Source organism: Stegodyphus dumicola, chromosome 1 (assembly GCF_044657685.1).
Source record: "Stegodyphus dumicola isolate Sdum_Otavi_A_Nest chromosome 1, ASM4465768v1".
NCBI classification, from domain to species: Eukaryota; Metazoa; Arthropoda; class Arachnida; order Araneae; family Eresidae; genus Stegodyphus; species Stegodyphus dumicola.
In genome coordinates this window covers 224,001,887-224,073,975 of record NC_140768.1, presented here as the reverse complement: position 1 = coordinate 224,073,975, position 72,089 = coordinate 224,001,887, and the positions used below count along the sequence as shown (strand labels likewise).

General features: G+C 32.5%; 1 long non-coding RNA gene across 1 annotated transcript; it reads right to left on the bottom strand.

Annotated features, from left to right (window-relative positions):
• Window positions 1–21,130: 21,130 nt before the first annotated feature.
• Window positions 21,131–67,747, bottom strand: LOC146999482 (uncharacterized). The gene is made up of 3 exons (XR_015039733.1): window positions 67,625–67,747; window positions 22,814–22,882; window positions 21,131–21,384 (listed from the first exon to the last, which is right to left on the bottom strand). It is a non-coding gene; the product is annotated as an uncharacterized LOC146999482 (long non-coding RNA).
• Between the last annotated feature and the right edge of the window lie 4,342 nt (window positions 67,748–72,089).

The following is a 72,089-nucleotide window of genomic DNA, read 5'->3' as shown; positions in this document are numbered from 1 at the left end:
ACTTATTCTTACGTTCTCACCTCAGGTAGTCGGTGTTATTGTAAGCACGAAGTACGTGCATTTGTGTTAAGAGTTTGACGAATAATAAAGGGTTTATTTTACTTTTCTTCTGTGCTGGTATTTTTCACGCCTGTGCGAGAAGTAGCCAAGTTTCCTAGTAAGATCACTCTAACTGTATGATAACAAAGAATATTAGATCTAACAATAGCTCTAATAGTTAAATGAAAGGATTTGATGTTTACTTTAGTGATGCATTATTTTTTAGCGTTAAACCGCTACAGTAAAATGAGATAATGTTCTTGTGATGTTGTAAAAGTAGGTATGACTGGCTAAGACTATGGAAGAAATGAATTCTAGCTTACAGCTGACTATTAAAGGTATGAAGTTAAAAAATGTCGAATTCCGGATTTTCATACGAAGACAAAAAAACTGAGTTTAATTCTGCTTTCGTTATTAATAATTTTATTTTCAGACTCGAAAAATTGAAGAATAATAAATTTATTTTTAGACTCAAGAAAGTAAAGAACTCTAAACTATTAATTTACTTGCTAAAAAATAAGATTTTTTTTAAAACAAACTTATATTTTTGCCTTCAGTTAATTCAAAAGTTTATAGCAAACAATAAATAAATTTGTTACTTTTATAGAACTTTTCTTCAAGAAGTAAAGCTACGATAAGGACGTCTGGGTTTTCATATCTTTTTCATGATAAGTTACTGCCTCGGCTATTTCTTTGTACAAAGAAGCGTACGTCCCGGATCCATAAAATGACATAAAACTTTTATTTTACAAGCTAAAAATTTTCCTTTCTCCTACTCGGGAACATTTTGAGGAACGTCTAGTTTAATTCCGTGTACAAAATGTTCGCTCATGTATAGCAGGGTTCTCCATCTTCCATGCACGTGCACGTTGGGACAGTTATCTTCCAGTACAGGGTAGTCTTACTCGTTGCTTTTTGCACGTAAAAGTTACAGCGGCGGTCGGTTCTCTTTATTGGGGACTATTAAACATATTTCGGCTGCAAACTGGGAGTGATTACCCATCGGAAAGGAAGACCCCCCCCTAAGCAGGCACCGGGGAGGGCAGAATCATCTTTCGAAGTTGACTCTGCAAATTTTATGAACTCGCTGGTGGTATTCCTCCACGGCGAACGTGACGGCAGCGAATTTGACGCAATTATCGCGGTACCCTTCAAATAACACGTACTACATACAACGGCAGGACGACCGGTTAAACTCGCAAATGAGTTTTAAACGTAAAGAAATGTGCTTACTGCTTTCTCTCTAGAAAAGTCTCCCGCCGAATTAAAACGAAGGTATTGCCCATCCCTCCCACAACCCTCGTGGAACGAAATTAAAGCTAATACTAATATAAAGATTCCGGAGCGTGTTTCTCTTCGATTAACCCGGGTTTTCGCTTTTCCTTTTTGGGTAGAGTGGGCTGCTTTTAGTAATTGAATCAAATCTTGGGTTTTGATGATGGCGTGGACTCAAGTTTCTATCCATCTTTCTGGCGTCACTGGAGACGCGGAAGGAAAATTCTTCAAAAATTTTCCCTCACGTTCTGTGTCTTTTCCCTCTAATAATAAGGTTGTTTCGGCAAAGAGGGAAAATGACAGGTGGGTTGAAATTTCATTTTTGTGACATACTCGAGTTCCCTTCTTTGTTAATGCTAGTCTGGAGCTGGGGTAATTGCGTTCTGTATCCGCGGATAACTCAGTTTAGATTTTGGGTTACAGTGGGATGAGCGTTTCCTTATATTGCCTTCCTGTTTTTAATCACATTTAAAGGGCCGTTGTGAGTGCGATGCAGTTTGCAGACTTTTCTCTCATCAGATCTATTTTAATTTAAATTTGAAGAAACACTGATGATACGCTATTAAAATTACAGTAATTTTAATGATTCAGCACGAACATTTCAAATTTAGCCTTTATTTTCCACCTTAAGAAATATAAATCTTCACTAGTTCATTAGTAAAGGGTAGTCTTAGAAGATAGCCGTCAAACTGGGATTAATGACTGTTAAATATATCCATGTTATATATAATGTTAATGACTCTGAAAAGAATACGAAAGGCTCCTGCTTCCAAAATAGTTTAATGACTCCACAAACTCAGAAAACAAATGTTATAAAAAATGTTCTTCTGTTTGATACGTCTTTAGCATGGCACGATGAGATACATTCCACAAAAGAAGAAGAAGAATGACGTTTTTTTACATTGGCTATACATAAGTGAAGTGATTTATCTGACGTCATCGGAATATATCTCATATACAAGCAGCCATTAACTGCTTCCTACCAAGTTATTTCATTGGTTATTTTTCCCTCGTCTTTATTTTCTTTTTAAGTAACAGAAAAAATATAATGTTAACATTTTTTTGTACGAAAAGGATATATTTAAATCGTTATGTAATTTTGGGGAATCTGGTTCATTTAGGAAATGAAACATTTCTTAAAAGTGATATTTAAAATGAAAAGGATTTTTTTAAGTAATATCATTTGGAAATATTCTTAGAAAATTAATTTAATGCTTCTGAGAACACAAATACAACCTAGACAAAAATACTTTTTAAAAAATTATGGCAGAAACTATCTCATATTTTGAATACTTGGTATTTCAGATATTTGCTAACATTTGTACTTTCATTTATTTTAACATTTACTACTCAGATATCATATTTAAAGAGCATGTCACCCACGAGCGACTGAGAGGACATGATCGCTGAATTTTGTTTGTCCCGCCTAGTTCGAATTCGGTGATTGGATTCACTTCGTAGATATTTTCACAGATCCTTTTTTATATGTAACCGAAATACGAGATATTTTTCCGTAGAAAGTGCTGTGTGAAAGCTTCTTGCCTTTAAAGAAATAATTTGTAGTTTTCAGTTAAATAAACAACTAATCAAGATCATAACTTACCACCTGCTTCTGCTTCTGAGTAAACGTGAAGAGTAAATTAAGTTCTATTTATAGTTGGAAGCATGAAAAATGTGATGTTTTCGGGATTCCAACTCCGAACCTTCCGATTGCTAGACGCATGCGCTTTCAGTTGCACCGCAAAGGTGAAGAAAAAATTCCTTATCTTCTCCCCCTCGCTTAAAGCCCAATTGAGGAGAAAGGCTTCCAGTCGTCAGATCCTGGTGGTGAAGAATTATGCTTCACCACACTTTAATTGGCAGCGTCTTGAAGAGCTGCTAGGTATTTACAAGAGCAGAAAAAATCAGTGATGTCTTGCCGAAATTCGAATTCCTGACCTTCTGATCGCTAGCTAGATATGCTTCCAGTTACATGCGAAGGTACGCACTAAGCAAGCAGAAAGTTCCTTATAAACTAGATTTAACCCATACTCAGAAAAGGCAATACCTATTACAATCAAAACAAAAGGAACTAATGCAATTTAAATTTCTTTCAGAAACCAAATGTAAATTCTTATGCAGATATATCATCATAAGAAACTGTCCCTAGAGTAGCAGATGGCATTATTTTTAAAATATTGAGTGGCAAACTAATTCAGCGGAAAAAACTGATGTTAAAAGCTTTATTTTAAATCATAATCGTATTATTACGAATGTTATGAATTTTTGTAATGCAATATAAAACGACTGTTTAAGGCGAATGAGCCATTTTATCCAAAAATGGTATATGTCCATTTTATATTATATGGAGATATTTAAGGGTTTGTATTTGAATGGCTTGAAAAATATTGATATAAACTTATACGCTCATTTTAAATTTTTTAAATATCAAATTGATTTAAATTTAAAGTGCATAAGCTATTTCTCCCGCCTTCTTGGCATGCCTCCGAGGTGCGGTGGTCTGCACGCTGGGTACGTATTCCAGAGGTCCGTGGTTCGATTCACGGCGAAGGCGGTTGCTCATTTTTCATCTTTCTTACTTCCAAATTACCTAATGTCTCTATTATGTTATCTACAAATTTAATAGTTTTTAAAGTATCAATTAAAAGAAATTTATACTTTTGATGATAATACTTATACCAGTTTTAAAGTAAATAAAATGTGAAAATCATACACTTAAGAAATAATAAATACGGGACTGCAATTGAATCAAACCAATATTTTTATAAAATTTTTATTAAATATGTAATGTTTTCATCAGAATCTAATTCCAAGATTCCTCTTTTGTGTCCATTCAGATGATTTCTATAAAATAGTAATAATAAAATATTAAAATTAATTCAAATGTAGAAGAAAATGTATCAAAATAAGAGTTTATTACTTGAATCACTGTCCGATTCTAAAGTGTCATTATCCATTTCTAGTATTATATAATATAAAATGCATACACAATATAAAACAACTAATACATAAAAAAAGTTAATTCCTACTTAGGTCAACAAAGAAAATTTTTATTTTAGTTGCTTTTTATTGACATAATTAACATTTTTTTGTTTCATAAAGCTGATGGTGGTCTATAATTTCTTATTCTATGCATCTCTTGTAATGCTTCATTATTGCAAGGAACTTTCCAGTGAGTTTCGAGTAGTCCAGTTCTTCAATTAATATGCCATCTAATGATTTCACACGACTCAAGGCGACATATGCCTGACCCAGGGATAAATAGTCCTTCTAAGTCCTGTCTGTGCCTGACCTGCTGCGAAGAAATTATTAATCGTCGCTCGCTTGCGTTGTGTATCACAGTCCACAGTCATGTACTAGTATTATTTATACGTTGTTATAAAATTAATTTTTATAGCACGAGAGAATTCCTAATAAATGGTCATTATTTGTAAGTCTTATAATATATTTAATAAAAACAGCCTATTCTTTAGTTCCGATAAACAGGAATCAATAAATAGGAATTGACTTTAATATGTGAAAAAATTATATTAACATCCAGTGTCATACACTACAGGTTTAAAAAAGTGTATTGGAACTTCAATGTATGAGTAAAAAGTATTTTATTAACGATTGAAAATTTAAACAAGATATAGGGAGAATGTGAGCTAATAATAGGAATTTTATAAGTAAGAATTAGTAATTTTAGAAGTAACACTACTTATTTACTTCAAGTAAAGCGAACAAACAGAACACATTACTAATTATTACAGTGTATGAAGTATCAAAATTCCAGTGTATGAACGAAAGCTTTTATGTCATTAAATAGTGTTGCCACACATATAAAAACAAAGTAGAGAAATTATGTAGCATGAATTTTGAACTAAATATTATGTCTTTGCGGAAAGAGACTTACACCACTCAAAGTAGACTTAAATAACTTTCAAAGTAACGATATTTGTAGTTTCAATAACTAATTTATATTGACAAAATGATGAAAATTTTGAAAGATTTTTCGGGGGAACTTTATATAGATAAAACGTTCATAACATATTGCATTCATTGTTATCATTAACTAACATTTTGTTAAAAATGGACTTACACCACTTTCAAAGAAACGGCTCATGTAGAAAATATTCTTCAGGTACTTCAAATAATTGGCCAGTTGAAGAAATCAAGTGCAATGCCAAAATTTCCTACTCACTTAAAAAAAGTAACTAGATTAAATGGTCAAATATCTGAATAAAAGACCAAAATTTATGTTTCGTTCAGTGACGCCAGTATTGTAATAAGCTTCAAACTCAAAATTCAGAACAGAAATCATCGTGTACATCTATGGAGGCATCACATTACGAGGCTAAGAACTCGACATCATAAGGGATTTAAAATCCGCCCATACGGGACAAGAATGTATTCTAACTACATAAACTGTTCTGGTGCTAAATATATTCAATAATGAATTTACTGCTGCCTCGCAGTGCCGCATCTGAGGACAATACTAAGCACTCAAAAGAAGGAATTTAATCTTTGAAAATTTTCCGAATTGCTTAAGGTAATACGGATGTTATTTTAGCTCATGGATTAATTTGACAGTTCTGTGGAATCCGCAAAATATATCTGAAGCTTGCCAATCAAATTATTTCAAGAGAATCCTAATTTCATAAAATTTAAAAACTTTAAATAGAGAATTTTTAAAGGTTCTTCTATGTTTCTAATTAAGAAGTTATGGAAACGCCATGGACGATCTAAAGTTGTTGGGGGGGAAGTCATTATTTAGAAGCTATTATGAGTTTTAGTTAACGTATTTACAGGTACATTAAGCTTTAAAATTTTGAAATAGGTCTGCCAAATGTGAGAATAAATTATTTCTAGCTGACCAATGATATTTACGAGTTTTTCACAACTTTAATAGTTGAATTTTTCAAAGTACATAATTGTCATTTTCCTTTTATAGTTATCCGAGCATATTACTTCTCAGCATCATTGTTTTATACGGTGCTCTGTGTTTCATAATTAACTTGTCTTAAATAAGATGATGCGACATACTAACTTCAGTGTACGGCAATTATACCCGTCTTTTATTGATCTAAATTTATTTTAGGATCAGATTTTCGGTAACTTAATATTATTCGATATTACAGATCATATGACTGTCATTCAGTTCATTTATATTGGATAATAATGATTTTAACTTCGCATGCAAATTTTTAGCCGTTTGGTCTCGAAACGGGATTTTTGCGTCGTTCACTATAAAAGGCGAATCACTTTTTAAATTGCTGCCACCAAATATCATCGCCCTATATTATTTTTAAAGAAGTTAAATAATGAAGAATCTGTATGAATGTATGCAAGTTCCTCGCACTGTGAAAAAACTATGGTACCTAGAGTCATCTAATTTCGAATAACGCAGTCCTCCCCTCGAACATGCTAATCTGGAAGCCCGAATTTTAAATTTCGAATTTCACATTTCATACTTTGTAAAACTTTAATGAATTTTTGATTAAAAAGCTCAACATTTTGAAAGCGACTGGTGCCGACACTGCACAAAATAAAGTATTTTTATATCCAGGCCGAGAGATTATGTACCTAAAATTATAAAGATATGCTGTTTTTAACTATTTTGCGATTTTGCCGTTCAGTGGAACTGTATGTGGGGTAATTGCGAAGAATATGATATTTAATTAAAGCCATCTTACTAAGAAAACTGAATACTCTATGATGAAGAGAAAAGACTGAAAAACGTATAAAAATGTTATACCAACTCTTAACACTGCATCGGGAATTCCAAACATATGCTGTTATGCAGCTTATTTTAAAAGTTTCGCAATTTTTGGTTAAACTTTATATGGCGTAAGTCCGAAGAAAATGATGATGCTTAATAATAAAGCTTAGAAGACAGAAAGGAATGCGTTAGCAGGAGTAAGTGCAATAGCAGACTGGTAGACCTAAATCCTTTCAGATTTTGCTTTTATATTTTTAAGTTGTAATCCTGTGTTTAATATGAGTTTTCAACTACCTTTTATAATATTAATCCACACTACTTTATATATTCGAGATCTTACTGTATATGTATGTATATTAGGAAGAATTTATCGCTGAATAATATTTAAGTATAATATTCAACGCATGCATGCATAGGCTGAAATTATGAATTTAATATTTACATCTAAGATAAGCTCTTCTTCGTAATTTAACCATGAATATATTTTAATAGAACAATGTTTAAATTTACCATTGAAGAACTGCAATGCAAACTCGATACTTAAATTAGTAGCATGAGTGGATTAAGAAGCGTTGTGAATGCTATCGCATGCGCTGCCATCTTTCAAGACTTTAATAAATCCTAGAACAAGGTATTATTTTGCATTTTTAAGCAAATTAGATCCTCGACGCCGCTGCGACTCACAATATGGCAACAAACCCCTACAGACAATACTTCCATGTTTCTCGGATAAGTACGCAACAGATGTCGGAAAGATGATTAATTAGTCTACGCAAAGGAAAATTTGTAAAAATTCACCGACTCAGTTATTAATCGATTTATAATTCGGTTCCCAAATTAATCTTGTCCCAATGATATATGGGCCAACCCGTAATCCTTGCAACGCGAGTCAACTTTTATTTTTGGATGCCGGGGGGAGGTGGAGTGTTATCTGGCAGGGCCTATCGAACGGTTAAAGTGAAATTAAGCGTGGGGATGGGAAATATGTTTGAGAATAGGCCGTGCGGAAAACTGACAATGGGTTAATGAATGAGCTTGGTCGCCATGGAGGTTGGAGAGAAAAATTACTTAGGATGCTCCCTTCCTTCCTCGGATCGGTGGTTGCACTTCATTCGGAGAAGCCGTTTTTCCCCTGGATCCTCAAACGGAAACGGAAGAATTTCGCACAGCAGCCATCAGGAATGCACAGTTCATCCAGTTGTTCAAGATGCAAAATCCATTCATTCACCTACAGACAGTTTAGTTTTGCTTACTTGTCCAAGATCGTGAATACCTGCTTATTCGTATAACTTTCTGTCAATGATGTCTGTCAGTATTCGAAACGATCATCCTAGCATGTTATATTTTCTGCAGTTGAAATTTAAGTTGCAGTTGAAATTTTATTTCAAGGTGGCCTCCCACCTAACGGACTTTCCATAACTTATCTCTGCATTCCTGTATTACCATATTTGCTAGATGATTTACCACCCGTAGTTTATGGGAAAATCATGCATTTGTACCTGACATTCTATACATTTTTCTATTATTATGTTTCTGTAGCATTTCTACTGTTATTTCCTTGGTCTATCAGGTACCTTGAACGTACCACGTGACTAGATGTCACGCTTTTCTTCACTGTTCATCCTGTCTCCGAGACTTATCACGACATTCCTCTCTCGTTCGCTCTTTGCAGCATTAACTGATGACAGCCGGCAAAAAATCTACAATATGCAGGTTAAGTGAAGCCTGGAATCTGAGAACTTTGTGTGATATTTAATAAATCTTTTTTTATGATTTATATTCACAGCAACCACAATAACTCCAAAAATTCCTTATAGAATCACTTGCAATTTTGCGGACAGAGTTTGTATATTATTATGCATGATGTAGACTAAGAGTTAAATTTTAGCCTCACAGTATTTAAATTATGTAATTTTTTCTTTAATATTGTATGTATTTAAACATGTATTTTTGTGTGTTGACTAAGTTAGCCACACATTATTAGTGAATCAATATTCTCCAGTTATTCTTCTTCACTCCATGCTCATTGTTAATATACATAAAATAAAGTCAAAAATATGTTTTTATTATCATTATTTTCTTGTCAGTGATGGTTGACGTTTTTGTTAAGTTCGATGTAATTTCGCAAAGTAATGATTTTTTATCACTTTTCCAGTGATTATATTTAAGTGTGAGTGCAATCCAATAAAAATCTCACAAATTACGAAATATAACAAACATTTTGAAAAAAAAAGACCCTTCGAACGAGGTAATTTACTTTATGTCTGAATCATTTTTCAAACTGTTGCCACCAAATATTATCGTCCTGCATTACTTTTAAGGAAATTAAATAACGAAGCATCACTGTGAAAAACTATGGTACCTAGCATCATCAAATTTTGAATAACGCAGTTCTCCACCCGAACATGGGCATAGAAAAGGCTGAATTTTTAATTTCTTTTATTATTATGCATTGCATATTTTGTAAAACTTTAAGGAATTATTGATTAACAAACTCAACGATTTTAAAGCGAGCAGTTGCAACACTGTACACCACATACACACACAAAAATCTCTAGCGCGTGTAAACTTTACTTTTCGTTGGCATTTCTTCGAAAATTTTTGTGAACTTATAAAATTCTGAAATAAAATTAAATAAGTCTATGAGATTATGAGTATTTTATATTTTTCGGGTACTTATTTTCTCTTCAGTGTATTTTAAACTGTATATCCTTTCATTTTTCTCCTTTGGTCGTGATTAATCAGGATTAAAAGAAACATTTTGGGGTACACAGAAAAAAAGAAAAAAAAAAAAAAAGAAAACACATAGGACAGAATCTATTCATTTTTCTGCCGACAGATACTCTACTCGACTTAACTGTGCAACCCAAATCAAACAATGACTAAAAACAAACCGTTGAAAAAAATGAAGTTGCAAAAACAAAAGCTTTCCCAACCCCTGTTCATGGGGATGTTTAAACCGGGTCATTGCGACGTAGGAATAAAATAGCCTCCACCTCCCCCTTCCGTTTTGCTCCCATCAGACTCTTATCTCGCGTTCTGCAGGCAACTCTCCATCCTGGTGTAATTCTCCACGTTATGTGTCCACCATTTAAGAAGCATCGGTACATCATTGCAACTTGAGCCATAACCATTGTCACTGTGTTTTGTCCTTATCGGACTTTGAGCATTCCTTCCTGAAATGGGCTTCTTGTTTATTTGGCGTTTCTAGTGAATGTCTTAAACACCGACTCTTTTCTTTCCTCTCTCGTCCTTCTGTCTTCAACAGCGCGTAAGGCTATGGAATTAGAAAGGCAAATCTTTTTTTACTACTTTAGGAAATAACAAAGGATAAATTTTTCAAATAGATCGTTCTTTAACTTTTTCAAGTATTCTTGGAAACAAAAATTCCATGTTTATTATTTTAGAGATTTAATTCTTCATTTCAAATGAAAATACTTATGTAGTCCACATGAAAGTACAATTGTGCCATTTTTGACGTTAGATCTACACTCTACCCAACAACAACAACAACAACAACAACAACAAAAGTGACAGTTTTATATTTCTTGTGTTTCTGGGCCGTATGTAAAATGGAAAATACAGAACTGTCCCAGATGTTTTTTTTTTTCTGTGCAGTGCGTACATGTACTAGTACTGATCTGGTAGAGCTATTTAAAACACAGTTGTTGTATTGTTAAGTTTTATGTTTATTAACGTATTATCTTATTATTTTTATCTTTACTACTGTCATTCTACTTCGTCTTCCAGCTGAATGCAGGTTAGTTAGCGTGAGTATAAGAACACTGTTCTTGAAGTTAAGGCATGAGCGTGTGACAGCGACGCTATCTTCGTTCTGTTTCTCGTCCAGCTCTTAGAATAACCTAAATCGACTTTATCCCTTTGCTAACTGTGTTTGCTTGCATGCTTAGAAGCCTGAGCCAAAGCTTAAAGTAAGAAATTATCTTATGAATTTAGAATGTTACTTATTTTAAATTTTACTTTAATATTTTAAGCTAGTCTAAAGACCACAAACAGGATCTCTTGATTTCGTAAGGCACGAGTTGTGCCTTTGTTAAATTGAATACAAAGGTTTATTTTAAATCTTCATCAGAGTTAAAGTCACTTAACTTCTGAAGACTTGGCACATCTGCCCTAAGCACATCTCTCACAGTGTTAGCGATCGCATGCTTTGCGAGTTAGGCCAATCCAACCCGCATGAAACATTGTGTGTGCTATTGTTAAGATAACTCTGAAGAAAAGGTTTGGTTATTTGAATACTGTAAAGCACATGAAGTGGAGAGAAGTCTTCGTGAGGGACTTTCTGAGAGAAAATAGCTCGTATGAATATTACGCAAGCCATCTATTCACTTGGGTACTGTTGAGCTACCAGTATTCACTGAAGAAAAGAATCTGAAGATTAGAGTTAATTCTAAAAACACATTGCGTATTTTGAAATTAAATAGTGAGTTGCATAATTATTTTTAATGATGCTGTTAAAAATGGTTATAAAATAATCTTTGTAGCCCAACGCTCCAGTAACATATGTATTTATAGCATATATATGACATAAGCCCATTTTATGTGTACCTTATACAGCACACACAAAATGTGTTTCTGTAGCATAATTACTGTATTTGGTCACACAGAAATATTTTCACAGCATACGTTATTCATCTAGGGTATATGAAATAAATGTTATTTATTTATTTATTCATTTTTGACTGCACGTTTTAAATTTTTGGAATTTTGCAGAAATTTATTTCTCGACATAATTTTCTTTATAAAATGCAGAATTAAAAATCAACCATTACTAAAAAATTAAATTTTGTATTTAAAAAAATAAAGTGAATATTGAGAAAAAGACTTCCTGAAAGAAGGCAGTTCGATTTTTGTATTCTTTAAAATTGATTTACATAAGACCTTAAATACAATAAATTAAATTTCAATTTTAACAACTAGATCAGGTGAAGTGTTTAAGTTACCTGCACTGGCACATTTTAATTTAAAATTTTTCATCTGGGATTTAAATTTTAACAGCTTTCTAGGAAAGAAATTAATCATTTTCAGTTAAGATCATCGGAATTAAAGTTTCAAAAATATTAATGCATGTAAATATTTTAAAAAAACTATTAATATTATTTTGCTTCTCAATAATACTATGTAAGAAATTTTATGTGAAAATATAGTTTAATCGCCAATGAGGGCGTAAATCTTTCATGATGTATATATACTTCTTGTTCTTGGATCTGGCATCCGCCAGTTGAATGTGTGTTAGACTTGAATAAACTTGGCTGTTTAGAAACCTGATTTGTTGTGTTCATGTATCCTTATGTTATGTGTGATTCGAATTAGTGTTTTTTGAACTAAGATATCTTGCAATTCTTGACAGTTAATATTATATTTTATACTTTTGGCGCCCAACAGTGCGCACGAACAATTTTTTTTATTTAGAATGTGGTGTTTTCGTGTTACTGAAAAATTATTCCTTTGCACTGAACGTGGCTGGATTAACGTTCGGAATACGTGTGAATGTGTTTCACCAGGAAAGTGAGTTACCAAATTGGGGATTATACCATTTGAAACCTGCACCAGGTAAATTACTTTTGTTGTTATTATGGCAGACGATATTATTAAATTGAAAGCTACTAGAAAAGTCATGAGACAAGCTATTTTTAAAATAATAAATGTTGTAGAACCTGAAATTAAAAAAGACATTTTGGATAAGAATATGGTAGAAGAAAATGTGTTTTTACTTACTTCTAAACAGTCTGCGTTAAAAGAAATTAATGAAAAAATATTGGATTGTTTTAAAGGGGATGAGTCTGAAATTGAGAAAGAATGTAATACTGTGTTAGAGTATGATGAAAAAATAAGTTTATGTATTTTTAGGGCTAAAAAAAACTTAATTTAAATTCTCAGATAGTGAGCATTGAAAGTGAATCGCCTGGTAACCATACTGCTGCCGTAAAGGTCGAAAACAAAACTAACATTCGGTTACCTAAAATTTCAATTCCTAAACATTATGGTGATCCTAGTTTATTTTTTGGAATTTTATAATTCCTTTGAAAATGCTATTGGTAATAATAATGAGTTAACAAAGGTCGAGAAGTTTACCTACTTAAATCCTTACTCTCAGGACCTGCTTTAAGTGCAGTATCCGGGTTTGCACTATCTAATGAAAATTATGACGCTTCTATAAGTTTAATTAAAGAAAGATTTGGACGAACAGATTTTGTAATATCTTCGCACATGAATAAACTCTTGAATCTTGAACCGGTTAGAAGTTCGTCCAATGTGAAAGCACTAAGAACACTATACGATTCCTGTGAAATCAATATAAGAAGCTCTTAAATTCATTGGGTATTGTGTCGGAAGCTTACGGAACCCTTTTAGGATCTGTTATTTTAAAACTTTTACCAGACGATATGAATCTGAAGTTTAATAGAAAAAGAAACTCTAAACAGCAATATAGCCTAACAGAACTTCTCGAATTCATTAGATTGGAAGTTGAGAGTCGGGAAGCTTCTAATTTAAAACTCAAAGAGAAGGGACACAAATTACGGTGTTAAACAGAATAAAAATAATTACTTAAAAAGGGCAAGTGTTCCTACTGCTTCGGCGTTAGCCACAGTGACTAAGCCGTATTGTTTCTATTGTAATCAAAATACACATGATGTAGGAAAATGTGAGAAAACAAATGAGCAAAAAAGAGCGATATTAAAATACCATAGACGTTGTTACAGATGTTTTAAGAGAGGCCATGTAGCTTCCAGATGTAAAATGAAACTTCAACCTTGTGAGCTGTGTAATGGTTTAAATCATAATAAGCTATTTTGTAGGAAAATTGTTCCTGAAGTGGAAGTAGTTTCAGATGTTAAACAGAAAGTAGTTACAGTATCAGATTCTAAGTAGAATGTAGTTGCATCCCTGTCGTTTAAATCTGAGACTGTTTCTGAAACTGCTGATAAAGGTGTATATTTACAAACTTGCACTGTTAACGCTTCAGATACAGATAATACTAGAAGCCAAATAGTAAAAATCTTAATTGATGGTGGATCACAGAGGTCATTTATTAGATCTGAAGAACTAAAATTAAGGACTTTAAGGAAAGAAAGGTTATATATTTATTCATTTGGGTATAGCCAAGGTAAACTAATAGAATATAATGTTGTTCAAATTACCCTGAAAAGTATGCATTTCCCTAATGACTCAATCACTATTGAAGCTCTTGTTACAGATACAATTTCTGAAGCGATCATAAAAATTCCCTCCAAAAACATTTTAGAAATATTAAAATCAGAAAATCTAAAATTAGCCGATAGTGGTGAAGCAACTGAAATAAAAATATTGTTAGGATCTGATTCATGTTGGGAAGTGCAAACAGGCGAAAAGAAAAGAGTAACTAATAAATTATTTGCGGTGTCTTCTATATTTGGTTGGTCCTTAGTTGGATCTTTAGAAGGTGATCAGTCTAGTGCCTGTATTTTTACAACTGGTGCTTCTCATTGCTTGAAGGAAGATAATAATTCAGTTAATGACTGTTTGCGAAGGTTTTGGAGTCTAGACCATTTGGGTTAGAGGAGAACGAGAATCCTGACGATAAATCAGTCATTGAGAAATTTGAAAAAGAATTGCATTTTACTAATGGTAGATACGTAGCTCGTTTGTTATGGAAATTACATCATGCAAACTTGGGTAATAATTTAGAAAATTCAAAGCGACGTCTAGTATCTTTGGTTAATAAACTAAAAAGTGATGAATGGCTTAGGGCGAATTATGATAGCATAATAACCAAACAGTTAAAAAATGAAATAATTGAAGAGTGCGAAATTGAAAGTTGTGATAGTAGTAAAATGTATTACATGCCACATTCTCCAGTTGTAAGAAAAAATGTATCAAAAACTAAAGTCCGTATCGTGTTTGACGCATCTTCGAACTGTAATGGGGTACCTCTGAACAATTGTTTGATGCCTGGCCCAAATTTGAATCCTTCTGTTTTGGACTTGATATTGCGGTTCAGACAATACAAACATGCGTTCTCAGCAGACATTGAAAAGGCCTTTCTCCAGATTGGAATCTCTGAAATTGATAGAGATGTATTACGGTTTTTATACTTTGATAACAATTACAATTTGAAACATTATAGAATGACTCGCGTTCCTTTCGGTGTATCATGTAGCCCTTTCATTCTGGCGTGCACTATAAAAAAGCATATAAAAAATATAGTTAGAAAATCCAGATATTTTTGAGATGTTGAACTGTTCGATGTTGAACTGTTTGAAACTAAAGAAACTTTGGGATGATTGTGGAATAATTAAATCAGGAAATGAATTAAATAGTTCTTTAAAAGTATTAGGGCTTAACTGGTGTACAAGTAAAGATGTAATTTCCTTGAACATAGACAACTTGTGCGAAACATTAAATAGTTGTAGAAAAACCACAAAAAGAAATATATTAAAGGTGACTGCTACTATTTTCGATCCAGTAGGCTTCTTGGCGCCATTTGTATTACGTGCAAAATTGATAATGCAAAACCTTTGGCAGTAGGGTTTAGAATTTGACGATGAAGTTCCAACTGAATGTAAGCAGTTGTGGTCCGAGTGGAGCGGTGAAATTGAAAAGTTAAAGAAATTTGAAATTTCTGGAGAATATTTCCCCGGCAAATTGAATCAAAATAAGGATATAGAACTTCATTTATTTTGTGATGCATCTATTAAAGCGTATGGTTCAGTTGCATATTTTAGGTCAGTTGAAGAAGGACAGGTAGCATTCATTATGGCAAAATCTAGAATTGCACCAATAAAACAAAAATTCAAACTTCCAAGGTTAGAGTTGCTAGGAGCATTAACATCAGCAAGACTTGCTAAACATTTAAAAGAGCTGTTTTCAATTCATGAAGAAAATATTTATCTGTGGACTGACAGTATGATAGTGGTTCACTGGATTCATAGTGCTCCTGAACGATGGGAAATGTTTGTAAAAAATCGAGTATCTGAAATACAATCATTAACTTGCCCAAATAACTGGAGACATTGTAATGGGAAGTCCAATCCAGCGGACATTTTATCTCGAGGATGTTCAGCCGAATATTTGTTGTCTTCAAGATTATGGCAGTATGGGCCAGACTGGTTAGTTGAATCAGTGAGTGCTTGGCCTAGTAAATTTATCGTGACAACGGAGTTTTCTGATGCTGAATTAAAGCGCAAAAAGTGTATAAATGATATGACAATACTACCGTCTATTGCAGAAAAATCTAATTCTCTGTTGAATCTTGAAAATTATAGTAAATTAATTAGAGCTATTAGAGTAACTGCATGGATATTTAGGTTTATTCACAATCTGAAAAATAAAACTGACAAGAAAACCGGACCTTGATAGCAGAAGAACTTTTTGCCGCAGAATTATATTTGATAAAAGAAGTTCAATATGAACGTTTTTCTGATGAAATTAATAGTTTAAAGTCGGGACAGTTGATTTCAAAACACTCAAACATTTATGAACTAAATCCTTTTCTAAGTGGGGAAAGAGTTTTGTTAGTAGGAGGAAGACTAAAAAAATCAACTTTAAGTTTTCATGAAAAGTATCCTATAACTATTCCTTCAAAAACTTATTTTACAGATCTTCTGGTACGTGATGCACATGAACGAGTTCTTCATACAGGTGTAGCTAGTACTCTCATGTTCCTCCGTAAAAAGTACTGGATAATTAGATCCAGACAAAATGTGAAACGTGTTATAAGAAACTGTGTACTGTGTCAGCGTTATAACGCCCGACCAATGCGACAAGTCATAGCACCATTACCTCCTTCTAGAATTGAAAACGCAAACCCTTTTGATGTTATAGGACTATATTATGCAGGTCCACTTTTCGTGAAAAATGAAGATATGAAGTATTATATCCTATTATTTACCTGCGCAGTAACTAGAGGCATTCATCATGAACTAACAAAAGATCTCACAACTAAATCTTTCTTACTTGCTTTTCGTCGATTCATATCAAGAAGAGGGTTGTGCTCTCTTATATACTCAGATAACGCGCGTACATTCAAGGCAGCTGATGCAGAGCTCAAAAAGATGTGGCAGGTATTAAGCCATCCCGATGTAAATAATTATTATGCAGCAAAGGGCATTCGATGGAGGTATATCATTGAAAGAGGAGCCTGGTTAGGCGGATTTTACGAGAGACTTGTGAGATCCGTCAAAGCAATATTAAGAAAAATTCTTGGTAGAACATCACTGCTACCTGAAGAATTGGAAACTGTACTGACTGAAATTAAAGCGGTGATAAATCGTCGACCCTTGACTTACGTCCAAGATAATGAGCTCCAAGTTCTGTCACCTACTCATTTTCTGCTAGGGCAGAAACTTGCTAATTTGCCTCCTGTCAAGTGCACTCATGAAGTGTGCAGTACTAAAGCAATTCTTTTAAAAGCGCATCTATATCGTGAAAAATTGTTAAATAACTTTTGGAAAATCTTTTATAAAGATTATTTGTTGAATCTGAAATCTGCAAATTGTGTGAACAATCACCGTGCAAAAAACGACTTAAGTGTGAACGATATCGTGATTTTACAGGATGAACATTTACCACGTAACATGTGGAGATTAGGAAAGGTTCTCAAAATATTTACCGGTAGAGATGGACTAATTCGCAGTTGTGAAATAAAAACTGAAAAAGGCATTATAAAGAGACATTTACAATTATTAGTTAAGTTAGAATGCTAAGAGTATTAAAATTGTATGATAGTATATTTCTTACTGAAAATGTAATCGTAATGCTACTAATGTTGTATCTATTTTATTTAATTGATATTTAAAGTACTGTATATTTAATATTTAAAGAAATGTATATATTAGAAAATTTTAAGGTTGTAGAAATGTATAAGTGTATTTAAAAATTTTAATTTAATTCCGAAAAAAAGAAAGGTTTCTTGTAATAATTCTAGTATTTTAGTTGAATTATGATAATCTTGATTTTGAAATCATTTGTTTAATATTATCTTGAGTTATATAAATTCTTGATTTAAATCCTGATTCTTGAATAGGAATTTTATGACAATAATTCTTGATGAAATTTATTTGAAAATTTACTTGATATTCTTGAAAACATATGGTAAGTTTTACATGTTCTTGATATTTGTGACATTTCTTGATTACAAAAACTTGAATTTGTATTGAAATACATAATTATTCTTGAAAATAATTCTTGAAAATATTCATGTAACACTGATAATCTTGATTGTTCTGAACTACAGTTCAGCCGGGCCCAATGTGTAAGAAATTTTATGTGAAAATATAGTTTAATCGCCAAAGAGGGCGTAAATCTTTCATGATGTATATATACTTCTTGTTCTTGGATCCGCCAATTGAATGTGTGTTAGACTTGAATAAACTTGGCTGTTTAGAAACCTGATTTGTTGTGTTCATGTAGCTTTATGTTATGTGTGATTCGAATTAGTGTTTTTTGAACTAAGATATCTTGCAATTCTTGACAGTTAATATAATATTTAATATACTATGCAGATAATGTAGGCAATGTGCAAGAAACGTATTTACGTGAATGAAAATAAAGAAAAAGTTCATAACAAAAATATTAAAACTTAAGCAAAACTTTTTTTCTAATAAATTGTGAATTTTTATTATTTGATTTGATTTTCTCTTATGGTGAACATAACGCTATTAGTTGCTCGGGTATGGCAATTTTAGGTATCTCACCTTAAAGGTGATGACTTCATAGATATTTTTTTCTATAAGGATAGCTACTTTAAATTAACTTTGTAAAGAAATACCCCATTACTCAGTGCGTGTTGTTGTGCTATAAATAATTAATAGGCCCAATAGTAATCGGAAGATTTCTTAATTCAAATTCAGTGAGAGCACAACTGATTTTTCTATAGTCCTACATATGAAGAAAATCACGAAAGTTAGCCATTTCCAGGGAGTCGAATTCGGGACAAACTGCCAGTGTTCAACAGTTTTAGCCAGTGAGCCAATAAGTCCCGGATTAGCAGAAAAAAATCAGGAGATTTTATTAGTTTTTACCATTTTAACACTTTATTTATTATTCTACAGATATTAGAATTTTCTGCTTTTTTGAGGAGTATATATCAGTATATTACTTTTCGACTCAGTGCGCAGATTTCCTAACATCTGTTCTGTAATCTTTAATTTTATCAGCAAAAGAAAATCACCATTTATTGTGGAATATTATTATCACTTTTCAATGTTTCTGGTATTATCAGTGTTGCAGACAGATGTCATGAATTCTGAGGGACCGTGACAGAGTTAAAACACTTTTGACTATATTCAATTTTATTGCAGTTCATAAAATTTAGATATTTTTGCTGTATATGTCTAGGATATTCTTAAAGCCACAAATAGTAAAACATTTTTCATTAGGGCAAAAGTAGTAATATTTAATGTTTAGTTATTATTGTAATTTTCTTTGTTTTTCAGATTTATGATAAATGCTTAATTCGAATATAAATGCCAAAAAGAATAGTAAAAAAATGCTAATTTTATATTGTTTTGCCCAGCAAACTGACTCTTCAAAGACCTTGGAAAGCCACTTTTCGAATATTTCTCGAAAAGCCACGTTTAGACTGATATAGAAATACTACAGGCAGATTCTAAAGTGCTACACTAAAATTTATTAATTATTATTGTAATTTAAGATCAAATTCAAGTATTTAATTTTATGTGTTCGGTTATGAATTTCTCAATATCCTCATCCCGCTTCTTTAGAACCCATAAATTTCTGCGATTATAAAGAGACTGCTGAAATAAGTTTTCATATGGTTTTCTTTACAGATGGCAGCAAGATGAACAACAAGGTTGGCCTTGCATTTGTTCTTTTTGAAGGCCATTTCGAGATTTGTTTTCTTAGACACCGTATACGGAATGAATGTACAGTTTTTCAAGCAGAACTTCTGTGCATTTATCTTGTCGTCAAATGGATCCAGGATCATGGGACAACATCCTCAAAGTACCTTATTTGTTCTGATTCTCTTTCTTCTCTTCAACTTTTGAACAGTATTACCAGCTGCGATAAATTAGTTATCGAAACCCTAGTAACTGTTAGTTCACTTAGAATTAGAGGTATTGATATCTGCTTTGCTTATGTGCGTGCTCATCATGGTTTCTACGGAAATGAAAGAGCTGATTTCTTAGCTAAAGATGCCTTAAATTTACCCATTGATATCAACATTAGCATTCCAAAGAGTTATTGGAAGTCCTTTCATTATAAAAAGCTTTCAGCTATGTGGAATGAGGAATACATTTCATCTTGTAATGCTGAAGTCACCAAAAAGTTCCTTCCTTCTATTTACCATAGACTGAATTCCGAGTCTTTCCTCTCGTTAAATTTTAAAGTGTCTCAGTTTTTATCTGGTCACGGTAAATTTGCAAGTTATCTGTTTCGTTTTAATCTACGATCAAACAATTTATGTGAATGTTCAAAAAGAGTTCCTCAGGATGTGGAACATTTGATTTTCTCTTGCCCTACATTTGATGGCCCTAGATTATGCTTACAGAACGATTTGAAAATGTTCGGAGTGACTTGGCCAGTGAACTTAAAAAAAATTCCCAATATAATTAAAAATGTATCAGCAATAAGCAAACAAATTAAAGTGCGAAGAATTATTAACAATAAATTTTTTTCGTCCACTGGGGTTTTTGATACCTCTTCCGCATTTTAATTCAATAAATTTTCAAAATATAGCTAAATTAATATATAAATAGTCAAAATACAGATATTTAGATTAATTAGACCATAGGCCATCTAGATGCTTCAAATACCCAGGTAATTGTATTGCTTAATTCTGTAGCCAGATACGCATTTATTGTAATCAAATGGCGGAATTTATATTCCTTCCTAAACCGTATTTTATTTCAACAATGATTACACTTAAAAATATCTCAATTTCAGTAAAATCAAATATAAAACATACTTTTTTAATCAAAATTAAACTTTAAAATACTTTTCATTTGCCTAAAATCCATCGAATTTCTGTTGACGGTAATTTTGAGATAACATTTGAATGACATAACTTCATAATGTTTATTTAATCCGTTTTCAAAAATAAGAGGTGAACAATGGATAAACCAACAGAAAACAGTGACACAGTACTCAGTTACTTTTCCATTTATTTAGCATTTACAGGTTACGTATTTGTTAAACATGACAAGGCGATTTTTCGTGTCTTAATTTAAATTCATTTAATATTTTTTCTTACAAAGTACGTATTGTTCTTCTATGACATTTTGTAGACATTAGGTATTTTGGAAGCAGGAAAGATGAAAAGTATGCAATCGCCTTCGCCGGGAATCGAACCTCGGACATCTTGAATACCGGTCCAGCGTGCAGAACCACTACACCAAGAAGGCACGCTAGGAAGGCGGGAGAAATACCTTGTAATTTTATGTTATTTAAATTAAAGGCGAAAAGAAAAACGCAAAAAATTTACCAACAGAAGCAAAAGCAACAAAAACAGGAACAAAACTAAAAGCTAACAACAGAAACAAAAAGAACAGATAATGTGCTGAAAACTGAAATTCCAGATATATAGAGTGAGTTAATTGGACATATCACATAAAACTAATGCAGTGGTATTCAAACTCTATCGTTTGAAGGAACTCTTAAAAATGTAAGATTTTTTCATGGAACCGGCATCCTGTTTTAGAAAAATATATCTGAAAATAATATTTGAAATCGATTGATATGTTACAGGTACTTTATGTAAACAAAATTAAAGAAAAAAGTTTCTTTTATTAAAAATTTTAAGATGAAGTTAACATAATTTACTCAATAGCATTAACTCGTACTTCAGGTGTCGCTTATCTTTGCATTGCCAAGTGCTTGCATTTTTTTTTATTAAAAAAAACTATGAAAATCTAGTTCTATTGATATTACCTGCAGTCGTTTTTCATGTTCTGCATTTAATTCTTTTCTGTATTTTGTTTTTTCTGCCACATATGCTAAGAAAGATTTTTCACTTAAATACATTGTTCCGAACAGTATTAAAAAGCCCACCGGCGATCGAGCGGTACAGGCGCTGAATACTAGTAATGCCTACTCGATTTCGATTCCAGGCGAACAGGCTGACCGCATGGGCGTTTTCGTGACTTCTGGATTAGTTAAGTGTATACGAGCTTGTTTTCTTTATAAAGCCGTCCATAAAATAAACCAAACCAAATCGAATGGCATTAAAATATTCATAGCTGTGTGAGAAGCACTTTTGCTTACATATCGACTGAAGAATCGAAAAATCAGAGCTACTCTCACAATGCGTTGTAGGAAAAAAAATGCGTTGTAGGAAAAGAAGTGTGTTGTTGAAATAATTCACTGCTGATGTCAAGTTACGGAAGTCGACAGCTGCGTACTGTCGACTTCCGTAACTTGACATCAGCAGTGAAGCTTTTGATTAATTTCCAAAGATAACTAAATGTATCTTTATACTTTTTAGTTAATGAACAGTATTAAACTAATGTGAGGGCTTTATAATTTCCTTTTCGCATTTTTATTTTAACTCGCGGAACTCCGAGGTTCCGCGGAACATAGTTGTTCTTAAACTTAATATGTTTCACAAACTATAATCAATCAACAAATGGACTGTATTCCTAGACTTTTATTTTATTACACTTGTCAGCGATGCGAAATAATTGATTCAAAATAAGCGAGCCATTCTACATGGCTGTCACAAACACAATTCTATCAATCAATTATCTTGTTGCCACACATAAAGTTCAAAACTAAAAGAAGAAAAACAAAAGGAATTTACGCTGTTTGCAACAATAAAATGAAGCAAACGATACTCACATAAACATCCTGGCCCTCGTTGAAATCCCAGGGGATTTCAACAGTTGGAGCATTTTGAAACTTCTTAGTCTGTAATAAAGATAAACATAAGAAAAATAATACAAAATATTATATGCAAAGCAGTTCATAGATTTTAGTCTGAATAGAAAGAGGACACAATTTCACGACTGGTCGTTTTATGACACCATGACCAGTTTTAATACTAACTCTGACTCTATGATCTGAGCCCGGATGAACAGAAATTATTCTCCCTAACCTCCATTTAAGAGGCGGAAGGTTGTCTTCTTTGATGAGGACTAAGTCATTGACTTCTAAATTGTTTTGACTTTTTTGCCATTTAGGTCTTTGTTGAAGCTGAGACAGGTATTCTCGACTCCATCTTTTCCAGAAGTGCTGAAAAATAAACTGTCTCACATGCCATCTGTCAATGTGATTGAAGGAACTATAATTTAGGTCTGGTTCAGGTATGGCAGTTAAAGACGTTCCTATTAGGAAATGACCAGGTGTTAATGCAGTTAAATCATTTGGATTAGCCGATGTTGGACACAATGGCCTAGAGTTGAGACAAGCCTCAACCTGCGCTATCAAGGTCTGAAATTCCGGATAGGTCAGCACAGTATCACCAACAGTCCTTTTTAGATGTAATTTCATTGACTTTACTGCCGATTCCCATAGTCCACCAAAATGGGGAGATGATGGCGGGTTGAATATCCATTTTATTTCCTCTAAAGACAAAAATTTGTGAATTTCTTGATTTTGCTTACATTGCAAAAAACATTTTCTGATTTCTTTGCCTGCACCTTTAAAGTTAGTACCGCAGTCACTATAAATCTCAAATGGTTTCCCTCTTCTTGCAATAAATCGTTTCAATGCACTTAAAAATGCCTTTGTTGACAAATCTTCTACCACTTCAAGATGTACTGCCTTGATTACAAAACACACAAATAAGCATACGTAATATTTAAATGATTTTTGTCCACGTCCTGCACGATGTTTAATCATGAACGGTCCAGAAAAATCTATTCCAATTCGATGAAATGGTCGCGATTGTGTTACTCTAGATTCCGGTAGATCAGCCATTATTTGACTTGCAGTTTTAGCTCTAAATTTACAACACGTAATACAAGATTTCACTACTTTTCGGATAGCAGATCTAGCAGCTATGATCCAAAATTGCTGTCTAATTAAAGATAGAAGAAGTTCCGGTGCTGCATGCAGATATTTGACATGAAAGTGTCTAATTATGATTTCTGTCAGATTGTGTTTGAAGGTAATAAGATTGGATGTTTTTCATTTTGTGATAGTTGCGCATTTTTCAGTCTTCCTCCTACACGTAACACTTTGTTGTCATCTAAAATTGGACACAAGCTAAGGAGGTTGCTGTTTGTAGGTAAGTCCTTTCCCAACTCCAAACATTGAATTTCTTTAAAAAAGTGAAATCGCTGTATTATTCGGACAATACAGAAAGTTGCAGCTCGAATTTCATTACTAGATAAAAAAGACGTATTTCTTTCTAGATATGCTACTTTAGAATTCGATATGAATCTTAATATCCAAGCAAATATGCGTTGTAACTTTGGAAATGAAGATATATTTGATATAATAGCAAGTTCCTGTACAGGTTCAGAAACTACAAATGAGACTGTTTTACGTGCATCTGGTAATGCCTCTTCATCTATAAGAATATTTTCAGATAAGGCAATCTCACTGCACTTTAACCAAGAAGGACCATTCCACCACAATTGATGAGATAATAGTTCTGCAGGAAATAATCCACGTGAAGCACAATCAGCTGGATTTTCCTTTCCATCAACATGACTCCAGTTCTCAGGTGGTAAGATGGATTGTATTTCAGAAACTCTATTGGATACGAATACTTGCCATTTTTTAGGATCTGACCTTAGCCATGACAACACGATTTGTGAATCACTCCAAGCTTGCACTAAATCAAAATTTATAACTAATGCAGCTTTTACACACTGAATCAAGCGTGCCAATAACACTGCTGCACATAATTCCAGTCTTGGAATCGTAATAGATTTTAATGGTGCTACACGAGTTTTAGCTGTTACGAGTTTAACATTAATGTCAGAGTTATTGCAAGTTTTGATATAAATAACTGCTGCATAACCTCTTTCAGACGCATCACAAAATCCGTGAAGTTCACATCGAAAATAATCAGGTAGCAGAATTTTCCTAGGTATATTTATAGAATTCAAAAGTTTAACTTCTCTACATAGATTTCTCCAATTTCGATCAATCTCTTCTGTTACAGGATCATCCCATGATAACTGTAATTTCCACAATTGCTGAAGGATCATTTTAGCGAGAATTACAAACGGAGCTATCCACCCCAATGGATCGAATAGTTTTGCTATGAATGACAAAATAATTCTTTTAGTCGGAACACTTTGATACTCTATTACACCGACATTACATTTGAATTCATCATTGTCCGGATGCCATTCCAATCCCAGAACTTTCAATGGTTTGTCTTCTATTACACGATGAATATTGTCACTATCTGTGTTTGTTAAGCCAGAGGTTTATAACAACGACGGTTCACTTGTCGACCATTTGTGAAGCTCAAAGCCACCCCTTTTTAGCAGATGTTGCAATTCGTCTATCAATGCAATACCTTCCGAACTATCTTTTACACCAGTTAACATATCATCAACATAAAAATCTCTTAAAACTTTATTCTTTGCCTTTGGAAAGTTCAATCCTTCATCAATCGCTAACTGACTCAACACTTTGGTTGCAAGATATGGAGCAGCTGCAGTTCCATATGTAACTGTTTTCAAACGACAAACTTGTATTTGTTTATATGGGCTATCTCTCCATAATATTCTCTGAAAAATCTCTATCTTTTTCATGAACCTTTATCTGTCTGTACATCATTTTAATATCAGCGGTTATTGCAATGTTATGAAGTCTAAATCTTAGTAAAATACAAATTAAGTCATCTTGTATTTTTGGGCCTATCATTAGTGTATCATTTAAAGAAACACCTGTGGTTGTTTTAGCGCTCGCATCGAAAACAACTCTCAATTTTGTTGTTAAGCTAGAGTCCTTCAACACAAAGTGATGTGGGATATAATAGTGTTTATTCTCTAATTCATAATCTGTGCCTGGCACTAATTCTACGTGTTCTAGTGAAAAGTACTCTTTCATAAACTGAATATACTGGTTGTAAATTTTTTTCATAGATAAGTCTCTTCTCCAAGTATTGAAATCTTCTGTACGCCATTTCACGGGAGTCACCTAGAATATCTCTATTATGTTTGAATGGTAATGCAACTGAATAACGACCTGATGTGTCTCTAAAATGCGAGTTTTTAAAATGTTCTTTACAAAGTTTTTCTTCATTTGTTAAAGGTTGTACATTTGGAAACTTTTCTAACTCCCAGAAAGAATTTACTAACTCATCTGTGTTTGTATTCAAATGATTTACATATACTGGCTCAAAATTTGTAGATTCAAAATTTGTAGTACCCGAAATTATCCATCCCAACCTCGAATTTAGAGCAAATGGTAGATCAGGACCACGTTTGACAATTTCTCCCGTCATTAAATGCAGAAATACATTTACTCCAAATAAAATGTCAACTGGTTGTGACTTGTAAAATAATGGATCAGCTAATTGTAAATCACTGAAGTTATCGAAGATGATTGATGGCAAAGATACATAGGGAATGTTATCTGTCACCTTGTCCAGTACAAACGCTGATGTTGATACACGAATATCACTTTTAAAATGAGAAGTGAATACTAAATCGACTTCCCCATTACTTATAGTATTAAATTCTCCTAGACATGATACAGAAGTGGAATTATCTTTCACTCGTAATTCTAATTTCTTCACACAATCCCTTGAAATAAATGATCTCTGAGATCCAGTGTCACATAAACATCTACACTTCACAAACTGTTGTTCAGAATTTTGAACTTTTATTAAAGCAGTACACAATAAAATGTGACTGGTTTGATTACCTTTTGCATTCGAATCATAATGAGAGGCACAAACTGTGGCTGAAACGTCCTTAGGACTCGTTAATTCATCTCTTTTAATGATAGATTGCGTAGGCGGAGATATACTGTTTAACTGAGTTTTATTCTTTGAATTATTTACAATGTGCAAAATACTGTGATGCTTCTTAAAGCAATGTTGACATGTATTTAAACTCTTGCATTTTTTGAGCAAGTGCATATTAGATAAACAATTAAAACAGTAACGATTAAATTTTACAAAATCTATCCTTTGCTGAACCGATAAATTTAGAAATTTCGAACATTTGGCTAAACTATGATCTTGTTTACAATAACCACAACCCAAAGTAGCAACCAGAACATTATTCTTATTTTGAAACACAGATTTAGGTACCTTATTACTTGTTGATTTGCTATTTTGAAGTGTTCTTGCATAGTTTTTTAGGAATTCAATTAAAGTCGTAAGTTTTGGAATTTCATTAGATTTTAACTGACGTTCCCACCATAATTTTGTAGCAGGGTCTAATTTTTGCAAAATTAAATAAGTCATTAAAGTGTCACCAAAATTATCAATGGGTTGATTCAATACTTCTAAAGAACGAATTATTTCATTAATATTGTCAACTAAATTTAAAATAGCCAATGCTGATTCATTTTGAATAGTTGGTAAACTTAAAAAACGTTTAATATATGCAAAAATTTGTTCTCTCTTATTTGAATATCTTTCGTCTAACAGATTCCATGCTATTTCAAAATTACAATCCGAAATTTGAATGGTTTGAATAATGCGATATGCTTCACCTTTCAACGAAGCCTTCAAATACTGCAATTTTTGAGCATTAGATAAATTTGTATTATTTCTTACACAAGCACTGAAAAGATCTTTAAAAGCTATCCATTCTGTAATATTACCACCAAAAGTCGGTAATGTTAACTTGGGTAATTTAATATTGTCAAGAACCTGTTCTGAAATTACACTATTAGAATTATTTTTATTATTTTGATTTTTTAATATTTTTTCACCTTTAAATTTCCAGAAATAAATTTTATCTGTGTACTCCTGAACATTATCTATTTCGTTTTCTAATTCTTTAGTATCTGTAATTAAACTTTCGATTTCAGAATCAAGCTTCCTTAACTCAGTTTCTTTTTGTTTCAATAATTCGACACATTCCTCTAGTTCTATTAAATTAATTTCATCTGCAGTTAAAATAGTTTCAATTTTCTTTACATAATTAGTAACACTCCTGCGTAAGACCGCTCTTTTTGTTTTAAAAGTTATAAGTTCACTCATAATTGATCAATTCCAAAACAGAAATTGTTCTTAAATCACTTAACACTATTATTAAAATGAAATCGAATTCTATGTTGTATTACAACATTGTTCTTAAAATTTAACAACAAATTAAACGAATTTTTGTTCAAAATCCACTTACCTCACAAAGTGGATAATTTTCACAAACCATATGCAAATTTGCGTTGTTAGAATACACTTAGAACAGTCACTATCTTCACTAGCTCTCCGGCTAGACTTTTGACCAACAATAGATGTTCTTAAACTTAATATGTTTCACAAACTATAATCAATCAACAAATGGACTGTATTCCTACACTTTTATTTTATTACACTTGTCAGCGATGCGAAATAATTGATTCAAAATAAGCGAGCCATTCTACATGGCTGTCACAAACACAATTCTATCAATCAATTATCTTGTTGCCACACATAAAGTTCAAAACTAAAAGAAGAAAAACAAAAGGAATTTACGCTGTTTGCAACAATAAAATGAAGCAAACGATACTCACATAAACAATAGTTTAAAGACTACTGAAGTAAACTAACCGCATTATATTGCAATAAATATACCTCAAATGAGGTATATTATTTTAATTTAACATGCAAATCCATGGCCAAGTTGATGGATGAGAAAAATGGAACTAATTGTAAAGCAGTCTTTCGCCACTGTATAGTCTTCAGTTTACTGTCCATGACCTCCGCAGGTAACCCATTCTCAGAATTCTACTATTTAGCAAGGCACAGGTTTCTAAAGGTTTTCTTTCAAATTGACTCAGTCTGTTATTGATCTGCAAAGCCGCCCAGATGAGATATTGGTTAGTGACCCTGACTATCGTACCGAAGAACCTGACTATCGCACCGGAGTTCGAATCCCGGAGAGGCATGCGTGTTTGTAAATTATAGTGTGTTTGCGGCATGGAGCACTCTGAATACATGGTGAGCAGAAAGTCTTCTTGTGTAGTTTGGTGGTAGGGAAGAGAGCTGTGGGAGACCCCCCTAAATGCAGAGATGGTTTCCTTAAAAATAGGGTGGAAGTAGAAATCCAACCTCCTTGAGTCTCTGGCAAATATTCTTCCATAAAATATGGATTCAGAAACAAACAAAAGAACAAAAAATTTTTTTGTAAACAGAGGATTTAAGAATAATGTATTTATTATACAATGCACAAAACTGTAGGTGGGGAGATTGTTTTCCACGCGTATTCACCATAAACAGGTTCTCAGTATGCTGTCATTCTGCGAAAAGTAAGACTTTTAATTTGTCTTCAGCTTTTTTCAGTCTGTTTATCGACTAATAAGTTGAGTGATTTGAAAACATTTCTTAATAATTTACACATTTGTTTTATTTTAATAATTTTATGTTTAATTATAAAACATGTTCAATTTGTATTTTTTGTTTATTTCCAATGGCATAGACTAAGACAAGCATTATACAAACAGAACAGGACTCTGTGAATATATAACGTAAAAAGTCAATATCTCATTATTTTGCCTCTAAGGCAAATATCTCTCTCCTCAGAACCGGGCGCCTTCCGATGTGGGTCCTGTCTATCTCTTCTTTTGTAATATAGCTACTGCTAATTTTTATGCAGATTTGCTGTAATTATTAAAAACCATTTCTAATGCTATACGTTATGTACAGAATTTTTTCAAATGTTTTGCAACATTTTTTACTTTTGAATTTAAAAAAAAAATTATGATAAGCCTTTTTTTATGTGTTAAATTATGATTTCAGAACTTTAAAAACTTTTTAAGGATTAGAATAAATTACAGTAATATACTGGAGTAGTTTTGTTTCAAACTGATTCTCCTTTGTGTTCCTTTAAGCAGAATGCAACAAAAATTATTTTGTTTAAACTTCATTAATTTTATTTAAAACATTTACTGACAATTAACGAAAATCATGAATCTTGGGAAGGAGGAACTTTTTAATAAGAAGGATATTTTGCAACAAAGTTTAAGAACTTTCTATTCTTTTATACATGCCAAGTAGGAGAGATATGACTCACAGCCACGAACGCCTCATTTGGCTCACATTAAATGAGATAAAAGGAGCACGTGGCTTGTACAGAAAGAAATGCGTTGTTTTCAAACCTCGCTTATCGGTGCGCCATTATGTTGCTAGCAGATGCAGAAAGGAGCCCGCCGAACACTATTTACCTTTATAAATAGCACTCTTTAAAATGATTAAGCTTTATTTTAAGCCATGTTACTGGAAAAGTTAAAAAGAGTGTAATTTGAAGTTGTTAAAAAAGATAAAATTATTGCCATTTTGATGTTTAAAGAGTCTGTACCCCATAATTACTTGCAGTGTCGCTTAAAAAAGAATAATCAATGACAATTATTGATGTATATTTCACTTTTTTATTACAATTTTAAATTTGTTTAAAAAATTGAATCCCATCTTCCTCGGACTCTCTTTTACTTATCACTGATAATGAAAAACTCCAATTTTATAACTTAGTCAAAGAACGATAAAATATGCTTTCGATCATTATCATAGGATTTGTTACCGGATTTACGGGATTTGTTAAATCAAAAACATTTCAGAAAGATTTCTACATATTTTGTCGACTCTTTATTCGGTTCGATTTGCTGTGAAACAATTTTTGCGTGCTTAGAAAGGCCAATGTTCATGAACTGCATTATTTGTTTCTATACATGACTTGTTGAAAGTTATTGTTATAACTGCTTAAAGAAGAAGAACTTAAAACCTTCTTATTAAAACTTCTTTAAGAACCTCTTCCTCATATTTGAAATAATAAGAACAGATTTCAAATTACAGAGTGAAATTAAACGAGACAATAGTTTTAATGTATGTACGATAATTGAGCCAATTATTTAAAATAAGAGTAAGTTTTTTTAATATCCTTTATAAAGCGTCACATATATTTGAGACACATAAGCAGCACTTAATTTAATACCGGTTATTATGATTGTGACCTGCAGTCGTAGTGAACAAGTCTATCTCAAAATGCGATAGTTTGCTGTAGATTCTAGATACGTTTGCGAAGCCTTAACTTAACAACCCGAAACATTGCCTGTCCTTTTACCCAATGTCCAACCACTCCCAGGCCATTTGAAGAAGCTCTTCCAATATTTCAATATCACTTCTACCCACGGTAGCTGACATATTTATTCTCTTCGCTTTTACTCTAAAAGCTAAAACCCATTCCTTCTGCTCCCCACTTCTCCTTCACTTTGTTGGCGGATTACTCTGCAGCAATTCGAGAAGCGAACGGGCTGAGTTGTATTCCTTCTATTATCTGCTCCAGGCCGATAACAAAACACAGCCGAGAAATATACCGCGAGTGGCTAATATAAGTAACACACCAACATAGGAGTGACTCAAATCGAGTCAGTAAAAGACGACAACCTAATATACACTTTTTTCCTTCTTTTTCTGCCTTTTACCCCGATATAGACAACACAGCAGTGTCGTAAAATATCTTCAGCTGAGCATCTGGACACTGGCAGTCAGCGGATAATGCAATGAGGGGTTGTGTACATAGAAAAGAATGGTGTTCATAGACCAATTTGAATTATGATTTTGCAAAGCAAAGATTCTTCATTCTTTTTCAATTAATGTACGTTACATTTTTCAATTAAAAATTACCATTTTTTATCTTATAAAATGAGATATATCCATAAAAATTTATTAATATAAAAATGTATAGTTAAAAAATCTATTCGCATCTAATAACATTTCATATTAATTTAAACACTCTAAATGCAAAAGGAGAAATATCTTATGTGGACACCATGTGACTTCCTTGTACGTCTATTAAATTATACACAGTTTTTTAGAGCACCTCCGAATTATTCTAACTTAATTAACAAATCGCTTAAGGCAAGCTGAAAATGATGTCAAAAATTGCAAATTTTGAAATTAAATATCCCGATCAATTTTTGTCGCACAAGAGTCAAGCTTCTTATAATTTTATTTTTTTCTTAAGTATAAAACTTTCCCAAATATAAGTAGAAACTAGGAGATCGCATTTCCCAAATATAAGTAGGAACTAGGAGATCGCATTTCCCAAATATAAGTAGGAACTAGGAGATCGCATCGAAGTTAGATTTCGTTATTTGTCGAAAATAAGTTTTTTTTTTTTTTTTTTTTTTTTTTTTTTTTTTTTTTTTTTTTTTTTTTTAATCTGACATTTCCAAAACGTGAATATTTTTCTCATTTCAAATTCTTCTGTAATTTTACGTATAATACCAGCGATTGCAAATATAAAGTTTGCGTAAGAACTTTAAAGGTAAAGGAATGGGTATATCTCTATAATATACGTTTTACTTCTGACTGCAATAAAAAAGGGAGGTGCGCAGTTAAATATTATAACAGCCCACGTATAACATTTTAATGCTTTAAGGCTAATTGTTTCTGAGTTATGAGAGATACGTACATACATGAATGCGTATGTACGAAAAAAAAGTCTCTTTTGAATCTATCTTAAATCAATTTTACAATCCGTTTTGGAAAAAAGAGTTTTTTATTCTGTCCGCACATACAACATAAAAATGGAATATCACCTCAGAGCAGAAGTATCAACTGAGCCGTTGGCTAAATTATGAAATCTTATTTTCCAGCAATATGCTAAAGAGTTTCTAAGTCAGAAAATTTTGGAATCCTAGCAATAAATTTTGATGGCATCTAATTAGAAGATGTATTGGCTTCACCAACATCTTTATTAAAAGCTATTTACAATGATCCAAATCAGACAATCCTTAATATAACATTATACAAAGATTCATTACGTTCAAGCACTGGATAAGGGAATTGAAAGAAAATTCACATTTGTGTTTCATTCATTGTACAGTTATAAATTTTCTAACATAGGAAATAAGTAATCATATATTTTCACAATTACGTTTGAAGATACAGAAATACAAGTATTAAAATATGCAAATAACAATTTTTAATCTAAAGATAGATTTTACTTAATGCAGTTATTAAAAGTTTCAAACATATTAAAGAGTCGGTTATACAGACATAAGTTTAAACATAACAATCCTTCATTAACATAAATAAATTCCATGACAAAAATTTTCTACCTTTATCATTAGTAACAAGTTTACATGATAGGTCAGAAGTTAAGGTTTGAGGAAGAAGTTCTTTACGTTTTGAATCAACGCTTCGGCATTCCACTACCACGTGAATGGCATCTGCTGTTGTTAAGCCACATTGACTCTTGCATATGGAATCTTTCAGCTTAAATCTGTTGATATATGAGGAAAATGCACCATGATTAGTGAGAACTTGATTGAGGAAAAAGTCACAATAATGCCATTTTCTGAGACTTTTGGTAGAATTCTGTAAGTGGTTCTACCAGTTTCCTCCTCCTGCCATCGTTTTTGCCAGATTTCAAGGTCTTTCTCCTTGGCTATTATTGCTAAATAACTCAACGGTAGTTTACATTTTACTTTTACCAAAGAGTATAAGCCCCTTTTAGCTAAATCATCGGCTTCTTCATTTCCTAAGGAACCTTGATGATCCCTAATCCAATGTAGCTTAGCTTTGGTATCAGATAAGCTTTTTAACATCGATAATATATTGGTTGTAGATGTCATATTTCTTCACCGATTTCAATACGACTTGGCTGTCGGTATAGATATCTGCCGACATTTTGTGCGACTTAAGCAATATTAAAGCTGATTTCATTATTGCTTGAATTTCGGCTTGGTAGTTACAGCCGAAAACATCGCAGCAAAAACATCGCGGAGGAAACAACGCAAGGTGAAAACGTCGTGCTACAAAACATCGTGGGAGAAAACATCGCAAAGAGAAAATATCGCACTTCTAAAACATCGTGGTACAAAATATCGTTGTCGAAAGTAAAGCGGTTCGAAAACTTCGCAGTTTAAAAATATCGTCGTCGAAAATATCGTGGTAAAAAATAAAGTATCTACAAATGATCGCATGACGATAACATCGCAAACACGCTTTTTTCAGGCTTTAATAACTGTAAATGGATATTACTATAATGATTTGTGAGCGCAAGATGGAAAGATCGATAATTTTTAATTTCATATTTTTTATTAACTAATAAATGCTAGCTAATAAAGTTTTTTTATTTTATAAAAGCAATTTTTTTATAAATAAGTTCATGTAGTTACTTGCCTTTCTTTTTCTAATATTTTTTAGATTGTACTTTTCATGGAAAATTACCAGTAAAAACTTCATAAGAAACAATTTATTAATAGCCTTTGTTAGTTAACTATGTCGGTTTAAAATTCTATTAAGTGCTATAAGTTGCATTAATTTTTTATGCTTAAGTTTCCTTTTTACTTTATCAGCAAAAATTTATTAGTTAATAAAAATTATTCATCTTTCCATCTTGCGTTCACAAATCATTATGAGAGTATCCATTTACAGTTATTAAAGCCTGAAAAAAGCGTTTCTGCGATGTTATCGTCATGCGATGTTTTGTAGATACTTTATTTTTTACCACGATATTTTCGACGACGATGTTTTTAAACTGCGAAGTTTTTGAACCGCTTAATTTTCGACGACGTTATTTTGTACCACGATGTTTTAGAAGTGCGATGTTTTCTCTTTGCGATGTTTTCTCCCACGATGTTTTGTAGCACGACGTTTTCGCCATGCGTTGTTTCCTCCGCGACATTTTCGTCCGCGATGTTATCGGCGGACACCGGCTTGGTACACCGAACAATTTTTGTCTAATTGAAACGAGTATTCTTATTTTCAGTTTCCCATTACAGAAAGTGCAGAAACCTGCACCCGTTCCGTCGTCGTTCTTAGTGTATATCTGTGTATATTTCAAATATTTTATTGACTGGAGGTTTATCGTCCCAGTGGAAAATTTTAATCTTAACTGGGTGTCCATACCATCTATTCATTTGGAAGTCTATTTCATCTCTGGAGATTGAATTTCATCGAAGTTAAAATCCGTCCAACCTCTTTTAGTTCTTTGTACTGCACATTCAAAATCTAGTTTGATATCTAATGGGATTAACCCCGCTATTATTTGTAATGACGATGTTGATGCTGTTTTGTAGCTTTTGGTCATAGCTAATAATGCAATACGTTGGAGGGTGGGTGCCACCAGGTTTGAGCTTGAATATACTGCTACTCTTTCTATAGCTCTCTTGTATAACTCCTTTATGACTAATTTAGAACGTCGACAAACGTCCCACAAAAAAATCTTCCAAATGGATTCGGGAGCTGTGAAAATGTATATTTCGGTTGAAACATGATACCGGAAAATTTTCGCGATGACAATACTTCTTTTACTTCGTACAAGGAACTAAAAAGAAATATTATCTGCAAAATTTCTCTTAACTCTAATTTACAAACATTGATTTAAAACGTTAATGCAATTTATGTATCTTAAGTTATTAATAAAATAACAGTTTTAAGAAGTTATTATTAAATCGTATGAATTCAACGAACAGAATAGGGTAATTGCTCAGATTACTGCAAATATACCCAGAATGTACTTATTTCCAACCTTGACACACGAGAATCTGACATTCAATTGCAGGAATCCTAAATCTAACTGTAATCAAACCACATGGTTAAACTATTATTAGTAAAATTTCTTATATTTAACTATAAGGAAAAAAATAAGTATCAGTTAAAAGTTCATTCCTTTCACATGAATAAAAATACCAACATAAGAAAGCTATATTTTTATTTTTAATCTTAAAAATTAGAAACAAATAAGTGTTTGTGGGATATTGGAGAAGGTCTACAAAAGTTTTGCACCTAGGACTCCATATGAACTCAACCAGAGCTATGAAGTACTAGTTTAGATTCATCTCCTTTAAAATATATAGTTTCGAGTGCATGTGTATATGCATTTGCAATAAAGAATACTTCTCTCGATATCGAAGCTATAGTAATTACTTCATTTGTGCAGATTAATTTTATATTTGTCTCGTGAATGTGCTATTTCGGTTGCACTAAATTCATTATACTGTTTTATCAAAATATATTTTTTTGCTAAAAATTTGTGCTGTACAAAGGCGAATCAAAGTCTCATTTTGGTTGTAACAGCAAAGGCTTTCATAGTTTAATCCTTTTTATTTCCTTGTAAAAAGTAAAGGAAATATTGTAACCGCGCAAAAATTTCGGGTATAATATTTCAACAGAAATATCAGTTTTGGCAGTTCCCGAATACATTTGAAATATTCTCTGCAGGACGTCTGTACGTATGGACAGAATAAAAGTGTCTTTTTTCCCAAACGTATTGTAAAATAGATTTATTATAGATACAAAAGGGATTTTTTTCGTGTCGTCTATAAGTGTGTTCATGTGTATGCATCTAGCATAACTCAAAAACGAGTAGCTGTAGAACGTTGAAATTTTATATATTGGACTGCTTTAACATGTAGATGTGAATCTACATTTTCGTTGCAATCGGCCGCAACAAATTTATATTTGCATTGTTTTACTGGTTGGTAGATTATGCATTTGCTGCTTTAAAAGTGGCTGAAGTATGTTGTACTTATATTCCGGTTAAGGTTTTTATGCCTTTAGTAAATATGCATGCAATAGTTGTAGAATTATCAACAATTTAATAGTGGGGCTAAGTCCAACGAGGCCGCCGTTTGTTTACATTTGAAACGTATAGTGGACTAGTGAATTCAGTCAGTCGGTGCTTTAACTTAAGTGCTTTTTTGATCAGTGTTTGTCGAAAAATCACTTTCAATTTTGTGCACCGGGAATTTCGTCTTCCTGCACGCTGTCCAAATTGTTTACTTCTGTGTAGAAACTCTAATTTTAATAGGCCTTACAAGAAAGTCATGTGGTGTCCAGATCAGAACTTTTTATAAGCTTCATTATAAAGCGATTAATTTTAGCAATTGTTCTCGTTTCTCACAGCAAAATTTCAGATCAGTCAAAGTGATACATTCAAACTCCTTACTCCTTTAATACATGACAAAACTGCATAATTATGTACATGTACATGAAAATTCTATCCTAACCTGTTTTTTTACTATATTCTACTCCTCGATATCAACATAGTTTCAGGGTTTCATAATTTAAGTATTCTCCGAAACAAGGATATGATAAAATTAAAAACTTAAAAACAATTTTTTGATTTAGGCTTATTTTATCATCGCAAAGCATTCAAGGTCTATTTGAAAGGGGTGCGTTCTAAGGAAAACTGAATCGTATACACATAAAAAATGAGGAAAACCAGGAAAATGCCCATGCAGTCAGCCCGTTCAGACCGAAGTATCAGCGGCTGAGCGACTTTACTCTTCAGTCTCTGGTGGGCCTGTCCGTCATGAAGTAAGCAATGTTTTAAAGTACACTATGAATAATTGCAGCAGTTTTCGAACTTGCATTTATGCTGTCAAAATGATCGACCTTCTATCTGGCCAAACTAAATTTACTACCTGTAAATCTGAAAACTAGTGTACTATATCGAATAGTTAAATTGCAGTTTTAAACGCATATAATTGTCATTAGTAAGACAAAAAATGGACCTTCTAAAAGATTTATAGTTTCTTTCCATTTCTTATGCATCTATAGCATTTTATTCAATTTATAATTTTTATTATGGTTTAAAATTTTTTAACATTCCTTGTCTATAAATCTCTGTACATTCCCGGAGAAATAATATTTGCAAAACGATTATTCAGATTAGAACTTAACACCATATTTTGTTAATGTTAGCAATTAGTCCAAACTTCATGGTTTTTATTAAACAATTATTTTGATAAAGGTAGTTAGTTTGGTTTATTTGACTATGGCAAAGCACTCGAAGGCTGTCTGACTAAAAGGAAAGATGCCGTCGGGGAGCGACTTCTTAAGACAAACTAGCTAAAAACTAAACTAAAACTAAAAGAAAGTAAACCAAAAGAAAAAAAAATTAAAAGAAAATTAGAAGAAGAAGACATTTGTTGATTTATTAAGAAAAGTTCCATAGTAAGGAGTGTTGACAGTCAAATTGAAATTTGCTTCAGCTACCTGAAGTGTCTCAACTGTAAAGTGGTTTAGAACTTGAGCGTTGAAATATGGTTAACCTTGAAATCAATCTTTTATTCATATGTAGCATTGACCACGATATGCCTAAAGAACATGATAAAGAATTTCATTATTAGTCAAATATATTTAGTTCGCTTTCGTTTCCACAAAAACATAGTTCACATTTCTGTTTGTGGCTGTTAGTATGAAACTAAATTATAGAGTAAATTAAGCATTTCTTTATTGTATTTGGCTCATCTATAAAACAACTGAGTTATAAATTGCAGGTTACACCACCTCAGTTTCTGACATGTTAATTGGATAATAATTAAATTATAGCTTTGACGGAGACAAAGTTTTAATATTCAACTAAAATATGCTAATGTATGTACAGAATTCCCAACGCTGCAGAGCAACGAAATTTACAGCGCTCACTGTCAACGAATCATCACTCGTATTCCATAGACCTTACTAATCTTTCTGAAGAGGAAGGTACGAAACATCGTGTACAGACACGTGTTTAGATTTGTATGGAGACGTTTCCGATAATTACTGCGTAAAAAACATTAGCAATGGGACACATCATATGCAGTATATTTAGAATTAAAAACATGATTATCTCGAAAAGGCTATTAAACTCGAAATGCGATGGTCCATTACGTTGTTTCACTTTTCTTTCGAGTCTGCTGCTGAAAAAGCTATTATTCTTCCGTATTTAATCTGTCTGCTATTAACTAGCAAACTAAATTATTTAAAAGCAATAGATGTCTATCTTAAAAATATTATTGTTTTAATTTTTAATCTGATTGATTTAAATAAAATTGAATTTAATTCATGATATATCTAATTAAATATTCAATATTCTTATAGAATTAGATTACACATTTTTACAGAAGATATATAAACCTTCTCATGTTAGTCTTAATACATATTCATCTAATATCCTATAAAATAGTTCGGTATTCCATTGGGCCATCTCTGTCGGTAATGCTTATTAATGAACAAGTATTAAACTTTAAGGCACCCCTTTTGGGCCATCGCTAAAATCTGAACGCTTTCAGATTCCCCTTTTCTTTTTCGTTTCAAAATTTAGTTCAAAGCAGTAGAAAATATTAAGTGGAATGTAAAGAACACGTTATTTTTATTTTAGATCGGTTTAAAGTTTTTTTCTCCTAATTTCCCATTTTTTCCTCTTCAGTTTTGTAAGTTATTTATAATTTTGCCTTTAATCAGGCACTAAATTTAATCAGGCACTATAGGGTCCCAAATGTGAAAAATTAAATCAAAATCCTTCAGATCCAATCCCGGAGACGGCATGAATGTATTGTCTCTGCCTTTATAGGAGGTAATGATGGCTCACCTACTAGGCGCCTCCGTAATAAAGTGGCCACCACTTCCGGCCTTAGTACTACTGGTCAACGCTTATAATGGCTAGAGATCCCCATTAGGGGGGAAATACTTAAAACCCCATTAAACGGAAACCAAAACTTTAAAACTCCATTAAACTGACAAGCAAATTACCGCTTCGCTTGAAATACTACAAAAAAAGTCTTAAGAAGATTTTAAATAACCTTTTTATTTAATTTAAATTTAAATAGAAGACACTATCAGTGCTTACAAGCAACACTCCGCCGCTTGCAGGTAGTAAAATAGCAAAGCTGAAATTTCAAACTAAAGGTGTTGTACAGGTTCTGGTAGAAGTAGGCAGGACACCAGAATTTTACTATGGGTCATACACGTATAGACTCGCCTCACTAGCTATGAAGTTCCTTCCAAATTTTGAGGAAGAACACCCTGGTCGGGGCGATCCCAAGATCACTTAGCCTTCTTTCCCTCCCACAACCTCTCGAGAGGACTTCCGTCTCGTCATGTATCTTGAGTACTCTCTTACCGTACAGACGCAGCTTACAGACATCCATGCTATCTCCGAGAATTGAATCCCAGCGCACTAGTACAGCAGTTAGCTTCACTAACCATTTTACTGACTGAGGGGAAAAACGTGCGAGACTCTCGGATCTGTGCCCTGTGGATATTCTTTAGATAAACTGGGATGGAACTTCGTTTTTCTTGTGATTGTAATTCACTCGCCTCTTCTCATGCACCCTGGGCAGCATTGTCCACATGAAGAGACAGCAAAATGATCGTTAGTTTCGGCTCTTCCACACGAATGCTAAACTGCAAATTTTGTAACAAATAAAGATCTACATTAAAAAAAATTAAAATCTGAAAAGCTTTTAGATTTTATATTACGTCCAAAGGGGCGTTTTTCTAACGTTCTGTGTGTTAACTTTATTTATCAAATGTCACGTTCTTCACACTTAAACCCCATAAAATTCAATTAAATAGCAGTATCACAAAATATTTAAAAACAGCATATCTTTAGAATTTTGGATACACAGTCTCGCGCTTTGGAAACGAAAATGTGTTTTTTTTTTTTTTTCCATGCAGTGTTACCATTGCTGGCTTTGAAATCGTTCAGGCTGTTAATTAAAAATTCGTTAAAGTTTTACAAAATATGAAACAGGTAATAAAACAAATTCGAAATACAAAATTCGGGGTTCCAGGTGCACATGGTCGGATGGAGTACTATTTTATTCAAAATCTGACGGCTCTAGATTTTAGAAAGAAATAATATTTGGTAGCAACAAATTGAAAAAAATGATTCGTAGTTTACATTGAGCTTACACGAAATTTCCCATTTGGGCTCTTTTGGTTATTTACTTATAATAGCCTCTTTTAGACTAATAACTAGTGTTCTATGTTCTGCAGTGTACATTTTCATGATACCTTCCTTTCTAGAGTAGAAGAGAAACACGCTAATGTGACAATAAAAATCGTAAAAACAACCTTGTATTTAGCGTAGGTATAATGAAACACTCAATCGATTTCGAGGGCAGCTAATGGTCCCTCCTCATCAGGAGAAAGAAATACTTAGAAAGAAGAAAATAAAGGAGTCACAGAAACACGTGGTCCTTATCAGCACTAGATTATTATAACTAGATTTTTAATAAGATTTGCACTGGCCGCCTACTTTTGCTGAGCCAGGCTATCTGATCAAGCATAAAGGACAAGAAAAAATTAGCGAAGTTAAAATAGGGAGCGAGGGGCAAATGCACCTTACGCTTAAATTCTGAACTTCAAATAAAGAAAAAAAAGTGCTTATAGGTCCTTCCTTCCTAGTGCTATATATCCTTCCTTTCTCTTATAGGTATAGCCTTAATCATCAAGAGAGGATTGGGAGATACTATGTCTGCCTTGCAGTGTATTGTGCAGCATCAAGGAATGGGAAAGCAAACAAAATGTTTCATCAAAGTGCTGTGAAAATAATTAAATACAAATTTAAATTTCTCACGCATTTTTTTTTTTTTTTTTTTTTTTTTTCTTGATACATTTTTGCCTTGGTAAAGTAGTACTGCTGTGCTTCACAATATTCCTGCTTTGGCTAAAAGCATGATTTTTAATTTATAAGCCCTTTCTTTTAATAAGGTTACGAAGAAGAAAAGTAAATTAAACCGCCTTGGATAGGGAAAGGATACGACTGTGCAAAACACGTGTAAAAGTTGTCTAATTTAGGTTGGAAATATAGTTATTGCAAAGTATTCAAACATTCGAGATGTGTCTGCTACGCAAAAAATGCGTGAGACTTTTCTAAATAAACTAGTTCGTATTAAAATTTTATATACAATAGATCATATGAAAGCCTATTCCTGTAACCCTTTTTTCGTTAATGAAATTCTGAGGGAAATACAGATGATATCGATGATAAAAAACAAACATTTAAACAATTTTATTGAAAGGAATGTAATTCAAAAATTTCACCTTCATTAGAAAGGTGAAATTTTTGACTGACAGCAAAACTCACGAGGGCTATCTAAGAGGAGTGATGTCTTCGTGGAGAACTTTCTAAGGGAAGCTGGTTTGTATACTCGTTACACATGAGGAAAAACACAAAAACGCTCATGCAGCTAGCCCGTTCACCAAAGTGGAGCTCTGGACCAAATTACCAGTACAAACAAACCATCAGACAGGCCTATCGTTGTTAATAGGATTACCGCTGCTGATGATTTTCTGTTAAATTTATATAATTCCATTAAAGCTGGTTTGTGTTCAAGTCACACAATAGCAAAAGCATGAAAATTCGCCAACTTAATTCAGTCTGAATCTATTGGCAATAGATTTACTAGTCTTCATTGATTTTAATAATCGCATAAATGAGCTCTAAAAGCTATATAAGGTCTTCATTTTACAATGGTTGTCAGCATATGTTAGCATCACAGGTAACGAGAACTCATATAAACTGGCAAAAGAAGCTCGAAATCTCAACAATAATAATAACGTAAATGTCACCCTCTCGGACGCAAATGCCGTGGCCAAAAGTAAATGGGAGGGACATTCAATTCCAATAAAGCACCAGCTCTGTAACATCAGTGGACATCGACTTATAACTAAAACCATAGCCAGGCTTAGAACTGGCCATGATAGAGCACTGAAAATTGGCAGGGAGGGTAGTAAAACCTACAGAAACTACGATAACTGATCGGAGACAGAACTGACAACTGCACACATTCTTTGCTGAGCTGTTAAAAATTGGGGTCTTGTTTAAGAGACCAAACCACTACAAGGAAAGCATTTTTTAGATTGCCAGGGCTGTCATGTTCGTCCATCATTATTTGAATTGGCTTTATCACATTTATGATAAGAACAGCACTGATTTTTTAATTACTAAGCCGCTAACAACTTCAGGGGACATAGATAATTGGGTTTAAGCATATCACATAAACGTATCTTAGATGTATAAGTATACCTTACGTAATATGTATGGTTAGTAGTATAATTAGCCGTAATAGACATTTAGTTACTTAATTTTAAAATAAATAAACTTTGAATTTCTTAATTTTAATTAGTATCTTAATTATAAAGCAAGCCAGAATATACATCTGTTCTGCAAAATATTAATTTAATCGCTTAAACGACTTTTAATAAAATCATGTAGATTTAACAAACATTCCTTTACAGAAGAGAACATGTAAGAATTTAGAGAACTACTATAGATAATTAAGAGTATCTTCATTCATTTTTGCACTGTACGTATAGTGAGGAAAAACGGGTATTCTCTTCAATTAATCAAGAGGGCAAAACATGCACGATGTACAATTAATATGGTACATATTCCCCACTCAACTTGAGCTAACCCCCGCAGCGATTCAAAACCTTGCCAAACTGCGATGCTGAGCTCTCGAGAAAAGCGTCATAAATTCGCCGAGGGATGCTTTCTAAAACGAAAAGACCAAGATAGAAAGGTCGGTTAGATAGGAGAATACCTCTCTTCCCCTATCTTTTCTATTCGGGGATACGCTACTTCTCCCGCATCAGAGTCTAATGGAAGCGTATCTGCGTGGATGGAAAACCGTTTTTCGGTTATTGTTTGAGGTTTCTTCATCTTCAAGTGGCTTCCTCGGAATTCTGTGTGGCTGTTTCCTGAATGAGACCCTTAAGGCTTCCATAGGAGAAACTTTATATACATCCATATACATAGCTTATCTACCGCACAAAGTTTTTTTTTTCAAATAACTCTGGTATAAAGCTATTCTCTACAGGAATAAAGTTATTGTATTATTGTTTTATGTGACAAGGACCGGACTGCTTAGTCATTCTATTCCTTTTTTAGAAAGAAATGCCATCATAAGAAGAATAGAACTGTAAATATTTATTAAAATTAGTACTTATTAAATTTTAACTAGGTATTTAACTAGTTAAAATTTACTAGATACTAATTTACTAATTTTTACTACTTTACTAATTTTAATAGATACTAAGATACTAATTTTAACTAGTTAGTGTTTATTAAATTTGAACTTTATATATAAAGTTAAAATTAAAACTAAACAGGTAAAAAAAGTAAGAAAATAAACAATATAATTATCAATTGAGCAAATTAGAGATATTGGAATTGTAAATGGAGTGAATTGATATTAAAGAAATAATTAAAAACTAAAAATGCAATCAAAATAATATTTGCTATATCATATAAATTAAGAGTCTAAAGATGATAATACAGTTTTTTCAACATTTTTCTAATGTATACCCCTATATTTTAATTTATGTGATATAGCAAATATTATTTTGATGCCATTTTTAATTAATTTTTTAAAATTACAAATTACTTCAATTATATTTGCAATACTTTTAATTTGCTCAATTAATAATATATTGTTTATTTTCATACTTGTTTTTCTTTTGCCTGATTAATTTTAATTTTAACTTAATAGATATTTACAAATTACATCTTAACAGCATTATGCGCAGGAAATGTTCTTAAGTCTTTATTAGATATATTTTTTCTAATTTAAATATATATGTAAGATAAAAAATATGTAAATCAAAATTATAATTTAAACTAACGGTAACCTTTTAATTCTCCCTTTCTGTTTTTAAAATTGCAATAACTTCTCTGGATTGCGTCATTTCTAGATCATTCCATTTCGCATGGCCTGCGCAGCGCTGATGACGTAATAATTGGGAACTGAAACTTTTAACTCAAACGAAAACCTTTCTCTTTGTGTGCTTTCATATTGAATAATTACGCACTTTAGCTTCTGTGCAGTGCTTGTACGCAATTTTGCTAGGCTCGCTTCCTGTCGTTATAATATCAAAAATGTAAATGTTCTTGAATAGGCACGACTAGAGTGCCAAGCGAACTGTGGCCATAAATATCAGTTGCAAATAAAAACTTAATTATAGCTGCCTCGACTGCCAAGTTTTTTAGGATATTACGAAGTCAACATATTAGCATACTACGCAATCAAAATTCTTCTTCTTCAATATGGATCTACGATCTATCCTATATAGCTATTACGCATCGACGCTGCTCCGTCACTTTCTTGTTTTTATTACATTTGTTTTTAGTTGACAGGCTACGAACCTGAGCGAGAAAACTCCTGTAAAATGAGAAAATTGTAAAATGTAGTAATAAAAGTGAAAACTACAGGGGTTGAACAAAAATATGGAAACATCTTTAAAAAAACATGTTTCTTTGCTTAATATGCTGTAGGAAACCCGTTGGCATCCAAAACAGCTTGCAGTCTTCTCGGAATGGATAAATACAGTTCCTGTATGTTTGCCAAGGGAATATTATACCATTCTTCCTGCAAACCGGTGGCAAGTTCAGATAACGATGTTGGCGGTGAATAACGAGTATGCACTTTCCGTTCCAATGTAGACCACAAAGGTTCGATAATATTCAGGTCTGGTGACTGTGGTGGCCAGGGAAGATGGGACAACTCATCCTCGTGCTCAGAAAACCAATCCTGGACAATGTGAGTTGTGTGAACAGGGGCTTTGTCGTCTTGGAAGACACCATCACCATCGGGGAACAAAGTTTGTACCATGGGATGAATTTGATCTGCCAAAATGTTCACATAAGTCTTGGCAGTCATGTGCCCTGACACAGTTATCATGGGGCTAGCAGAGAACCACGATATGGCTGAACAAACCATAACAGACCCCCCCCCCATGTTTCACTCTTGGCAACAAGCAGTCTGTATTATAGGCTTGAGATGGCGTTCTCCAGACGTAAACTCGGCCAGAAGTGGGAAACAATGTGAAAGAAGACTCGCCAGACCATATTACTCGCTTCCACTGCTCTATAGTCCAGGCTTTATGACTTAAACACCACCTTTTCCTGTTACGGGCATTAGCATCACTGATGAATGGCTTCTCAATTGCAGCACGGCCAGCAATTCCCTGTTTATGAAGCTCCCTTCTAATTGTTTTGGTACTCACAGGGTTCGGTAACACAACATTCATTTCAGCAGTAACTTTTGCAGCTGTGGTCTTCTTATTTTTCGTCACAATTGCCCTTAATGATCGTCTGTCACGATCACTCAGGACACACTTTCGTCCGCGCTGTGATTTAGCAGATGATGTTTTTCCGCTTTTCAAATATGCGGAATAAATCTTCGATACAGTACCTCTTGAAACACTAAACACCTCGGCTACCTTGCTTACGGAAGCACCAACCATACGTGTTCCAACAATTTGCCCACGTTCGAAGTCTGTTAACTCTGACATAATGCAATGACAACCTCACATAACAGTACTCCGACAACAACTGAACTGTTTAGCACATTTACGAAGTTGTATAGGTGGCGCCAGTAGTCAAAAACGCCAGCGCCACCTACATATTTCATTAAAATCAATCTTTCTTTTCAAACATGCATTTCACAAGGTGTTTCCATATTTTTGTCCATTCACTGTATAATTTCAATCATGCTATTATAAATTGATAAAATATTACTTATAAATGTGAAAATTAGTATGGTGTAAAATTATTTTAAGATTTATGACTCTTCGTAATAGTTAATGGGTATATAAAAATTTTATAGTTGTGATATGGTGTGTAAAAATGTTTGGAAATCCTTCCCTGAAGTATCAAAATTGTGATGTGAATGATCCAGAAACAAGAACGTTTTACAGATTGGACTCAAATCTTAATAGGACTTTAAAAATGTGTAATTATTTAAAAAAAATGTAGTGCTTAAGATTATTATTGAATTCAAAATTTTACGATTTATAATTTTTCAATTGTTCAAAAGTTAATTTTATGTTTGGTATTTTCCCAATTTTATTTCTCATATTTGCTGCTCTAATGCTTCGCTATCGCTCCACCTTTTTCTTTTTGAAAGAGGGAATGTTTAAGATAAAAAATATGAAAGCAAACTTCTAAACTTGTTTGGCTATAACCTCTTTTATTTTTTTAAATTCAGATTTCCTTTCTCTGATTTAAAAACAGCTCTAAAAGTCTAAACTGTGTCATTGAATTAATCACGCTATCTTACGTAACGCTTAATGCAGATATCTCTTGCCCCCATCAAACTGCAAACCAAAACCTTTTGACTCCCTCCCTTCTTTCTCTGTATGACTACTACGACACTCTCTCTCTTCTCTTCTTTCATCCTGTTAAGACGCTGTTGCAACAACTTCTCTTGTTCGCTTCTCTCGCTACAGTATTAAAATTGTTCTGGAAATAGTCACGATTGAAGTACTAAGTGAATTGTAGCCACAAATGTGGATTTGAATAAATATGGAATTTAATCCGGCTGGTCTGTTTTTTCTTCAAAATGGATGGACACTCTTAAGTATCAAGTATCTACACCATCAGTATTTCTGCGCATCTATATCTGAACGTTCTTACATAAATGCTTCCAAAATTGTACTATCATTATATTTATATATATAAAGAAACTTAATAAGAGGTAAAATTTAAAAATTAATTTTTTATACATGTCCTGCGCTATAGCTGCAGGATTAAAGTAAAATAAACTTAAAGCATCTAAAGTAAAAGTAAACTGGAGTTAAACCAAAGGAAAAGAAAATATAATATACTTAATTGAAAAAGTCTTGTGCTTGAGATGAAGAGGACTGAAAAACAATTATGACAATAAGAAAATTCTTTAAATTAAAATTTACATTTAACCTTTTTCTTAATATTTAATAAATTTAACATTAACATTTAAATTAAACATTTCTGAGCATCTAATTAACAGCGGTTTGAGTCGAATAATGGCAGAAGAAAGACACGCGTGTTCGGCACTCAATAATCTTCCGAGTTTACTGTTTTAAATACTAACCCCTTGAAAAGTTCTATTTGAAAATTTAAACATAGGTTGATTAATAGATTTCACTTGATACTCCAGTCAATACATTTTTCTCTAACTTTAATTGCTCTTTTGAAAAAAAAAAATTGTTTTTCTCCAGGTTTAATGTTTCACTACCAATCCACATGGGACAATTTTGTTGCCCCATACAATTTTTCTTATGATAAGATAATCTTCTGAAAAAATTTTAAAGAAAATATATGTGTATATATACTCAATATTTCTTTAGTAAATAAATTATTATTATTTTACTTTGCAGCTATTGTGCAAGTGTTAGAAAAATTTTTTCGATTTCAGTAAATTTCAGTTTATTCAATATTTGATATAGGTATAATATTTTTAATTTAAAAAATGTGTACATTTATGTATATATATATAAAGCACTTAGGGGGGTTAAATTTTTTTAATGCAAAAATCCTGCGTTAAAGTTGCAAAGGATTAAAGTTAAAGATTGAATTCACAAAAAGTAAAAATTAAGATTATCCTATAAAAAAGGGGGTGAATTTTATTTTAATTTTGAGGTTTTCATCAAAGTTTTTATCATCTTTGCATCCCGTACAATAGAGCTTTTGAGCTATCTAAATTTCCTTTTTACTTTAAAGACCTCTTAAATATTCTCCCCCTACACCCCTTTCCTTACATAGAATAAGCTTAATCTTAATTTTTACGCCTTTTGAACTTAATCTTATACATATGTGGATGTATGTAGTACATATACTGTACTCGCCGTTTATTAAAATCACTTACGTTCAAATCATATTTGAATTTATTAAGAGACTCAGTTTAATAAATAATCGTAAAATGATAACTAAATATTAATGCTAAAATGAAACTATTTACGAACTTTGAAATTCACTTCTAAATGTTTTTAGAAAATATTTTTATAATTAAGTTCTTGATGAAGTTTTGTCGCTTACAAACAACTGTTTTACCTCTTATTTATTTCATATATAAATCAAAACACATCATGAAATACAAGGAATCAGAGTTCTTTATTTCGTGAAACTGTTGGCAGTTTGTTTTGATCAGCACTTTCCAGTACAAGATATTTTTCCCAATTTGAGGTTCATTTCTAGATTTGATTGACGTTGGTATGCAGCCTATTTTTTCTGTATGGCTTTCGCTGTCAGTTTCTGAAATTCTATGAATAATTTCATAGTCAGTTTTCGCACTCTTTGTCTCAATATTTTTGTGAGTACCAACTTTTACTTTGTTGACCAACAAACTTTCCAAAAATTAATCTTCGTAACTTAACTGATATTTGAAACATAACTATAATTTGCAATACCTCTGAGACTTCTTCTACATAAAATCCACACTTTTGAAAGGGTTTTAAAACAGTTTTAAAGATTGCCCCCCCCCCCCTGCAATGACTATAGCATGCACGGCCTCTAGCAAAGATATCTGTTTATTTATCTCCTTTGAAGTATTTGCATTCGCAAAATTCAGTTCTGTTCATCTTTTTGTGAACGTCTGACCTGTAATTAATTACATTCGAAAGCTTTTATGATACTGGGCCAACGACTAAATGTCGGATGTATTTAAGGAATGTACTCTAATTTCGGGTAGACTATGAAAACGGGCACTATGGATGAACTACTAGAGCTTTGATAGGTAATAAGTCGAATATTCTGTCATTGAAGGAATCAGACTTTTGTCTGTTCGTGTTTTACAAGTAGCAGAGATGAGTTTAATAAACGGGGGTTTTTCTATTACGTGTTTGTTAGTACGTGTACGTGTTTGTTTTGGTTCTTTGAAATCTTAGCTTAATAAGCGGCTGAGTTTATTAACCCGTGAGTTTAATAAGCGGCGGGTACTGTATATATATATATATAATCTTAAAAATTGTGCATGCTGAGTTAACGTTTCCAAAAATTGTTTTAATTGGGGTTAATAATATCAGTAGTACCTGAATTTCATACTTAAAAATTCTATTTATTCTTTAAAGAGATTTAAAATTTACCTTGCTGCCTGGAACAAAAAATATTCTTTTCTAAATTTCTTACTGAACAGCTTGTTAAAGCACAATAATAAAATATAAAATATTTTTTTTACAGTTATGAAAACATTTCTGTCGAAAATGATAATGAAATTAAGAATTATCTCATACTCAATAAATATATTATTATACTATTTATTATATTATTATTATTTATTTGAATATTTTTTATAGTATATATTATTATTATTATACTATAAACAAATACTCAAATAGAGGTAGACTTCCGAACTAGTACTTACTTCAGATTGACCTTTTAATATTATCAAACTTAATTGGAATGCAAAGTATGCGAAAAATGACTAGCAGAATTTCGCATTAACGCATGTTATTATCATCTGTACGTACGGAGAGAATAAAGTCTCCTTTTTCCGAAACGGATTGTAATAAAATTGATTTAAAATGGATTCAGAAGGGCCTTTTTTGGCGATGTCTGTACGTGTTTATCTCGCATATCTCAAAAAATGATTATACGCAGAACGTTGAAATTTTTTATATGGAATTGCTATAACATCTGTTTTTTATTGCATTCGCCAGTATGCGAATATAATCCGCCATATGCCGAATACTCCGCCAGTATTCGCCACCTCCTGTTTTTTATTGCATTCGCCAGTAACAAAAATATACATATTGTTACGAAATTCCCAGCAGCGGTAAGGTAAGTCCCCCGCAAAGCGGGTTTAGGGTTGCCAAAAAATGACAAGGAAATGCAGAGTTCCCAGATTTGGCGCGAAATCGCCCATTTGGCGACAGAATCAGTGATATGCCATAGACAGAGCGAGAACATTCTAGAACGAATTCTTACCCGTTCACCACAGAATGTTCTCAAAGGCAAGCCAAAAGCTATACAAACCCTGCCTGTACGCAGAGTAGCAATGTATCGTCAGTGCATCGTGTGTATATCGTGGAGAGTATCAACAGAACGTCGAGTTCAGTAGTAGTGTCTTGAGTTGCAAGAGCGACCGAACCGAGTCGGGAACTATAATTTAGTGCTTTGCCGTGAAGCTGTCTTCACCATTGTAGCGTGGAGTCTGTATTGCTGATGGTTTCAGCATGTTCAGCAATTTTCGACGACTGTACCGCATCTTTGGAACGGTCCTGGGAAATACTAACGAATAAATTGTGTTTTGATTCTTATCAAGTGTTGTCATTAATCACGCCAAATCCACGAACTCGTAGAACGCAACAACTGGTGTCAGAAGTGGGATTTGAGAATGAATGCCAGTGATCCGCCTGCAGGAGAAAGCCAGGGCAGAAGAAAAGAAGACTTTGACGGACTCCTTAGCATCTGTAAAAGCCGGACTAGAAGAATTGTAAGCCGGATAGATCGAGATGAAGGCTGCGAGGAAACTCGGACTGGAAGAAATGAAAGCAGGCATCGTGGCGTTTAGAGATGAAACTGGAGCCAAAATAAAAGATGTGGAAATGACAGTAGTGGCGTCTGAAGAATCAAGGAACGAAGATGTGAAAGAAGTAGCTGGTGAAATGGCTGAGAAAGATCAAAAGATCAAGAAATGAAACATTTAACAGGATTAAAGAAAAAGAATAAAAACAAGAAGAAATAAAAGACGGGAAAGAAACTTTTGATTCTTGCTTGAAGTAGAAGTGGAATAAATTGAAAATGCGATTGTTAAAGTTCGTAGAAATTGATAGTCGTTTCTTCCAATTACGGAAGTGTTTTAAATTGTGAAATTATTCATGTTTTGGCAACGTCAAATTTGAAAAAAAAAATTGTTTTTGACAAATAACGAAATCTAACTACACATATAATAGTAGTTTATATATGTATTTAGTCTAACAATAAGTAGTTTATATATATGTAGTTAGTCTAACAATAAATATCTAATAAAATTTAAAATCACTTTATTGTTGTGAGCTCCTGATTATATTTAATATCAGTTTATTGCTGTTCTAAAGACTATTTAGTAGTCCATCCAAGGAAGTCGTTGTGTCTGCATCAGATTATTATTTTTTTTCCAGAGTTTATTTCTTTTAAATACAAATGGAAGGAAAGGAGGGGAAAGAAAATTGGAGTCAATTTCTAATTCGATCTATGATCAACAGGAATATTAAATAATTAGATGCAAATTTTTGTGTTTAAAGTTATTACGGATACATTCGAAACGACTGAACAGCTTAAAATATTTTATGCTTTAGTTTTAGTTGCTGGTTGCTGAATTAAAAATGAATAGCTAAATATTTGAATAAGAACAACTAATTATTTAACTGAATGCGGTGGTTTAATAACATTTTTCATTGTGTACTGATTGCTGTTAAAAGTTACAGAAATCTTTGTTAGCAGGAATAATATTCCTATAAAACGTTGAACATGACGTCTCGTCTTCGGCTGATGGCAGGACATTCTCATCCTCGTCGGTTAGACTAATAGACAAGAAAGAATAGAACCCTCATCAAACGGAAACCAGAATAAAAGGAAAACATGTCATTCCATTTGTTGGTCCATATAACGCTCCGGAAGCAAAGAAAATAGATAAAAATAATAGGCGATGGAAAATGGAAAGAGGGAGGGTCTAAAACTAAAGCGAACGATGTGGAAAAAGCAAAACCAACAACGGGAGCTTGCGGGCTATGCAAAAAGGGCCACGTTTGTTGACACAGCGATAACTGGAAGTGGGCAGCTAGCTAAAAGTGACAAATATTGACTCACCACTCACACCATGACAGATCTCCTGCAAAGTTAAATAGCATTTCGTTCGGCTTTTCAGCGCTTTCGTTTCTCAAAACACAAAATTTACTTTTTTCTCTCTCTTTCATCTTTGTTTTATCTCTGAATTTTTTTTTACTTTGTTCTTTTTATTATTATGATTAAATGTTATTCTTTCAGTTTCGCGTTTCCAATCTAAAATGTACCAGGCTATGGTGGAGTGCAGGACAGATGGCGTGGGGAGATTATCTCGGATGATTTTTACCCCTGGGGGCTAATTCCTTCTCCTTGAGGTATTTGCAGAAGTTATCGGGGACGTAGGAATGGTTTTGGGATGCCGGTTTAGTCATTGAGATTCTCGCAGAGAATGATTGGTAAAAATATGCTTTTAGGTATGCTTCTCTTGAAGGGAAGCCTTGTTGCAGATCTGACAGACGAGAATGAGAAGATAGGCCAACAGAGCAGCTTTCATTTCCTCTAATCTCCTGGCTAAATTCTTGGATGTTATTCTTTAATTTTTATTTTAGGGAAATAAATCAACAGTCCGTCCTGAAAAATAGTATTTGTAGCGAAACAAATATAGCATGGTCAAACTAAAAGTAAATGGGAAAAAAGCTCCCAGAATTTCGAGAAAATTACTCTCAATAAGCAAAGAGATCACAGAAATTGGAATAGACTTGCTTAGCAATCAGATGAATATAACGTAAAATGGTGCTAACATAAAACAACACATGTTTACTGTTGACAATTATGGGAGGCACAACTCATGAAAAACGCGTACTAAATTTCTTGCTCAAGATTTTAAGAATGGAAGTGTCTTGGCAAAACCTCCAGCAAAATATAAAATGGAAACCTTAGTGGCAAAATGGCACAAAACGAAATTTGCAGTGAAAGGCAGTTCTCCAGTTCATTGAGAAGGGTAAATTTAATGTCAGAAAAAATTATACGCATTTTTCTCGCCAGTTTACTTTGGCTACCCGATACGTATCGTTTCTTATATCAACAAAACTCGTTTAGTCAGTGTTTATATCGAAATTAAAAAATATAATCAGTTTCAGTTAAATCCGTCAATACAGCTTATTGACTAACGAGTAATTAAGAAAGCATGCCTTTTATGAGGATATAATTAAGCTTAACGCAGACGAAACTGTTAATATCAAAGCTTTCCTGGAACCATCTCTAAATATATTACAGTGTTTCATTAGCAATATTTTTCAACTGTTTGTAACAAAAAATAAATTCGTATTCGTATTCTTCATATTCGTATTTTAATGTAACATTTAAAATGTATATTTTAATTAATTTAAATATCTATAAATTATCGGCAAGAATAAAAATGCTAAAAATCGCATATTTTACGAAACAGTATTTTTATGGTTTTTCATAAAATGCGAAACTTCGATTTTTATAAGTTGTTATTTAAGTAATTGATATAAAAACAACCGATGTATAATTCATTTGAAGGACAAAGCTGAGATCTCTTTCCATTAGGTTAAAAGTTCCGCTTACCTGCATCGACTCCAACCCTGTAAATATAGCAAAAGGGACATTCAGCGCCATCTGTTGCAGAAAAAACATTTTGTCAAAATGCATTATAGTAATTTCTTCGATTCTAGGGTGCACATTTTACTCTATATGAGCACCGTTAAAATACATCGGAATGCAGTGTAGATTAAACAATATCGAAAAAAGACAGGTTATTTTTTCGAATCACTAATTAATCTAGAATAATTAATATTTCCAAATTATTAATGTGGTTTAGTTTACTTTATTATGGCAACACTAGAGCTATCTGCCTAAGGGAAGGAATGCCTTCGTGGATAACTTTCTAAGGGAAACTGGCTCCTATATATGTTACTTATGGGAAAAAACACGAAAATGCCGATGCCTGGATTCAAATTCGGGTTGGAACTACCAGTGTTCAGATTTTTTACCTCTCGGTCGCTGGTGGATCAACTTTTAATATGAATAGGTATTGTAAATGAACCGAAGTCAGTTATTGAAATCTTTTTCTTCTTTCTGTTGATGATTACTAAAATTAAGATGTTCATCTAAAAATCGAAAAAAATAAGGAAATTTTAGTTATTAGTTTTAGTTTGAACCGTCTCTGATTAATATTATTTAAATATCTCACTACATAAATTCATTTATTTTATTACTAATATAAATATATCTCTAATAAATATATCTCTAATAAATACTCTCTAAATATCCATTTCACTAGACCAGAAATATCAATCAATGTGTAAGCCCTAAAACTTTGATTGTAAAATCGTCGACTCTAATTTTGTTTTTCAAAAATTCATTTCCTCTTCATTTCAATTGAAATTTAATCAAGCTGTTTGTTCTAAGCGCTGAATCGACACCACGAGTATACCTCACCATCAAACAAACAGACTTATAATTAAAGCAATTTAAGTTTATTCTACATCAGCACTTACAAGTGATTAAATTAAAATATATAAAATGATCTTATCAGACAACCTAGATCTGGTGTTAAGACAAAGCTTCCTTTTACGAAGGACATAAATTTAACAATTTAAATCTAACTTACGCAAAGACCACAAGACTACGTAGACCGTGCTAGAGTTTGGAACGCATTCTTACCGAGTAAGGTCTTATATTGGTTTAACGTTCTCCCGGAAAGAACAAATGGATGTTTCCCATCAAGATGGCCCAAACTTTGCACAGCCAGATTCCTCGCTTGAAATGCATAAAAAAACCCCACCCCACAAAGATCTGTATCTGTACGACCCATAGTTTTCAAGATAAATGCAAGAGAAAAGTACGACGTCATACCCTGCGCAATAAAAAAAATAAAAAAAATAAAAAAAAAAAAAACTTTATTGGAGATATGAGTACCGGTGTTTGCATCTTTTTAGATGTTCAAAATGTCTACGACACATATCGAGGCTTATACACGGGTGCCGTAGAATGGCTGACTACGCCCGTTACAGCAGCGGCACAGTTTCTTTTACAGGATATGATGTCATATCCTGCGCAAGAAAAAAGTAAGTTTAATCCAAACATGAATGTAGATATTCGCACATGTTTGTGTAGCAAGGCGTCCAAAATGTCCTACGCGGACATCGGAGCTTGAGTGCGAATGGCTCACTGCACACGTTACTGCAACGTGGTATCCACCAAAGTACACACAGCATGAAGACGAGAATAAGTCACCTTCTGTAGTAACTAGGTCGCAATAGGAAGAAATCCAAAGGTGTCAGATCTGGCGATAGTGACGGTCATAAAACCGGACACCCACTTCCAGGAAGCTTCATCACATTGGAATCATAAGGCGTACTGCCGCTAAGAACATGTCATCTAGGAAATCGTTTCTTCTTTCTGTTGTTAAATACGATGCGCCCGAGCATGCCTCGATATGTGCGGTGGATGATCTTCGTGGATATATGCATTGAACACCTTCCTATGTAAACATTCAAATACAGCTGTTCTTGTTTCCAATAAAGCTTTTGTATGCGCTGAATAAACTCTCACACTCCTATTCGTAAGATTTATAATAAAACTACTTGCCACTCTAAATCTATATAAATTCTGGAATGATCAGAACACGAAACGAAGAGAAGAAGGTAAGAAAAAAGGTAAATTAAAATCTAAACATAAGCACCACAGCGTTTCATAAAGACGAATTTTAGGAACAGTGAAAACATGTTGCCATGTATGTTTTGCGTGTTTTATGTTTGCACCAGGAGCAAATGTATAGGACTGAACGCTAGGAATAAAGAATTCAGCGTATACTAATTAATACACTACCATTAGTTAATAACTCTGTAAAAAATTACTAAATGCATTATGGCCTAAAAATGAATACAAAATGTGTGCGTCATGGCCGTAAAATGACTACATTGTACTTTCGCTTTATATGATAATGCTAGATATTTTTTTATGTAATGAAAATATAGAAATAAATCTATATAAACAAAGGCAGAATGCATCCTGATTGAAATCTCAGTCATTCAGAAAAACATGTACAGCAAGAACAGAATTCTATTTTTCATTGACTTTTTTTAGATTTAAGATGTTCCCTAGTATGAGCAGTATAAGAAGAATATTCATACTGTTTTATACATCGCAGTGACTAATTTTCCATTATGAATTTATAGCGATTCTTCGACTGTTAAAGCATCAAAACACTGTATTGTTAATACCGAAAGAGAATATCAAAGACAAAAAATAAGACTTTAAATAAGAGGATTTGGAAAGTTAAGGCAGAGGAATACTTTTATTTAAGGTTGAATGTTAAAATTGGGGAGATTTTGATTAACTCATAGAAATTTTCGTGAAATAATAAGTTCGCATACTTAAATTTATCTTTCATCAAAAATTCTTTTAACTGCAGTGAATCACATATGGGTATACTTTTACTTTTATTCTCTGTCATAAAATTTATAAATTATGAGATTGTGTATATCAGTAGATTATGCAAAACAGATGGTGGACAGATGGTTTGGAGAAACTATCTGACATTTGATAACACAGAATCGAAGCGAAATAAAAAGAGAACAAACACGAAATAGAGTTAGCATTGAATTTATCTAAAAACAATGTCTTTGCTAACATAGTTATGAGTATGCCATATGTTTAACATTAAAAACAAAAGTAGCATCACAAGCGGAAATAGAACCATGTGATTCTTTAAATTTTATAGTCAACAGAAAGTTGAAAAAGTTTCAAAGCAAATATATAAAAATACCAAAAATATGTAAATTTAAATAATTGCTTTATAATTACGTGTACATACGTTTTAAAGCATATTAGAGTTTTGCTTCATAATATAATTTCTCGAATATAAAAATTAATATTTGAATAAAAATTAATTTAATAAGTGATTTTAATACTAAAAATCTGATGTGTACACCACATGACTTCCTTGTACGGAATATTAAATTATACGCATTTTTCTTGCATTTCATTTAAACTTATTGGATTGAATTAAATCTACTTCGCCGACAGCGCATAATCCACAACAGAATAAATGCATTCTTTAAAATTCACTCTATTTGTTTACCATAGCGACACTCTGGCGCTAGGTTCACTTAACAGTATTATATTTCGTTCATATTATAACTCAGAATGCACAAAATTTATAGCATTTAAAGAATTATCTAATCGTTGCTACATGTAATTAAAGATAAATCTAGAACGATATAAAAGAAATTAAGCAAACAGAACAAAAAAGAAAGTTTTTCACAGACGATTGAGTAATTCTCATTCAATTAATTCAGTTCTCACTTCGCGACAAGGAAAAATACATAAAAACTCAAAATGTCTATTAAAAATTACTAATTATTAAAAATTAAGTAAATCTTAAACTCTTATTTCCTCGAAAAAATACCAGAAAGGATTAAGCATGATTTAATTCGCAATAATAAATGAAAGCGTTATCTTCGTTGTTGCGAAGCTACGTTTCTCTAGAGTGGCAACAAATCCACTACTCTGCTGTTTCAAATGTAAACAAGCAATGGCCGCCATCAAAAAAAAATTATTAGGCTTAGTGGCACTTAAACAACTTTTAAATTCTTGATAATACTAAAAATATTGCATACTGATTTACTAAAGGCATAAAAACCTTAACCAGAAGATAAGAACAACATAATTCAATTATTTTTAAAGCAAAAAAATGCACAATTTACAAACATATAAGAGTAAAGAAATTGAGATCACTGAGCCGGGTAACAGAGTGGATATATTTATAAATATATTTATATACGTTTGGTGCGGACGATTGCAACTAAAATACGAGGTGCACATCTACATGTTATAGTTGTCCTATATACAAAATTTCAACGTTCTGAGGCTACTCGTTTTTGAGTTATGCGAGATACGTACGTACGTACGTACATACGTTCGTACAGACGTCACGAAAAATTCTCTCCAGAATTCATTTTAAAGCAGTTTTATAATTTTTGGAGGAAACGAGTCTTTTATTCTGTCCTTACGTACAGATATCACGCAAAAACATCGTTAAATTGCATTCGAAAGCGGTCAAAATAAATATATTCGTTGAAATATGCTGCCTGAAACTTTTCGCGATTACAATACTTCCTTTTTACTTCTTACAAGGAAGTAAAAATGGATACATTTCAAGAAAATGTGAACTTCGCTTTTTAGAGGCCTACAAGAAATGTGTCGAAGTTAAGGTTTGCAAATATTGTTCGGGAATGTTGTGCTAAATTTTAATGCCAGATATAATAAAATGAAAAAAACAGCTGAAGAATGTTTAAAACCAATTTAACCCCAATAATTCGAATTTTATTCATTTTCTAAATTTTTCAAATATGATATATGGGAAAAAATCTTATTTAAAATTTTAGAAATCATAAACAAATATAAACCTCATAAGCTTTACGGATTCAAAAACAGTTATTTGTTTTGAAAACATATTTCACAGGGGGGGGAATTGCCTTCCATCCGATTTGCAACCACTAACCGTAATATTTCCCTTCACCGTTAATCGGCCGCTTTAGGCACAAAATCTTCACCCTTGCCTATTCCGACGTTCCACATAACGACACACGGTAAACGACCCGCAAATGCCATCAAAAAGGTCAGCGAAGTCAAAAATGTATTTGCATACCATTCTGGAATTCAACGTTTGACAAATATCCTAGCTTTCAAGTATCGAAAAAATCTACTTTATATAATATGACGGACGCGAACGCAAGAGAAAGAGCTGACTGCTGCCTCTCCAAAATAACAAGCAACTGCCGCCATTTCTGTCCACAGAATAACGCATTTTTTACACCAGGATAGTTGCTTTAGAGAATTTGAAAATTTAAGCCTTTATATGCTATAGATCAATACAAAAGACCAAAAAAAGAGAGCTGATAAAAATTTATAAGTAAAAATATATAAGCAAAATGTATGACATTCATAAAAATGCAAACAGTAGTATTTTACAAGGCCACACAATTTCTAAAACTCGTAATTTTGTTATATTAAGTTTGCTTCCTTTAATGAAATACGTCTAAATTTTGATTAAGTTCTTTTGAACTAATTAATATGTAATTTATCTCTGTAATATGTGACTCATATAGTCATAGTTAATTCACCTCTGTAGTTAATTCATGGTTTACTGTCAAAAGTCTAAATGAGGCAAAATATAAACTTAGATTGTTGATTTGATAAAAGAGAAATTATCATTTTGAGAGATTTTGATATGTTTGCCTCTTCTACAAAGATTGAAATATACCCTATGTTTTATAGACAGGAAATACGTCACTAATATAAACGAAATTAAATAAGTGAATAATGGGAAAGAATTACAATCGCAAGTCATTTATTGAACTAGATAAAATTCAAATTATTAAAAAGTAAAATAATGCTAATAGTCGAAAAAACAGATTAGAATCAAAACAGTGTGATATAAAACTTTTTTACAAAACCAGTATTGATCTAAGAGGGAATTTTGTCTAGTTTAAAATTCGAAATTAATTCCAAGACTAACCATTCACAAAAATATTCGCATTACAAAATGATCTTCCGCAAAATTTTAGCAAATAAATTTAAATTGTCAAGTTATAAAAGGGAATATTGCATGTTAAACAGAAGTTTCTGCTATTTGTTCCTTAAAATAAACTATATAGCCATGAGGAAAAAACGAGCAAAATACTTGGCTAAAATTCGAAGATTTCTTCTAGCATTTCCTAGTTCCAGCCAAAAACTGTGACAAGTAATTGTAAAACTTAATTGTGAAAACTGAATGTGAGATAAATTAATAAGAGCTGCAGTTTAAAAAATAATGCGAATGACATAAATTTTACAGTTCAGGAAATTTGTAAATTAGAATAATTAATTTATTGCCAAGCATTAATGAAATTTATTTGACATATAGTCATTTAGATCAAAAAGTGTACATCTATAATAAAACATAAGAATAATTAAAAACATTCTATTAAGTTTGAATCTCACTAAATTCTGCTATACGAAAAATCTGTATTTCAGTTCAGAATTGAAGCTTTTCGGATTTTTTACTAATTTAATTTTCTTCCATCGCACACGCAACAAGGTTTTCTATAAAAATTTAAAATTACTATAAGATTTTTTGATAATGCCATAAATCGGAGATTCGCTGCAATACATAAAATTTATAATTTTATCAGTGTTTTGTTTTCCTGATAAAAATTTATTCATATTTCTGTGTTATTTAAAATTAGAATTAAACAATATTTTGTTTTATCTGTAAGTTATGATAGTATTGTAATGTAACACATCTAAATAATTATTTCGTTATTTATCTATTTATTTTAAAACAATGATCTCTTAAAATCATTTATTAACATGTACGTCTTGGAAGGCATGTAGTTTGTAATGTTTGTTCATCATGCATAACACACACATATATATATGTCATGTTTTACTGCCTAGATGAAGGAATCCTTTGGTATTTTAATTTCTGGCCTCTGAAGATATTTATTCTATAGTTGGAAGGATGAATACATAAACAAAAATCTTTCAGATATGGTCGTTTCTAAGCATAATTTTATTGGAGGATAATTAGCATCAGATAATTTTCCTGTAGATAAGATATTTTTCAATCATAGTTTAATGCAATAATTTGCATGTACACGAATTTTAAAGTACTACGTCATCTTGAGCAAGTAAGCAGTAGTGTGAATTGGGAGCGTCTTGTCAGGAGGAAAGCGTAAGCGAAAAAAGGACGCCGCAATTCAAAGGAGGAATGGAGGGAGCCAAAGGTTTCAGTTCAAGTTAAAAATGTTTTGGTTTACAATTATTTTGATTAGACAAGAGATATCTGCCTTAAGTGTTACGCAACATGGAAAGATCTGAATTTGGGAGAATTTAGGGGGAGCATAAAATCTAGAATCGTTAATTTTAAGGTCGGTATGTATTTTTAAAGCAGCTATCGTATTTTGTTATATTTTACACACACACACACATACATGTATATATATGCAAGGTAAGGAAACTGACTGAATTAATTTTCATTTTCTAATTACCAGCAATAAAAGAATCATTAGTTTAAAATCTCCCAGCTCTAGCAATAATTGCCATTTTAATGTAGGGTTTTTAGCAGTTTTTAATCTTTAAGATTGAGCTTCACTCTTATATAATAATATTTATGAGACTTATTAGCTCGTTTTCATATTTAAAAAGAATGATGCTTTAGATTTTTGTGCACTGTTTATCTAGTTTTTTGTTTTTATGCAAATTATATTTTTGTAAATTTTGTAAAATTTTTTTAACATTTTCCTTTAGTTTGATTATGAATTTACTTTTTCTATGCAAGTAATAGTAGGTTCCCAAACAGAACGTCGGGGTAGTTCTTGTGAATATGGAACTATCTAAAATATTATTTTTCATATTATTTCACAATTCAAAGCAATTAATTAACAGCGTTTTGAGTTGCATAGTGGTACGAAGAACGAAACATGTGTTCGGGACTCATTAACCATCCGGGTTTAATGCTTTAAATACTAACCCCTCGGAAAGTTCTATTTGAAGTACTAAACAGAGAGAGAGAGAGAGAGAGAACGGAGAACGTGGGCACTATCCCCTTAACAAACGGTTAATTAATATAGCACCCCTTCAAAATACATAATGCCGCCTGAAAGGTATTCAACGTGCACGACAAGACATACAAAATAACATGTTACAGAGTTACAGATTAATATTCAAGATAATTACTGGTACATTACTGATACAAATATGACAGATGCAGAACTGATAAAAGGCTGATATAATACTGATATTAACACTGATTAATACTGCTACAGTACTTATTCATTGATATAACACTGAATATTATTACTGATTAAATGGGAATGATTTTGAACAAGTTGGTAAATAAGTCCACGAAATAATACGTTACAGAGACTCAAAATATTGCGAATTAAAATATCACAGATGAATGTTCTACTGTTACATTACTTGTACTATTGTACTATCTATAGCATCTTTACTTGTACTATCTATAGCACCCCTTCAAAATACATAATGCCACCTGAAAGGTAATCAACGTGCACGAGAAGATAGATGAATAATAGTTTTTATTTGATTCTCCATCTCCAGTTAATACATTTTTTTTCTTTTTTTTTCTAACTTTAACTGACCTTTTGCAAAAAAAAAAAAAAAAAAAAAAAAATTCCAGCTTTAACTTATAATTACCAATCAGCATAAGACAATTAATGCCCTACGCAAAGTTTTCCTAAGATAGGATAATCTTTTTTAAAAAATACAGGAAAATTTTTTATGATGGTTTACATACATGAGTGTTGATTATCCTGCATAAAGAAAGGTAGTAAATACGTTAAATAAGTTCTGAATTTTACATTTGTGTTCACTTTATTGGTTAAAATAAATTTTAAAAAACCGCTGAAAATGGTAAAACACATATGGACAAACATGGAGGTGACGCTGGATTGATAAACGCTTTCCCAGATTGGAGTGGTGAATAAATGGTGTTGGCTAGCGCGGAATGCGAAAAGGGAAAAATCTACATGTCCGGCATCAGAAATGAGGGAATTTTTCCCTCTCAGAATAAATGGAGGTTAAAGCTGTCGTAAATGATGGAAGTTACAATTACGCATCCTGGTGTGCTGACGATTTGGGTTCCTCCAGGACTGATGGTTCATCCATCGCTTCGAGATGCTCACAAGTCATCTGTGAAACGCTACGAGATGGGGAGAGAGAATAACTGTCGTTACTGGATGCCAATAAGAGCTGACGGCGTTGCGGTAAAGAATGAGAAACATATATTACAACAGCTAAAAATATTACAACGGTGATTTCTAATCTCCCGTACTTATTAGAATCAGGCATTCATAATTACTTACCATGGATAAACATGTAACAGAATTCTTATGTGTATGTTTTTTCCAAATACTTTTACTTAAGATAACTTACTGCAGACATTCATATAAAATAAAGCGGATTAAAACCAAGGAAATATGTAATCAACAATTTTTGTTTTTAAATCCAATGGGGAATGAGCACATATAGTGTTAATACCTTAATTTTCGATCAGCTAATAGAACAGTTTTATATCCGAGTGAATTTATTGATGAGACTAAGCTGAATGACATTAAAAAAAGCTGATGGGGACACCATATGACATCCTTGTACGGCCAATTAAATAATACGCAATTTTTGCTGCAATTTGTTTAAACATATTATCTAGAATGTCATTAGAAATTTATTTCTTTTTCAGTCAATTCATTTCTCACTTCGCGGCAAGGCAAGAATACATGAAAACTCAAAGCATGTTCATGAAAAACTGTGAAATACAGAAAAACCTAAAGTACCAAATACAGTAAAAATAGTTCAAAAAATTTTTTTTGCAATTAAAATTAAATTTTTTGCTCAAAAAGAAGCAATTCGGCTAGCGGACAGGAAAAAAAAATTCGATGCACAAAATTGAAAATTAAATTTTGTTCCCTCTGGCTAAAATGTCACTGAAATTGGCGAACCAACTGACTTAATTCACTATTCTGCTAAGAGTTTCAAATAAAAACAAATGGCGGTCTCATTAGTCTTAACTCGCCATAGTTTAACTTTAAAATTGTTGATAATTCTATAACTAATGCATGTAGATTAACTAAAGGCATAGAACCCTTAACCGGAACAAAAGGGCAACATAATTTAATCACTTTTAAAGCAAAAAATACCTAATTTGGCAATATATAAGATTGAAAAAAACTAAGTTCACCAAGTCGGGTAATAAGTTCGAATATATATGTTTGATGTGGCTGATTCAGCAGCTCAGGAGGTCGCAATTATCAAACGGGTGGTATTTGGTAGGGATTGTCGTGCAGTAAAAATATACCTGAAGTCAGAATTCCTTTTTGTTTTCTCCTGATCGTAGGGCGACTGATTTTGGAGATCCGCATAAAAAGTGCTGTCAGTGTTATTCTTTCATGTAATATTCTTGTATTACCTTATTTGCATTCCAAATGAGAATGAATATGACTTATGATTATTAATATTTGTGTGCCAGTTGGGTGGTTAGCGATATGGCCGCATTCCTTGTCGATCCATTAGAATTCCACTGGAATAGGTACAGCCCCATTCCTTGCTCGATCTTTTTATTTCAAGTTGGTGACAGTGGTTCATATTTCATCTCCAGTAACAATTCTATTCAGGAATCCATTATCTTCGACCTGGAAACGACGCATAAGCTTCTTACAGGTATCTACGAGATAGTCTCAAGATTCACCAATCAACTGACTATCCATTTCGTCAATCAACCTGCCATCGATTTCGGCGTCACTCTTTTTAATCGCAGCACGTTCTGAGCGGTACAGTATGCTGAACTTGCATTAATACTAAAAATTGATGGCTATATTGTTCACAGTAATACGCTTCTTTTATCTTCACAAGAACTTCCACTTCCCGATGCTTTTGTTCGCCAATGCGCGGTGTGCCTAGTCCGGTCGCGAGATGTCCTCCGCAGAAATGTGGCTACTTTTAAATTTTTTACATAGTCGTGCTGCAGAGACGTACGCACTAATCATCACATTGTATGTTCATTATGACGTGACTTGCAACTAGTTAATACCTTCACTATTCACAAAACGCATCACGGATCGCTATCTAACGCAATGCATGCCTACAACGGGGTGATGACTAATGCCTTTTTCAGTATTGCAGCATCATGTTGACCCCTTGTAGAGTCATTAGAATTGTAGTAGCAGAAAACATGAAAAATTGGCAATGCTTTAGCTGGGACTTGAATTCCGGATCATCCGAATGCTAGCTGGACGTGATTTCCAGTTACAGCACGAAGGCACGCTTTTCTCTTCGAAAATCTCTCTTCGATGCTATTATGATACGGCGGGAGAAACTACCTTGCGCTCTCCGCCACTTAAAGGGAGACTGAGCTAGTGGAGACACAATTGCCAACTACTGGCGGTAACGAATTATGGCTCATGACATTTTAGTTCAAACGCCCCTGCAGAAAGATTTTTCGGAACAGGAAATATGAAAAATGGGCAGTGAGACTCAAATTACGTACCTTCCGATTGCTGGCCAGACGTGCTTTCCAATTACACACATTGCACACCAAAGATGAACAATAAGGAGGGTGAAAATACTTTACAACCTGCTGGCCATTCTTTGAACACAAAAATGATCCTTGTCCGAATGCAAATCAATCGCACATAGTTTCGGAATTTTATTGCACGTTTAAGGCTTCTATTTGAAAATCTACGTAGGTTCATCTTCTTTAATTATATTTAAAGCTAAATTTCTTCTTAAAGCTAATTTAGTTTAGAATAATCATTATTGTAAAAGCAGTTCCATGGATTACATATTCTTATTAAGAACATAATCAAGTTTCTTTAAATCTAATTTGTAATCTTAAAATCTTTATTGACAAAAAGACCTTATCATAAAATATTACTTTTTATTAACTTCTGTCGGTTAGTAATGGATAAGTGATTTTCTAATGGAGGTATTTAAAAGATAATATTCGATCGAAAGTGTCATAAATTTTACCTCAAAGATGAGATATTATGGAAAAGAACAAGAACACAATAAAAATCGTATAGTTAATTCATATAAAGAATATGATAAATTTTCCTGTTAAAATCAACTGAGGATCAAAGCCCGGAGGTTCGCTTATTTATCGCTACTACTGGATAATATGCCAATTAAATGACTGAAATATCCACTGCTCTTAAAATAATTTATGTATTAAAATTTATCTCAGTATAAGTGTACGTATTTATGCATATCACAGGCTTACAGTTCGCTTAAAACGAATTGTTAATATTCTCAAGCAAAACATTACAGACATCTGTTGAAAAGTGTGTGCCCACTTTTTTTACTACAGTTAAACTAAGAATTTTAAAAGATACTAAAATCTCTTTCGTTGATGGTATCATGAACCACATCTGTTAAATAATAGCGTAATCTGCCCTATTCATTGATGTAGAAGACCCTCGACAAGATTCCTGAACTCTTTTCTGGACCGGTGACTATCTGACCAAAAGCATGAGTAGATATATACCGGTGTTAGGCAGTGCAATACTTGTAAAAGAACATGTTAATACAATATAACGTAATAATGAAAAGTCTGCTACAGAATACATCAGTGTTAACATCATCATTTGTTGGTATTTTTCTTGCGACTAATCTTGCTTGTCTTGCATCAGAATATGCCCACGAAATTCATCGCAACAAGGAGTGCGAGATTACGCCTGTCGTTGGCAAGAGCCTTACCATACGAGAGGACTTTTGGCTCCTCATACATTTAAAGTACTCTCATGCCACAAAGACCCTATACGTTTACAAACATCCATGCCTTCTATGAGATTCGAACGCTGGCCCTTCTGGACGGTAGTCAAAGTCATTAACCTACTATTCCGTTTAGGCGGCTCATCATTTGATTATATCTTTAGTCTACTTTCATACGTTTAAAAAAACAATTTTTATTTATTTATTATAATAACTTATATATTTTTATCTTATTCTTTTGGCGTGTGTAATAACCATCATAACAACAACACAAACTTGAAAAAGGGATCAAGTTTGGGAGAAACAACATTCGGTGTAGTCGGATCACCGACAAAAGAGTTGACATCTAAGGGATGGAAAGTTTCACAGCAGTTCCCTTAATCATATCTGTAGGAATGTACAACATTCTTCACTTCATTTAAAAAACAATTTATTACTTTGTTTCTTACCCGATTTCTAATTTGGCAAGTTGAATATGCAAAGTTCTTCATTTCATTAAAAAAAAAAAAAAACAATTTATTACTTTCTTTGTTATCGGATTTCTAATTTGGCAAGTTTTAATTGTCAAAAAATTACGTTCAAAAATTTGACTTCTTCATTTAGAAATTAACTTGCCAAGTTAAAATCCGATACCAAAGAAAGTAATAAACTATTTTTTTAATGAAATGGAGATCGTTGCACATTCCTACATCTATGATTAAAGAAACTGCTAGGGAACTTGCCTTCCATTAGATCTCAACTCTTGTTGGTGATACCGAACGTTATTTATCCCGAACTTGGCCCCCTTTTCACAATTATGTTGTTATTATGATATCATTAATTTTTGAAAAGCTAAATTAAAGTTTAAGTTCTTATTTAGACATTTAAATAAAAAAGCGTCTAAACATATACATGACCTTCAATTATTTTTTTGTTCTTATGCTGCATTTTTTTTTTGAAGTTTTAGATTTTTAAAGGAACGTAAAAATGTAAACAATAAATTTAAACAGTTATTTTTAATTATTAAAAAATATAAATGTTCAGATATTGTTTTAAAGTATAGACTCACGTTTCCTTCTTTTTGTGTTGTTTTATTTGCATCTGGCATCTGTTTCGTACTTAAATTTGAGTTACTGAACGGCAAGCTCTTATCTTTTGAAAACCTGTTTACATTCTTTTCGCGATATCGCTGTAGTTAGGTCCAAACCCACTACCAAAATGAGCAAATAGCCAGTCCTTCACTCTACCTTTGCGCTATCATTTTATCTATTATAAATAGATTTTTATTCTTCACTTTCAGAAAAGTTGATTAGCATCTGAGTGGCGTGAAACACGTGATCGGTGCAACGCCATTTATGGTGACGTTGTCAAATGCTCATTATGAGTATTATTTGGTTTAACCTCCATAATAATGCAGTTTTTTGAAGTTTTAGATTTTTTCCTTTTTATATGCCTAATAATCTACCTTGATGCCTAATTTCAAGTATCTAAGTCATTTAAAAGTAGTATAGATTTTTGATGAGTGATCAAAATGACACTTTTTAGACCTTAACAAGTCCATAACTATAAGAGGTAGATTAATGAAATACTGGATTCTAGGTGCTCAAGGGAACTCTATTAGGCGTACAAAATTTCAAGTTTGTAGGTCTAATAGTTTTTGAGTATTGGGCTTGTCGATAGTACCTTTTAATGGTTTGTGTAAGATACACATAGCCGGTGTCTCGCTGTTTTCTTTTCCGTCTGTTCCGAACTTAGCTGACATACTGCTGTGAGTCTAAATTTCTTATTACGTACTAACGATGGTATTAATGGTGTTATTGCAGCTCTCAAAAGTTGTAAACTATTAAAACCTCAACTCTATCTTTCACAAACCAAGAACATTGGTTTTGTGAAAAATGGTAACAAGAGGAATAATTTTTTTATTTTGCTTAATTTATTTCTGCCTTATTTCGAACTATTGGAAATCTGTTCTGCATTTCGAGCTTTGGCCACATCAGCAAGCCAACGTTTAGAAAAGGCCAGCCATATTTACATAACTGCCAGGTTCTTTCATATATGAAAACAGTTGAGCTTCTGAAGGACAAGATGAAAATTGTTTTCTATTCTTTAAATTGTAATAAAATTGCATATTGAGCTACATAAAACGAATTCACACATTGAAAATACTACGGAAAGTATTAATCATTGCGTATCTTTCAAACTTTCCAATAACATCCCGGGCAGCATTCATAGTTCATTTATACTGCATTAGTTCTCTGATGCGAATCACGTGTAATGAAATTTTAAATATGTCTACTTCTTTACAAATGATGTTGGAAGATCAATCTAGGACCTCTTTGAACTTAACTGTCAAAATCTAGACAGCAGAGAGAAGCACTAGAAAAATAGGGCATTTCCAAAGAATGCAGCATCATGGCTGGATAAGAATGACTTAAACACACGCATTGACATCCATTTATTTGCTTGTCGATTTCTAAACGCTCTGAGATACTAGAATGAAATCCTTAATCAATACGCGAGAATGCTGTTGTAATGTCTACGATGAAACCTATCAAGTTAGATGGCAAAGATGACAGCCCGGCAATTTGCAAAATGTTATCACTGTAGAGGTTCAGTCTCTTAAACAAGACCCCAATTTTTAACAATTCAGCAAGGATAGTTGGAAATCAAAAACTCGTGCATTTTTCAATTATGTGTCCAGGTAGTTATCACAGTTTCTGTAGGTATTACTACAATCTCTGTCATTTGTCAATCCACTGGTTTACCTTCTAATATCATCGAATAACTGTAATAAGAATTGTGATAGACGTGGGTTTTACTTTCAAGTAAAGTCTCTGATAATCTTATTGACAACAAAGTGAGGGTCTTGCTCTCTTAGGAAGAAACTTGCTTTCTTGCTAAGAGCGGGTATATTTTGAATTAAAGTCTATTACTTAAATACTTGCAGAACATTTTGCCCTCTTTTTATCACATATGTGATGGTTCTAACATCTATGTTTTACATTAAATTTTTCCTTAGCTTCTAAAATGTACTGTATGGATGCGGATATATGCGTAAGTAGTATATGCGTGTGCATAAATTAAAATAAGATATTTAAATCCATAATATATTCACTCCTGAACAAACCATTGGAAATAATATCGAAATGTATAGTGCTTAACTGTTTGAAAAGGTGCAAAAATAGTGTACGCAAAAATAAAAAAATTAAAGGAAAAAAGGTTATTTACATGCTTTTTTACATCGGCGTCAGAGGGTTGGAGAAACGAATTTGCTGTTTTTATTTTTGGTATATACAGGTTTTGCACCTTTTCGTGCAATAATTGGTCTTTGTGCTTCTTGATATAATGGTTTGTTACGGGTTGAATATGGGATGAATTTAAGTTTTTGATTTTCTTTTTTATACCAGATTCTTCAGCTATCACAGCATAATTAGATTAGATTTTCAACTATCTTTAACCCAACGCAGCGTTAGCACAGAAGTCACGAAACGGAATTTTGCTTTGAATCACTGTATTACTTTTCAAATTGCAGCCACCAAACATTATCGCCTTGAATTATATTTAAAGAAATTAAATAATGAAAAATTTGTATGAATGTATATATGTTTTTTGCATTGTGAAAAAACAACGGTACCTTATAGCCCTCAAATTCTGAATAGCGTCGTTCTCCACCCGAATATGGACACCTGGAGGCCCAAATTTTGAATTTCGAATTTATTTTATTGCTTTTTTCATACTTTGTAAAACTTAATCGAATTTTTGATTAACAAACTCGACAATTTCGAAGCGAGCAGTGGCAACACTGTAAGAAAAAAGACATCTTTATCTACAGTGTGCTAGACTATCTATAATTCTAAAGATAGACTATTTTTAAATATTTTTATCCCAAAGGAACCTGGAGGCCCAAATTTTGAATTTCGAATTTATTTTATTGCTTTTTTCATACTTTGTAAAACTTAATCGAATTTTTGATTAACAAACTCGACAATTTCGAAGCGAGCAGTGGCAACACTGTAAGAAAAAAGACATCTTTATCTACAGTGTGCTAGACTATCTATAATTCTAAAGATAGACTATTTTTAAATATTTTTATCCCAAAGGAACATTAGCTGAATTGCTTTCGAAATGTGTATGTTATGTAAATGAAAAAAACGCCGCTTTGGCCATAAAATAAAATCCAAACGCTTATTGCATTTATATATCATATATATGTATATATTATATTTATAGATATAGATATATTTATATATCATATAGTTATATATATATATTATATTGTTTATCATTATTATACCATATATATATATATATATATATATATATTGCGTTTAAGAAATATATTTATCTAATATATTCTGTTTTGTTATCTTAAAAAGTGCTAAATTTCATCATTATCTAATAAGAATATTTCTATTAGTGCTAATTTTATTAGTTCTAATTTCATCATTCCTTTTGCTAATTTTCATCTTTCAAAAAACGTATATGTATAATTCAATACTTAAATATTATTTTCGTCTACTATCAGCATGAAAAAGAAATATATTTTGATTTATTTCTTTCAATGTTTGAAATATTATACTTTTGCTCATTAAGTACCTATTTTTAACTATCTTCTATTATTATATTTGACTTTATCTCCTTATTTTTTTAATTTTTCATTGTACATTTTTTGTGCAAGCTTGCTTAATTAGTTTATAAAAAACACAATTAATATTTTTTCCTCTTATTGATGAGCATTAAGAATTTCTGCTCAAAATATTAAAAGTTTTATTTTATTTTTTTGTATTTATTCATGACACCGTCTTTTTGTTTTGAATCATTTAAATCTTTAATTAAAAATAGCGAGTCTTTAGTGACTGTTAAAAATCAGCCTACCCTAACCATAAAAGTTTCTCGTTTTGCAAAAGATTAATTAAGGGAACTTCTGCATAAATGTATTTCTACAATTATAAAAAAATCATTGAACGCAGTTTATCAGATCTTCTCAACATCGCTGAGCGTAGTTTATCATCATTTAAAAAAACATTTTTATTCAATGATTCATTTTTGCTCAATGATTTATTTAAAAAATCATTGAACGCAGTTTATCAGACCATTACAATTTTGTTTACGGAGAAAGTGAAAATATCTTCTCAAACAAGTCCTTTTTCATCACACTCAGTAATATTAATAAATTTCATGCATAAATCTGCTATATGTTGTAAATACGTTTTTTTTATGAAGAGTATAAAATAAGAACTTTTATCTTAGGATAAAAATTAATTTACCATGTTTTCTGAATAAAAGATAACGTTTTGAATTCATATGGTAGAGGAAGAAAAGAGCATAAAAGAAATTTAGTGATGTAAATAAAAAGTCATCGTACATGTAAAATATAATTGTTATGTTGACAATAATTTTTAAGTTTTGATAAAAATTTGATTTGAGCTAACCTCTATCCTATCCTTGTTAGCTCTTATCAAATATTCGCTTAAACTACAAAATTATGCAAATTTAATGGTAAACAACTAATATAAAATTAGAGGGTTTATCTC